Source organism: Lepidochelys kempii, chromosome 26 (assembly GCF_965140265.1).
Source record: "Lepidochelys kempii isolate rLepKem1 chromosome 26, rLepKem1.hap2, whole genome shotgun sequence".
In the NCBI taxonomy this organism is placed as follows: domain Eukaryota; kingdom Metazoa; phylum Chordata; order Testudines; family Cheloniidae; genus Lepidochelys; species Lepidochelys kempii.
The window spans coordinates 15240120-15301067 of NC_133281.1; the positions used below are offsets into that span (position 1 = coordinate 15240120).

The 60948-nt window shown below is 50.7% G+C and overlaps 1 protein-coding gene across 1 annotated transcript; it reads left to right on the top strand.

The window, feature by feature from the left end:
• The first annotated feature begins 42686 nt into the window (after positions 1-42686).
• LOC140903695 (uncharacterized) lies at positions 42687-60613 on the top strand. The gene is made up of 5 exons (XM_073325391.1): positions 42687-43124; positions 55413-55490; positions 56748-56861; positions 58399-58528; positions 60282-60613. Exons 1-5 carry the CDS (start codon positions 42702-42704, stop codon positions 60341-60343), a joined length of 807 nt encoding a protein of 268 aa, XP_073181492.1. The 5' UTR covers positions 42687-42701; the 3' UTR covers positions 60344-60613.
• Positions 60614-60948: the final 335 nt, after the last annotated feature.

Sequence of the window (60948 nt, forward strand, 5' to 3'; positions counted from 1 at the left end):
AACCATGGCAGAAAACACAGCTCAGCGCATGGAGGATGGACTGAGGCAAAGCAAGGGAGAGAAAGACCTAAAACCCGACTCATTAGCAACATCTCGTATGCAGACGCAGACTCTGCTACCTACAGGGAAAAAAGGAGGAAAAAGAAAACCTGGTCTGGGTTAACAAGCAACGCAGAGGGGACTGTCAGGCCCTGCCAGAGATGGCGGGCTGGAGGTGGGATCCAGGGACCTGGTTCGTTATATCCAAAGGGTCGTTTTTATGGAGGGCGTTATAGCGAGGGTGCGCTGTATTGATGTAAAAACAAAGCCTGAAGAGACTTGGCTAATAGAAAACCCAGACTATAACATCCCAGAATGTGGGGTGTGTAGGGACGTGATAGAGAAATACGAAAGGGTGGAGATGGCTGTGTACCTTATATGGGGGGGTCTTACACTGCCTTGAAATAGAGGTTAAAAAGCCAGATATGGAGTATAATGCTACGGAGAAATCGACGCAAAGCAACTCCGCGTCTCTCAGACGATATAATGTTCATAACTCACACAGGAAACTCGAGGCTCTACAACTGAAATAATTAACTGTGGCTGTTACCTGCCCATACGTTCTCTGCAGTGCTCTGACCAGTCACAACAGATTGTGGGCAAGAAGAACAAATGTTAAAAACGCTGTGACAGGATCCCCGGGGTGCAGCCTGGGACTGTGGAACCTCTGGGCCCCCTTAACTCTGCAGCCTGGGCTGTCTCTCACTATGCCTGGCTAGTGACCAGCAGCAAACCCCTCCAGGCGCTGTGATCACTCAGCATAACCGCATGTGGAGTCCCACACCCAGCTAAATTGCATGAATGCTCCCAGAGCCACTCACGAATCACACAGAGAAAGGCACCAGCCAAATCCCCCCAGCTCCCAGCACTGTACCCCAGGAATATACCATTGTGCACTACTCAAGACGGGCAGTGCAGATTTATTAATTGGTTCCCCACTTCATCAATGGAAAGTGACTATAGACCAGACTTTGTAAACCTGAGCAGATTTACCAAACACTTCACGCCAACTCACCGGTAAAGATAAACAGTTAAACAAATGTATTGACTATAACTGGTAGATATTAAGTGACAGGCAAAAAGTCAGAGTTAGTTACCAAAAGAAGTAAAATATCAGCACGCAGTCTGAACTCTCAACCCGATTAGACTGAGCACCATCTAGATGAAGCAGTTTTTCTCACCCCCCTGGATATTGCAGTCCTCAATATACAGGTTTGTTCCTTAAACCTGGGCCAATCTCCTGTGTTGGAGTCTTCAGTCGTTTCTGAGTGCCTTTGTTGCTTGCAGCGTAGGCGCGGGAAGGAGAAAGGCAAAGCCTGGGCCCTCTGTGTTCTGTTTTATATCCTCAGTCCAGGTGTTTGGAGAACACAAGTCCAGGTATCTCTGGGGGCATTGCTGAGTCCCCAGGCAAGGTTGAGCAGTTCCCCTGGTGGGGCCTCATGCAGGTGAGTCATTGCATTGTAGCTCCCTGGCTGGACAATGGCTGGTGATGTCTGTTCAGCACCCACCCGGATGTTGGTACCTCCCTTGTCATTGTCTCTGGAGAGCCAGTATCTGGGCACCTCCCAAACCCACAACCATACAACACAATCTCAAAACTTCATATGCACTAATGACATACATACTTAGATAGCAGATCATAACCTTTCCCCTGACACCTTACAAAGCATGCTTTATATGCCAGATCACGATTATATAAAAATGAGGACTATAGGGGTTCCAGGACGCTCCCCCAAGGTACAGAATGTCACAAACGGAAAATGTCTAGAGGAATTATTTGAGGATAAGAGTTGAGTAATATTCAATGGTGATGTGCCTACCAGGTTCAGTGCCGTGGATGGAAACAGCTATTACCTAGACATGGGAATAGCATCTGGTAACATAGCCAGCAAATGCAGCTGGGCAGTTTACCGAGCGGAGGGAATGGGTAGTGACCACTTCCTGTTAATTACAGAGCAAGGCAACGGAAGGACCAAAGACAAGGACAATGCCCCCACTTGGAAGCGAGAAAAAGCAAACTGGAAACTCTTTGGCTCCCAAAGTGAGCTGTGTGGGGGCGAACAGCATGTAAGTGCGGAGACTGAGGAATTCCGGAATAAGATAACAAAGGGAATTCGAAAGCCAGCCAGCCTTGCTATTCCTAGGATACCAGCCCGAATTAAAGCTAGGGAGAGTGTGCTGAGGTGGAACAAAGAATGTGCCACGGTAATGACAGAAAGGAACCAGGCCCATCAGAAAGCAAAAATGGTGAGGTCTTAAAAAGAGTAAAGCAGGTGCCCAGAGGCCTGTGAAAAGGGCAAAAGGAGAAAGCCAGAGGGAATCCTATGTGAACATGGATAACAACCCCGGCACCTCGGAGTCGTACCCCGCAGCTTTGGGCAATGCACGGGTTAAAGGGGACGAGCCCCCCAGCCCGGCCTTGCAGCGGGATGCCACGGTGTCAAACACTCCCACAAAGCGGCACTTCTGGCCGCTGTGTTTCAGAGCGTGCGTAAGGCCGAGGCTTCAGGGACAGAACCGAGGGAAGGGAAAGGACCGTTCCTGGTGACGGCGATGAGGTGGGAGGTGGACGTGGCTCTTCTTGTCAATGGAAACGTCAGCATGAGGGAACCCCAAAAAGGGATGATAAGGCGCAAAAGCACCGCCCCAGGCACGGAGGAAACCAGCCACTGGACAACCATCCCCCCAAGAGAGAGCTGGAATTATCCAATCCAATAAACCAACGGAGAGGGCTGATAAATACCCATGACGTAGCCCATCAGTGCTAAGTGGGAACACTATTGTCACGTGTATCCTGACGCCTCCCCTGAGTGGAGTGGGAGCAGCTTTCCAGGTGCCCCCTTCGGAGCCCAGAAAGCCGCAAGGTGAGCCACCTTTATCTCCATCTTTACGGCTGAGCTCCCGGGACACTGCTCGCCTGGGCCTTGGATGTGGGGCCTGATGCCGCGGCCGTCCTGTCTGGTTCCTTATTCGGGGTGCTCTGCGACGGCAGGTCTGACAGTGGAACAAGATACTGGCTGGAATAGCGCTCATCTGGTGCAAGCAGCTGTGGCCATGGTACCAGCATGGAGCCCGGCGGACAGAGCCATAACAATGCTCTTGAGCGCGGACACGTTGACCTGCAGATCCCCGTCAGCGAGCTGGAATTGCAGCCCTCGACCTGAGCTCAGGAAGGACTGGGAAGCATGTGGGTACATGGAAGGAAGGGGGAAGAAACGCCAGGAAGTTCGCCTAGCCCCCCCGTTGAACACGCGGAGATAATCCAGGGCCCGGAGAGGAAGCTGAAGTGGCTCTGTTCAGAATTTCAAGAGGCCACTGTGGGTCACCCAGTGAATCCATTTCTAACCAACGCAAGGCTGGGCGATGCGAAACGCGCCAGGTCCAGAAAGCAACGGCTCATCCCTGCTGGAAATGTAAAGACTCCCAGGGAAAGAGGGCAGGGAGATGGGAAACACAGAAGCCTGGGAGTGACACGCTTCTCTTTGCAAGGCCCAGCCAGAACACGAGGGACATGGAGCCTCTCTGCAGGTCGTTAAGAACACTGGGAAAGGTGACGGACTTTGTTGGAACCGACCCGGGAAAAGCAGCGACTGGCAGGCATGGACTCCGGACGGGAAGTCCAAGAGAAGAAGGGGACGCAGAAGGGCCTGGGATAACGAGGGGCTGTCTCTCCATGCTAGGCTGTCTCTAGGGCACTGGCAGGGAGGGGAAGGAAGACGGCAAGCCCTGGAGCTTGGGGGCGGCCTGGTTCATTTGGGTGAAGTGCCTGAACTGGGCTCACTGGAGCTGAGGAGAGGCGAGCTGGGTGGGAGATGGAGCCAGGGCAACCCTGGCGTAGGGGGCAGCAGGGGCGAAGGGGCAGAGGCTGGGCAGAGGAGGGGCCAGCGTCAGAGCGGCTGGCATGCGAAGGTCAGAGACAGGCCATCCTGGGGCTGCGAGAAGCAGGAGCGATGTGCCGGGACAGAGAGTGACTTGAGCAGCGGCATTTTGGATGCATGTGTGACGGGGCCAACGAGGCTGGGTGAGGAGGGCCCAGTGGTCAGGGCTGCAGCCTGGGACTTGAGGAATCCAGGTTCAATTCCCACCTCACCCACAGACTCCCTGCATGATCCTGGGCTTGTCACCCACGGCCTGTTCCCCTCTGTACCACAGGGATCCCTGCCCTGCCCTGCTGCCCCAGGCTGCGTGATGGTAAATCGGCCAAAGCTCCCAAGGCGCCAGATACCAGCGTGATGGGCCAGAGAAGTAGCTCGGGCCAGGAACAAGGACTCTGGCTGAGGAAGAGGCAGACTGGGTGAGGATGAAGAGAGAAGGCCAGGAGGTGAGACAGAGGCAGGAGTGGAAGATGCTGCTGCGGGTGATGTGGGAGGAGCAATGGATGGGTTGGTCCGGGGGGGGGGGGGTCAGAGCAAGCAGAGGTGGGGGCGTGGAGACCTCTCCTCTTCCTGCAGAACAGCTGGAACTTTTGGGGTGAAAAATGCGGCTTTGGCAAAACCGAACCGTCCGCGATCTCGGGCTCGTTTCGCTGAATTGTTTCAGGCAAAAACATCCAAAGCCTGGAAACATTTCGAGGTTTCTACTCAAAATGACGTCGTGTCGACATTTCCTTGGGAGAGAACATTTAAAATTGCCCCAAACTGAAGCAGCGAACTGAAAAATCCCTTGTTTACCCAGCTTTGCTCCTACCTGCCTCCTCCTGTACGGCAAAACTTTGATCCGCCCTGAACGTTCAGTTCATCGGAGGCTCATTAATTGGTATTTGCCTGGGATCACTTAAATTCCTAGGGTCTCTTTCAGCCCAAAGCAGTTTTCGCCATCTCTGCCTCCAACCCCGACCACTGAATTGCAGCCAGCTCTGGGCGGGGGCGTGGCAGCGATTCAGCAGCGCACAGTAACGCTGCTCAGCGGGTCCAGGCAGGGAGCAAGGAACAGCAGCTCCTCTTTAGGGAGGCAGAGCTAGAACTGAGCCAAAACACAACGTTTCACGCCCTGCCTCCTGTTAACGAAAATGTCATGGGACTTTTAATAAGCACAAGGGACCGGGACCCTCAGCTATCTCTTCTGAAAATGCCATCTCCACAGCACAGCGTTCCCTCAGGCATGGGGGTCAGCCCTGACTTCCAGGGGAGAGCCCCTGCCCTTCAGTACCGGGCCCCAGGCAAGCCCTGACTCCCAGGGGAGAGCCCCTGCCCTGCAGCACTGGGCCCCAGGCAAGCCCTGACTCCCAGGGGAGAGCCCCCGCCCTGCAGCACTGGGCCCCAGGCAAGCCCTGACTCCCAGGGGAGACCCCCTGCCCTGCAGCACTGGGCCCCAGCATTGGGGCAAGCCCTGACTTCCAGGGGAGACCCCCCGCCCTGCAGCACCGGGCCCCAGGCAAGCCCTGACTCCCAGGGGAGAGCCCCCTATTACTCACCCCACATCCTGCAGTGCCTAGGTAATCCATGGGGGTCCTCCATCCAAGGACTGACCCAACCTGACCCTGCTTACCTGCGAGCTGACTGGGCCCTAGCCCAAGCTGGTGTAACTGCACCCCAGGGCCTTTCCTAGCATGGCTAATGTCATCTCTTCCCTGTATGGTAGGGGCGCAAGACCTACCCAGCCCAGCCCCTTCTGAACTCAGAAGCCACCCCCGTGGGCCCAGAGATCACATTTCCGACTCCCTAGAAATGCTGCCTCTGTGAGCCACGCCTGGGGAAAGGGGGCCCCCTGGCGGTGAGTCCAAGAGGTTAATATCATGGTATGTGGAAGATATTTACATAATTAAAATAATACCATATTCTTCCCAAATGGGGGCATGTACTGTACTCCACCCTGCTCCCCATTAATCCAGTACAGTTCCCTGGAAGGGTAAAATCCGAACCAGGGTTTCACTGCATGTCCCATCGATTCCTTCCACTCTTTAGTCCTAATCCAGCCCATTTATTTTGATGCAGGACCCCTCTGTGTTGCTTTCACTATCCCAGTGCCACAGGCAGCCTTCCTCCCATCACACGGCAGATCCAGAGCAATCACCACCTCCTGCATGAAATCTCCAGCAGCCTTTTAGAAAGCAAAGACCTAAAACTGTCTGAAATAGGAACATTGAATATAGGACCTGCCCTCCTGGATCAAAACATCTAGCCCAGTGTCCCATCGCCACTAGGGCCAGACCCAGCAGCTTCAAAGGAAGATGTAGGAACCCACCAGTAAACAAATCTAGAATAACTTGCCCGCAAGGGATGTTCCTTCCTGACCCCTGACAGTCAGGGGTTGGCTCATGCCCTGGAGCATGAGGGTGTAAAAGAAACTGTTTCACTTTAATGTTTGAAAATCTCAGACATAATGTTGTCATGTCTGCAGTGGACTCGGCCACATGGGGGAGAAGGCATTTGCTTGGAGATGGGAGAATGGTGCTTACCGTCTTCGCAAAGCACCGTGAGATGAGAAGTGGTGAAGCATTAATCATTCCTCCTCATTATTACTTCACAGAAGGTTCTCCTCCAGACCCTCCTGTGGAGCACAATTAGCCCTGAAGCCAGATGAGACGTGGGTAGGGACTTGGTGACTCTCCTATCCAGCGGGACAGAACTCCTCCCGGGGAAGGTCGTAGGTGGAATGACGAGTCGCTCTGGAAACCATTCGGGAAGGCCTGGTCTACACACAGATTTGGTATCGGGGTGGCATGTTTAAGGCCCACACTGGCAGCCACAGAGCTAAGGGCAGCTGGAGAGACCAGTTAGCCCCTTCTGACGCTTGGAGGGCAGATGGGTAGTTAGCCCGGATTAGACCCAGCTGGGGGTGGCTCCTATAAAGGAGGTACCGCAGGCCCCTGGGGGAGCACTGGGAGAAGGGAGCGGGAGTTCGTACTGGGGACTGGCCCTGAAGGCAGCTTCCAGAAGGGCTGGGACCTGCCAAGCGGAGATGGGCTAGAAGGTGCCCAAGGAGTCAGGCTCCCTGGGATGAGCTGTCCTGGGACGGGGGCCTGGGGACAGCAAGTGAGGAGCAGGTCAGAGCTGGGCCCCTGGGCTGGAAGCCAGAGGAGAGGGCGGCCCTGGGCTCCCTACCAGCCCCAGAAAGCGGGGTAGGAAAGCGATCCTGAGGAAGAGGAGGGCAAGGATCAAAGAGCTGGGCTGACACCCTGCTACAGGGTCAGTGCCCTGGCAGGAGTGAGATTGTGAACGACTGGAGAAGAAACTGACTGTTCCAGCACCAAGCAGCTGACTGGTGGGGGAAACTGAGGCAGGGCCAGTGCAATGCCATGTGTCTGGCAACGGGGGGATGCTGGTGATTCTGGCGCAGCCCCTTCTGTGGACACAGACATGCTGGAAGAAAGGTGCTTTCTCAGTGTAGCTTATCCCCCTTCCCACCTGGGAACAGCTGGACTGGTCTGAGCACGCTGGACACCGACACCCACCCCAGCGGGGATCGTACCAGTACAATCCCTGCCTCTGCTAGCAGACTCTACGGCCGACTGGAGAACTAGTGCGATTGTGACATCCCAGATACCAAGGGAGGGACCCTGGATTCACTACAATGGACACGTGAAAGCTCTTGCGGGGGAGGGGTTGGAGGGGGAGGGGTGCGGGCAGCTGTTCATTGTTCTTAATCCCACCCTACTTAAATTCTGGTAGGAGGTTTCTCTTTGTGGGGGCTCAGCGCCCTGCTCCCCAAGTAAGGGCTGAGAAAGCTTCCAGTGCACCTTCTGGAGTGGGCCCCAGAGAGCTCCAGGAAAAGCCGGCAGACAAGATGGTTCTGTAACCCGCTCAGCACAGGGCTCTGGTCTCATCGAGTGGCCGCTGGGCCACGGTCACAGGCCGATGACTGCAGCATCTTGGGCCCCTCAGCTCAGGCCTTCAGCTCCAGCGCTCCCAAGCTCCATGCTGGTGGCAACCCAGCTCTAAGGGAAACGCAAAACCTTGAACGAAACCTCCCCCGCCTCTACCATCTGTCAGAATCATAGAATCATAGAATATCAGGGTTGGAAGGGACCCCTGAAGGTCATCTAGTCCAACCCCCTGCTCGAAGCAGGACCAATTCCCAGTTAAATCATCCCAGCCAGGGCTTTGTCAAGCCTGACCTTAAAAACCTCTAAGGAAGGAGATTCTACCACCTCCCTAGGTAACGCATTCCAGTGTTTCACCACCCTCTTAGTGAAAAAGTTTTTCTTAATATCCAATCTAAACCTCCCCCACTGCAACTTGAGACCATTACTCCTCGTTCTGTCATCTGCTACCATTGAGAACAGTCTAGATCCATCCTCTTTGGAATCCGCTTTCAGGTAGTTGAAAGCAGCTATCAAATCCCCCCTCATTCTTCTCTTCTGCAGGCTAAACAATCCCAGCTCCCTCAGCCTCTCCTCATAAGTCATGTGTTCTAGACCCCTAATCATTTTTGTTGCCCAGAAGGCAGCAAAGAAAGGGCACAGGTGCCAGGGCCTGGGCCTGGCAGGTCACCGTGGCAGGGGGCAGTTTCCTTCTGCAGCTTCATTTTACTGAGCCCCATTTCTTAAGCTAACGGCACCAATTTGTTTTCCAGGATGATGCTCCTTGTTCTGGAAAAACGGACACCGGGAGCCCCACTGAGTCAAGGGGAGTCTTGCCATTGACTTCGGTGGACCCAGGATTTCACCCAGTACCTGGGGCTGGCTCAGAGCCTGGGTGCATCCAGAGAGCAGCAGGTGCTGCAGAGAACCCACGACAGGGTCTGACCCCCACAGGGTAGAGCCTGAAGCAGGGACTCTGAACTTCCCAAGGGTCGGTAGCATTAACTGTGAGAATGCTGGCCTGGCTATTCCCACACCCCAGGTCAGGTGCGAACCTCTGGGGAGCTGGTGGGTGTGGGAGCTATTCCTCTCTCTAATCTCATCAGTCCCTTGCTCGCACCCCTGCCAGGGGGGCCCAGCCGCTTGTGGGCGGTGGAAGACAGCTCCTCTTCCTTCTTCCTATCAGTCACGGCAACGGAGGAAGGAAAAGCGAACCCCCTGCCCAGCCGCTGGTCACCGGTGCTGGGGAATTCCCCAGCACTGAGCCCCAGGAGCGTGCAGAGCGCCAGTGTGAGGGATTCTGACTTTTCGCCATCTCTTTCAAGCTGGGATTCAGGTAATGCAGAGCCTGGCTGCTGCCGCTGGGGACACAGAGGAAGCAAAGTCCGCCATCCAGACAGGAGCCTTCGCCAGTGAAGCAGCAGCCTGGGAGCTGGCCCTGCGGGCGTCTGTGCAAGGAGACAGCTGCGTGAGGATGGCAGAGCAATGACCTTAGGTTTGTGTGCTCCCCTGGCTGGGTTAGTCCTTCTCGCTGCCTTTCATCGGGACGGGACCCGTCCCCCTCCCTTAAATCCTCTGGCTTCCCTGAGCCAAGGTGAAGTTCACTCCTAAACTCCCCTGTCCGGACAAGGCCAGATCTGTCTGCTGGCCAGCCTGGCAGGACGTGGGCATGGTGCTAGGGTGAGGGGCATGGGATGGCGAGAGCGACGCGGTTCTGGACTGGTCATTGGGGTGGGATGCGAACCAATTAACCTCCCAGCCCTGGGCTCTCTGGGCTCAGTGGCTCCTGGTGAGTCTTCCCCCTCCAGGAGATCCATTGACACCACCCAGGGGCTCTGTAGAGGCCAGTGTGGGCTTGACGGGCCCCAGTCCAGCCACCAGTGGGCCTGTGCCCAAGTCCCAGGGAGCTGCCAACTGGAGTGGCCTTGCTCCAGGAGAGGAGACGGCAGACGGGGTGCATGAGGCTTGTGCATGGCTGTCTGTGCCGTATGACAGTGACATCCGGCTCCCGGGCTGTTCCCCCAGCACCTGGCCTCACCCTCGGCCTCCCTGGTAGGTTCTGCCGGGAAGAGCTCCGACACGTGGGGAGCAGCGATGTGCAGAGAGAGGGGGCAGAGCGGAATGGATGGCGATAGGCCTGGGGAGGGATACGTGTGGGGCTGGGTGCCCCATGGACAGGTGGGTTGAGAGGTGGTGGGGTCTGTAGGCACGGAGGGCAGGGTTGATAGATGGTGGAGGGAGAGAGGCTCTCTGCAGAGAAGAAAACACAAAGTGAAGGTTTGCCGTTTAACCCATTGGTGCCTGGTGGATCATGGGAGCCTGCCAGAAAGGGGTGGGGGCAGGGCCACCGGGAGACAGCTCCAGGCTGGGACCCATGCCTAGGGTGAGTCTTGATTCCCGCGATGTCCTGCTGCCGAGAAGGGGAGAGGGGCCTGGGCCGAGCCCAGGGGAGCCGCACACACACGGGCAGGGAGCATGGGCTGGGGGCTGGCAGGTGCAATGGCTCTATCGGGTGAACGAGACGAGAGAGGCCAGAGCAACGGAGGGACGCGGGGCGGGGAGGGATCAGTCTGTAGCTCACTGACGAGGGCCTCGGGTCACTGAGACGTTCTCTGAGTTCACGTCCCAGGTGCTGCCGTGCAAAGCAGCAGTGTTCTGTGCCAGGGCTGGTGAACTGGGTCACCTCGGCCAGGCACCCAGCTGGTTTCAAAGTGCCAGGAGAGATGTAAAACCCTGTAATAATGCGTGCTGAGTGCTGCCCTCTACTGGACGGAGTCAGAATGCACAGATGGGTGGCATAGGCCATATACCGCTCACAGTGCGGCTGGAGATTCTCCTTTAGCCCGGGGGCAGGGCCGATCTGCTTTCTGACCTTGCTGTGGTGAGCCAGCTGGGTGCAGAGTGCATCAGGGAGACAACCGTGATGCGGCCATTCGTTACATTGTTCTTCAGCATTCTCCCAGGAAGCCTGGTCCGTTTCCTCGCTTATTCCGATCCCTCTTGCTGTTGTCCAGGCCTGGGTGCTGCTTTGCTATTGCTGATGTGCACTGGCGTGCCACTTTACCTGGCAGCTAGGCCCCTGGGCTGGCACGCTGGAGCCTGGGGTCTGCTCCTGACACAAAATGCTTGGAGATCCATGGCTGAGGAGAGCTAGGCATGACTATTATGGGGCTCACCCACTGGGACGGCTGAATGGAGTGATATTTCAGACACTCCTGAATGAGACTTTTAAATGTCTCATTGAGACACACACAGGGAGCAAAATTCTTCCTCCAAATAGTGAAATGCTTTAAAACCTGCCTGAAAAAAACAGTGGAAAATACAAGTCTCGCTCCAGGAGCGTCAGGCTTAGCAGGGCGGTTTGGTTGGTTGGGTTTATGTCAGGTTGCGTTGGCTCATTGTACGCAAACATCCAGGTGTGTTAGATCCATAGATCCCAAGGCCAGAAGAGGCGACTAGCTCATCCCATCTGACCGCCAGAGGGTTACAGCCCCAGAGCTCGTTTGGCTAAAGCCCCCTTCATCAAGAGACAGAGAATTCACCGCTTGTCTTGGTGGTGTGTCCCACTGGTTAATCATCCTCAGGCTTGGCTATTTGTGGCTTATTTCTGGCTTGAGCTTGTCTGGCTTTAGCTTCCAGACACTGGTGTTTGCTCTGCCTTGCCCGGCTAGTTTGAAGACCCCGTTCGTACCCGGTGAGGGTGCTGACCCACTCGAATCAAAGCACCCTCCGATTTCTTTCCACTGAGCTCGACAGCTTGCTCCTTAAGTCTCTTCCTTAGTGGCTGGCACCAGTTTGTGCAGGCTGCTCTGGCTTGGTCTTAGAGGGTCAGTTCTCGTTGCACTGCAGCAGTTTGTTACTGGAGGGGTGTTCCTTAGCGCCAGGCCGCTGGCAGAAGAAACCCCTTGGGGGCACTTGTTTTGAGATGGCACCGGAAGACTCTGCCTGTGGCTATAAGGCAGACGCGGCCGGCTGAATGCTGAGCCCGGCACTCTTCCAGCACCGCGTCAGCAAGCTGCGAAATGGCATTTGCTCCTGGCAGCTGTACTGCCCAGGCCCTTTTCTCCCGTGCTGGGACGCCAGTCGAGAGGCCCCAGCGACTCCCAAGGACGAGGTGTCGCCCCAGCTCACTCCCGCAGCGTGCACGGCTGAGCCCCAGGGCTCGCGCCGTCCCATCTCAGCGGACGGGGAGCCTTTCCAGCATGTCTGTGGCTGCAGCTGTCCCGAAGACGGCCGTGGCGTCCCCGCAGCGGACGCTGGGGATGAACTGTTCTGCCTGTTGTGTATTTCAGAGACACGGGGGGCGGGGGAGGTAATTTACATGACCCCCGCCCAGTCACTGAGCACCCAGGTATTTAAACACATTCCATTAGCTCACTGGGGTTCTCGCGGGCAGAGCTCAGGGCTGCCCAGAAAAGGAGGGAAGGGGGCACAAAAAGGACAGTTTGCCCCAGGCTCCCCGTTTGAGAAGGCCCCAAACTGGGGGGAAGGGCCCTGGCACGGCGGGTCGCAGCATTGCTCGGCTGCAGCCCTGCTGCCCCGCTGCCGTGGGAGCGCTGAGCGGCGCTGCGACCCCAAGCACCAGGTGGCCATGCCGGAGCATGGAGCTGGGCCCAGTCCCACAGGACAGGAGCCACCGCTGTGGGGGGGGGGCCACAGGCCCACTCTGGAGCCCTCCCCACCCCCGCAGGCCTCTCTCGGTGATCACTTGTCGGAAGGGGGAAGCTCAGTTTCAGATTCTGCCCCAGGGCCCAAACCTTCGGTGCACACTGGTGCGCTGGCCTGTTAATGGAAGCTGGGGGCTCAGGCTGGCCGGGGCCAGAAGGCACGGACACCGGGGGTCGTGTGATGGGAGCATTCGTCTGGAACCCAGGCCGGCCGGGGCACCGAACGGCAGCCTGAGGGCGCTCCAGGAAGGGGGGAGCAGTGCTGTGAAGTCCCCAGATGCAGTGGGTGAAATGGAAGGTAAACCGAGGCAGCCCCTGGGCCTGAAGCAGCTGGGCGAGTCCCTGCTGCTTGTTTGGGGTGGGGAGGCTGTTCAGTGGGCAGGTGAAGTATTCCTGGAGGGAAAAGCACATTTTGCACCGAAACTAGTTTGGTGTGGAGAACTCCCCTCTCCTGTGGCAGTGAGTCCCACAGTCTAGGCCCTGCTCCTGGGGAAGGTCTGTCTCCCACTTGCGTGGGGTCCTCCTGCTGGCTGAGTTGTGGCTCTGGTGGCAGGTGGGGGGGGATCCCCTGTGTGGAGAGAGGAGGGCTCTGAGTGGCAGCACCAAGATTTTGAGCTGGGCCTGTCCACGGGGGAGCAGCGCAGAGCGGGACATGGGCGATGCGGCCGGTGTGCTGAGCAGAGGGGATGCTGCGTTCTGTGCCCCCTGGACCCCTCTCAGGCCAGGAGCCTCCATTCCCCACGGACTGCTGCAGAAATGGTGCCTGCAGGCCACAGAACAGGGCCCGTGTTCGGGGCAGCCTGGATGCAAACGAGTGTTCGCTGGCAGCGGGGAGCTCTGCTGAGACTGACAGGACCCCGGTGGGGTGGGCTGACTTGCCCGCCTCCGTAGGGGTGCACTGGGAGTGGGGGATGTTGGAGGCAAGGTCTTACCGGCCTGGCCTCGGTCCTGCCTGGTTCGGCCCCCGCAGCTGCTCTCCAACCAGGTGCTGACCACAGCCCGGTGGGCCGGCCACGTTCAGTGCGAGCCAGCCCTCTGGCCTGCATCTCGGCAGCTCCGCTAGTACCGGGGGCCCCAGCTGCGTGGGGCTCTGCGGGTGGAGGGACAGTTGCCCACACTGAGCCCTGGTTCTCAGCTGGTGCCAGGAGTAGGCTCCTGGTGATTCAAACTAACATGAGAAACCCCCTCCCCATTCTGTGAAAGAGCGGGGTGAATGGAGCAGGCAGCTTGGTTCCAAGCTCTCACTTGGACTTCAACAGCCCCTTTCTTCCCCAACTCTGTGCTACTGACATGCAGCCACCTCTGGGATGGAGCGTGACCATCAGCACATTGCACACTGGTGCTGGAAATTTGGACAAGGTCCCAAGGGCAGATTCGGGGCTGGTTATGGTCCCTGTAGACCAAATGGGACCTCTGCAGTTAAGGTGGTCAGCTGAAAGACCCACACACGGTGATCTGGGAAACTCGGCTTATCTGTGGGGACAAGCTGAATCAGCCTTGCTGGGGTTAGGAATGCAGGCTCCAGGGAAGGTGGTTTTGAGGTTGAAGTGATCACACTAGGATGCAGGATGGTCTGAACTCTTGGCAATCCACATGGATTCTCATTCTCACAGCTACAGGGGGGCCAGGTTGCCTTCCAGGCCTAACGTGCCCATCACTCTGGCATCGGGGTGGGAGAGAATAATGGGAGACACATTTCATCTACAAACGACCCCGTCCTCCCACTGCCGTGCTGCCCATTCTCCTGCCTTCAGGTCCCTCCGACGTGCCTCACACTCGCCTCCAGACTCGACTAACCGCGATAACGACCCTCTGCAGACCATGCCACCTCCCCAAAGCAGGTCACACAACCCGGGTGAGCGTCCGGGCGTGGAGCTGTGCTGGAAAACGGACCTGACCTGCTTCCTCCAGGCCCTGGGACACGGGTGTTGCTGCTGGGGCTCCCAGCAGCTCGCCGGCGCCTCTTGACGCCCCGCATAGCCCTTGCCTGGATGGTGATCAGAAGGCAGGATCGAGCCTTGAGTGGGGGCAGTGGCATCTGCCTGGAAACAGCTGCTTTCTCCTTCCAAAGGCCTCACTCCAACCCCACAGTCGGGCTCTTGTACTTGTTTTTCCTTCACGGCTCAAACAATTTTACACCCTTCAGAAACCAGAGGAGAAAATAGCCCCAAAGCTGAGCCGTTCTGACAGGTGCTGGAGACACCCCCGGGGCATGTGGTCTCCCCTCTCCTACACGGTACGGGGCTGGCACTCCACTCTGGGGGGGCCCTAGCAGCTGCCAGATCACCAGATGCTGCCCTGCAGCTGCTGGCCACTCCCCCGAAGGGGCAGGTGCGGCCCCAGCTCATGAATGCAGCCTATTGTCCACACACTGGCATGCAAGGCAGCCCGGGGAGCACGCACAGATGGAAAGAGCCAAGAGTTATGCAGACAGGCCCGGTGCCAGCTGCAGGAGAATCCAAGAGCAAGAGGGAGGGGAAGGGGGAATGTGGCTGTTATCTCCCAGCTTGCAGGCTTCCCCGGCATTGCTCCTCCTGCTCACCGGGCTGCAGGGATCCTGCCTCCCCGACCAGCACGGGTTGAACTGTGCGCAGTGCTGACCGCCAAGCTCAGCTTGTCTGGGGCACCTAAACCCAGCCTGCCTGAGCTGCTGCATGGGCACCATGCAAGGAGCTTCAGCAGGGTTTCAGCCATGTCTGTGAATGGAGCAGGATACAGCCCTTCCGTAAGGTGACCTCTACTCCCTGAATGCGACAGGACCCATCCACCGCCCTCGTGGGTGCAAGCACAGCTCCCTCTAGTGGCTAGTCCTCATGCAGCCACCTAATTTCTCATTGCTTGATCCCTAGCTCTTATTACTCCTGGGGGAATTCTGCGCCAAAAAATTAAAAATTCTGCACACAATATTTTACAATTCTGCAAATTTTACTTGTCAAATAAATGTGGAGGCTCGAGCACAGCACTAGGGAGCACAGGCCACTGGCTGTACAGAGGTGGGAGATCACTGTGCAACCCCCAGCCCCTGGGACACAGCCTGAGCGGTGAGGCTGCATCCAACCCTGCCCCAGAAACACCCCAGGGCCCTTCCCCTCTGCGTGGGCAGGCAGGCTCAGCAAGGCAGGATCCAAGTGTGGAGGGGATTAAGGTGGGGGGGATCCAGGTGAGAGGGTTCTGTATGGGGCAATCTAGGTGCGGGTGGCTCAGTGTGGGATCCGGGTGCGGCGGGGGGATCTGGATGCATGGGGACGGGGGAGGGTTCTGGGTGCAACAGTAATGGGACTCTGCAGAGGGGTCCATATGAAGGTGGTTGGGGCTCAGCGGGGTGGGGGGGTCAGGGTGTGGGAGGTGTAGAGCTTGGCAGAGGGGTCTGGGTGTGGGGCTCAGTGGGGGGTCCAGATGCTGGGGGAGTGGGGCTCAGTGGAGTGGGGAATCCAGGTACAGCTGGTTTGAGCTTGGTGGGGTGGAGATCCAAGTGCGGGTGGCTCGTCAGGGTGGTCCAGGTGCAGGGAGATTGTGGCTCATCATGGGGGGGGTTCTGAGTGCGGGGGGGCGGGTGAGGCTCGGTGGGAGGGTCTGGGTATGAGGGGGTCTGGATGCACGGGTTTGGGTAGATGGGGCAGCAGCTCCCTGTACAGGAATCCCTCCCCCTGCAGCTGAGGAGTGATGGGTGCAGGAAGTGTGTGGGAGTCTGCAGAGATTCCTGCAGCTGGGGGAGAAATCTAGGGGTGGGTCTGACCCAGCCCCGGATGCCATGCAGGGGAAGAGGAAGTCCCCTCCTTGCCAGTGCAGCTGAGCCCAGTGCAGGGTAGGAGCCACCAGCCAGGTCTTCCCCAGTCCTGCCTCCTGCCACAAAGTGATGTATCTCTCTGCTGGCTTCTCTGGGCACCCAAAACATACTGCTGGGGAGGGTTGCATGACCACTCTTGTGGCTTCCCTTTGCTTCCCCATCAGAAAGTCATTTTTCTGGGGGGAAGCAAAGAAATTTGCGGGGGACATAAATTCTGTGCATGAGCAGAATTCCCCCAGGAGTATCTTATGTAGCATATTTCATCCATCCATCTCAAAGGGCTTTGCAAAGGAGGTCAGTATCATTATTCCCACTATGCAGATGGTGAAACTGAGGCACAGAGTGGGGAATTGACTTGCCCAAGGTCGCCCAGCAGAGGGAGTTGAAGCCAGAGTCTCCTGAGTCCTAGTCCTGTGCCCTAGCTGCTCAGCCACAAGGGGTCTTCCTTCCCTTTGGTGGGGAGGGACTAGTCCTTCCACCCCCGCCGGTGGCTGTGGGGTCCGTACACAGCCAGGGTTTGTTCCACGCTGGCTGCCCTGCTCAGCATGGAGCACTGCACGCACTGAGGTCCCCAGGGCTCAGCGAAAGGAGACAGCAGGCTCAGCTGACTTGCTTGAAAGGCTGAACTGCCTGGGGATGGTCAGCCCACAGCCTCACTCGGAGGGTCAAAGTCGGGCTTGTTGCCTAGGACCAGCAGCTGCTGGACTGGCGTTCGTGATGGTTCCTTCCACCCCTTTGTGAGAACAAGGGCTCCTCCCTTCCTGCCAATCCACAGAGCACGAGAGCTCCCTGCATCGGATCCAGGGTCTAACTCCTATCGCGTGTACATTTACATCCCTCGCGGGGTTCAGGGCAAACCCCTGGTCTGCAGCCTCACAACGGGGAACCGTGCAGACGTGCTAAGCTCTGGGAAGCCGCTTCCATGACATCCCGCTGTGAGAGGCAAGGGAAGAGCTGGCTCCCCCCTGAATGGCACAGAAGAGGCGTCACTGCCCCCCGCCCCGATGGCAGAGGAGGGTGACTCTCTGGAGATGGTTCTACCTCCACCCTCCCAGCCAAGAGGCTGGTGTATGTGCATCCAGCTGGAAGGGCAGTGGGGAGGCTCCCTTTCTGTTCTGTTCTTACTCTGCCCTCACTATGGTCTCTGGTGTCATTAAGCAGAGACTCCCCTTCCGAGGGGCGGGACAAAAGGAAAGGCAACCTTTGAGCGTGCGAAGTCCTCACTCACAGCCCCACTGATGGGACACTCCACACGGGGGAGAGGGGCAAGCACCTCCCAGGTGAGTCAGTGGGACGCGGCTGGGTGTTAGGAGGCCATCAAAGCAGACAGAATAGCAGCCACCACCGCCCCACGGTATCCTACCATGTGGCCCATGCACACCCTTATCTTTATATGGAAGTGGGGGGGTGGCAGGTGGAGACAAGTCCCAGGATGCCGTGCTGCAGGTTGATCTGAGTAGCTTCCACTTTAGCTAAAAGTGGAGTGTTGTATCCGGGGACACAGGCTTGCAGTGTGTTAAGGATGTGGGCAGCTGCCATCAGGGCCAGTGAGATGCAGCCCTTAAGCTCCTGGCATGTTGATAAAATCTGGGCATCCTAACTTAACTGTTGCATTGTAAAGGTTGGTACAAGGAGGGAGGAGAATAATTATTCTCTTTAACCTCTGAGGATCGGACAAGAAGCAATGGGATTAAATTGCAGCAAGGGCGGTTTAGGCCTTTAGGCCTCCAGACATTAGGAAAAACATCCTTTCTGGGTGGTGAAGCCCTGGAATAAATTGCCCAGGGAGGTTGTGGAATCTCCATCACTGGGGACTTTTAGAGCAGGACAAACACCCATCAGGGATGGTCTAGATAATACTTAGTCCTGGCACGAGTGCAGGGGACTGGACTAGATGACCTCAAGGTCCCTTCCAGTCCTAGGTTTCTATGATTGCTGCCTAATGTACTGGGGATATGGAGCAACAGGTGTCCATGGGAGGCACGTCCTGCCCCATGGGCACTGCAGCAGTGACGGGGTTAAGAGTGGCTGTTCTCCACTGCAGTCTGGTTTCTGTCATGCAGGCTCTGTCAGTCTGAGATACGTGAGGATTCCCAGAGCTGCTCTAAAGAGACGACTATCAGTCATCGCTGTGATTTCAGCACTAATGACTGGGGAAGCAGCAGTTTCTGGTCCATTAACGATTCTCCATGAGCCCCGAGCGCAGCCGGCCTTGGCTCTTCTGGACATGCCATTGCCCGGATAGAGTGATGGATGGGCACTGCTGTCGCCAGAGAACTTATCTCCCAGCACCCTCTGCCAGCCTGATTAGCACTAATAATAGCACAGCCGTGTGCATCAGGGCATCTCACAGAGTTTTACAAGGCAGGTGGGGAAAGTGAGGCAGAGGGTCAGTGACTTGCTCAAGGTCACTCGTGAGTCAGTGGCAGAGTCAGACCCCAGAAATCCTGTCTGCCATATTGTGGCTCTAATCACCAGGCTGGAGGCCGTCTGGGTCAAAACTCCATTTTCAGTGTAATCATCCCAGGATATCTTGGAGCTCAGAGCTGTCACTTTCAGACGTGTGGGATACAAAACAGCTAGACATGTAGGGGCAGAATCCTCTCCCAGCTGCAGAGTAATACGTCAGAGGTGTCAAGTTGACAGCCCACAGTCTGGATCTGGCCCACAGGCCATCGACAGAATCTCAGCTTCCCTTAAATAGACGACATACATTGCTAGCCCTGGCTGCGGCAGAGAGAACTTGCCAAACCTGAACCACGCGTAAGCAAATGCAGCGATTGCGTCTGAGTCTGCAGCCAGCCTGAAACAATGGCCACAGGGATGAACCCCCTGTCCCCTGTGAATCTGTTTGTAGCACATCAGTGTCACCTTAACGAGCCCGTGGCTGATTGTTCTTAGCAGACAGGATGGGAAAAGGAGATGGAAACTCTGGGCTGCTGCAAGGCAGAAAATACAGAAGGAAGAACAGAGGAGAGTCATGGAGAAAGGTGCTTTCAAGGGGAAGGAAGAGGAACAAAGGGCAAGAGATTTTCCCACTGAATGATGTGACAACCTGGTACTGAACAAAGAGTTTCGTTACTGACTAACACGGCCATATCCTTCCTTTGATCTCTCCTACGGAGCCTCCCCTGTCTACTGAAGGCAGCATGAAGATCTCAATTTACAGCCCAGCCCATGGGCCTGGGGTGCTGTAATCTTTGGGGGTTTCTGCACCATGTTGTCAAGACAGGCTCTTAGCTTACAGCTGTGGGTCCTATGTAGGGAGACAGGTGAGATGCAAGCGCTCCAGCAGCCAGTATCTACCCCTCAATAACTCTCCAGGTGCCGTTCATCCCTTAGGTGCCAAGATCCAACTGAAATGAAGAAACTAAAGAGTCCAGCACCCCAGATTTCCTCCCTCTCCCCAGATCCCTGGGGCTGTGTGCATGCAACCCAGCAAGTGTTAGGCCAGGCGCTGGTGAGACTCGCCCTCTAGCGTCCAGACCCAATATTCCTGCCAGGTCAGCTGCATCCAGTGAAGTGGAGAAAACTGCAGTAATTTCCTAACACCTTTCATCAAGGATCTCCAAGCGTCTTGCCAAACGTCATCCTGGTTCTGTGGAGGAGGTATCATTCGCCCCCATTTTACAGAGGGACCTCAGGGATGTTAGAGGTGACGCTGCAAAGTGACAGGGTTCAGAGGAGCAGCCGTGTTCGTCTGTATCCGCAAAAAGAACAGGAGGACTCGTGGCACCTTAGAGACTAACACATTTATTAGAGCATAAGTTTTCGTGGGCTACAGCTCACTTCATCGGACGCATTAGTGGAAAGTGGGAAGTCATTATCATTTCTATTGCTGTGGTGTCTAGGAATATCAATCAAGAATCTGGCACAGAGATAAGACAGCCCCTGCTCAGTGAGCTCACGGTTCAGACTATGAGAGAGTCCACAGGTGGAGGAGAGAGAATAGTAAAGCAAGCAGGTTATACACACAGCAGATTGCGACCTGCCTAGCCCAGCAACTTTGTGCCCTTTCTGATGGTTAAAAGGCAGAGTGTGTCTATGTTTTTACCATAGGGATATCAAGTCTTGTCTTCTGTTTTTTGATGGAGATCTCCTTGGAGGACCCAGAGATGTGGCTTGGGAGCTTTCTTAACCTTTCATTGAAGGGGTTCACATGTTGACACTTTACCAGAGAGAGCTCTTCTGCCAACTTTATCTTAGGTTTTACAGTAACAAGAGTTTTAAATGGTGAGAATAAAATTTCTTCCCCTCTCAGTTAATCAGGTTTTACCTCCTTGGTCCTCATGATGCCAGTGTCTCACCGGTTCTCTAGTTCTCCATAGAATCTTCCAGGAGAAATGGGATAGACAAGACCTGAAACTGTGGTTGCTCCAAGTCACACAGTGACCCAGAGGCAGAGCCAGAAAGAGAACTCCTGACTTCCAGACTTTTCGAGAGAGAAAGTGGGTGATGCAATATTTTTTACTGGATCAGCCTCCCAGACTTTTGTCTTGTCCCCTCGATGGCACGGCCTCCCAGCAGGGGTAAAAGGCACTGTAGAGGTGCAAAGAAATATTGCCAGATCAGAAGGAACCAGAGAAGGGAACAAAGGTAAGCAGCAGGATACGGACCCTGGACTTCAGGAAAGCAGACTTCGACTCCCTCAGGGAACGGATGGCCAGGATCCCCTGGGGGACTAACTTGAAGGGGAAAGGAGTCCAGGAGAGCTGGCTGTATTTCAAGGAATCCCTGTTGAGGTTACAGGGACAAACCATCCCGATGAGTCGAAAGAATAGTAAATATGGCAGGCGACCAACTTGGCTTAATGGTGAAATCCTAGCGGATCTTAAACATAAAAAAGAAGCTTACAAGAAGTGGAAGGTTGGACATATGACCAGGGAAGAGTATAAAAATATTGCTCGGGCATGTAGGAATGTTATCAGGAGGGCCAAATCGCACCTGGAGCTGCAGCTAGCCAGAGATGTCAAGAGTAACAAGAAGGGTTTCTTCAGTTATGTTGGCAACAAGAAGAAAGCCAAGGAATGTGTGGGCCCCTTACTGAATGAGGGAGGCAACCTAGTGACAGAGGATGTGGAAAAAGCTAATGTACTCAATGCTTTTTTTGCCTCTGTTTTCACTAACAAGGTCAGCTCCCAGACTGCTGCGCTGGGCATCACAAAATGCGGAAGAGATGGCCAGCCCTCTGTGGAGATAGAGGCGGTTAGGGACTATTTAGAAAAGCTGGACGTGCACAAGTCCATGGGGCCGGACGAGTTGCATCCGAGAGTGCTGAAGGAATTGGCGGCTGTGATTGCAGAGCCACTGGCCATTATCTTTGAAAACTCGTGGCGAACCGGGGAAGTCCCGGATGACTGGAAAAAGGCTAATGTAGTGCCAATCTTTAAAAAAGGGAAGAAGGAAGATCCTGGGAACTACAGGCCAGTCAGCCTCACCTCAGTCCCTGGAAAAATCATGGAGCAGGTCCTCAAAGAATCAATCCTGAAGCACTTGCATGAGAGGAAAGTGATCAGGAAGAGCCAGCATGGATTCACCAAGGGAAGGTCATGCCTGACTAATCTAATCGCCTTTTATGATGAGATTACTGGTTCTGTGGATGAAGGGAAAGCAGTGGATGTATTGTTTCTTGACTTTAGCAAAGCTTTTGACACGGTCTCCCATAGTATTCTTGTCAGCAAGTTAAGGAAGTATGGGCTGGATGAATGCACCATAAGGTGGGTAGAAAGCTGGCTAAATTGTCGGGCTCAACGGGTAGTGATCAATGGCTCCATGTCTAGTTGGCAGCCGGTATCAAGTGGAGTGCCCCAGGGGTCGGTCCTGGGGCCGGTTTTATTCAATATCTTCATAAATGATCTGGAGGATGGTGTGGATTGCACTCTCAGCAAATTTGCGGATGATACTAAACTGGGAGGAGTGGTAGATACGCTGGAGGGCAGGGATAGGATACAGAAGGACCTAGACCAATTGGAAGATTGGGCCAAAAGGAATCTGATGAGGTTCAATAAGGATAAGTGCAGGGTCCTGCACTTAGGACGGAAGAACCCAATGCACAGCTACAGACTAGGGACCGAATGGCTAGGCAGCAGTTCTGCGGAAAAGGACCTAGGGGTCACAGTGGACGAGAAGCTGGATATGAGTCAGCAGTGTGCCCTTGTTGCCAAGAAGGCCAATGGCATTTTGGGATGTATAAGTAGGGGCATAGCGAGCAGATCGAGGGACGTGATCGTTCCCCTCTATTCGACATTGGTGAGGCCTCATCTGGAGTACTGTGTCCAGTTTTGGGCCCCACACTTCAAGAAGGATGTGGATAAATTGGAGAGAGTCCAGCGAAGGGCAACAAAAATGATTAGGGGACTGGAACACATGAGTTATGAGGAGAGGCTGAGGGAGCTGGGATTGTTTAGCCTGCAGAAGAGAAGAATGAGGGGGGATTTGATAGCTGCTTTCAACTACCTGAAAGGGGGTTCCAAAGAGGATGGCTCTAGACTGTTCTCAATGGTAGCAGATGACAGAACGAGGAGTAATGGTCTCAAGTTGCAGTGGGGGAGGTTTAGATTGGATATTAGGAAAAACTTTTTCACTAAGAGGGTGGTGAAACACTGGAATGCGTTACCTAGGGAGGTGGTAGAATCTCCTTCCTTAGAGGTTTTTAAGGTCAGGCTTGACAAAGCCCTGGCTGGGATGATTTAACTGGGAATTGGTCCTGCTTTGAGCAGGGGGTTGGACTAGATGACCTTCTGGGGTCCCTTCCAACCCTGATATTCTATGATTCTATGATTCTAAGGGAAACTGAACAGGAAGGACAGAGCTAATGAGCCACTTTGATTGTTGAAATATAGACTAGATCCTTAGGCAAGCAAACCTCCCAAACTTCGCCCACACCAGATAAAGGTAGCATGTCTGTGAATATGTATAGAAAGGAAAGAGCTATTAATAAAGGAATATTAGACACAGCTGCAGGGGGCTGAGACATATAACACATGATCCACTCTGCTCTGTGTGGTCTAACAATCCCGTGGAACAATCCTTAAATGTCAGGATTTGGCAGAAAATCTGCTTCCATCTGCTAGTGTGCAGCATGCCGCGTGCTGGCTGCTGCTGTCCTCCCCAGAAGTGGCTGCATTTCAGGGGGGCTGGATGTATGTAGCACGTCATGTCTTTGGGAGCCAATATGCTAACAAAATGTCAAATATTTTATTCTGAGTCATTGCCCAGGAAACAACGGCTGTCAGACATTCAGCCTGGGGACAGCCAGGTAGGGAGAAGGGGAGAGCCGGTAGAATCATAGAATCATAGAATATCAGGGTTGGAAGGGACCCCAGAAGGTCATCTAGTCCAACCCCCTGCTCAAAGCAGGACCAATTCCCAGTTAAATAATCCCAGCCAGGGCTTTGTCAAGCCTGACCTTAAAAACCTCTAAGGAAGGAGATTCTACCACCTCCCTAGGTAACGCATTCCAGTGTTTCACCACCCTCTTAGTGAAAAAGTTTTTCCTAATATCCAATCTAAACCTCCCCCACTGCAACTTGGTAACACAGGCGCCTTTTCGGAACACAAAGGGCTTTGCTAACCAGCGAAAATGGAAAGAACCATCATGACAAATGAGACAAAGTGTAAGTAGATTTAGGGAAGGTTTCATTCAAACACAATGTCCTTGATTGGGATTAAGCCAATCTAAACTGTACAAGAGGAGTCAAAACCAGTGTAACCGGACAGTCACCAGACCCAAGAGCACACCCAGGACTAGGGGTCAAATTCATCTAGTCAGTGCCTGTCCTTCTCCTGTATGCTTCTGTGCTGGGGCAGATGACTATCCACCATGCCTTGTGCCCCAGGGGCTTCAACCCCACAGTCAGGCAGCCACGCAAGCCCCGGATGCCTGTTCTCTGGCTGCCAGCCTGCCTGGCTTGCAGGAGTTCCTTGAGGGGAATGGGAAGGAGCCTAGCTGTCACCGTACATCTGATTCCCACAGGGAGGTGTGAACCGGCAGTCACACAGACCCCAGAAGAAAGGGATGTGAAGGCTTGAGGCTCACTAGCTGCCAGAGAGGGCATCACTTTTGCTTCTGTCACGGAGTCCCCGGGCGATGCTCTGGAACTGCTCCCTACGAAGCCAGGCAGGACTCTGGGGGAGCCTCCTCTCTGGGAGCAGGCTGTCTCCAGGGCAAGAAGCTCACACAGCTTCCATCTTCCTGGGTCTGACCTCGGAGCATTCAGCATCCCCTTCCACACCCGACACTTCCCGCAGCGAGTCTGCCCCCACGGGCTCCTGGGGAAGCCAGAGGGTCCTGCCCCCCAGCTCCGCAGTCAGATGTGACTCTCAGCCAGCCAGTAAAACAGAAGGTTTATTAGCCAACAGGAACACGGTCTAAAACAGAGCTTGTAGGTACAGAGAACAGTAACCCTCAGTCAGGTCCGTTTTGGGGGGCAGGGAGGCCAGAGCCCCATCTGGACCTCCCTCAGTTTCCCCAGCCAGCTCCAAACTGAAATTCTCCAGCCCCTCCTCTGGCCTTTCTCCCTTTTATGGGCCAGGAGGCCACCTGGTCTCTTTGTTCTCCAACGCCTTCAGTTGGCACCTTTCGAGGGGAGGGGCCCAGGCCATCAGTGGCCAGGAGACAGGGTGTCGGCCATTCTCTGTGCAGACAGCATCACACCTGCCCTCTAGGGCTCTGCAACAATCACACACCTTTATCCCACCACCTAGAGACTTAAGAAATACCTAGGGGAAACTGAGGCACCCACATAGTATTCAAAGAAAACATTAAGAATGTTCCCATTTTGTCACATCTCTCCCCCCTTTGAGACCGAACTGAGCGGGGTCACTTTAGCCGGTGACCTGGGGAAGTTCAAAGCCACCAGCGTTCCCATGGATGCCCCAGCATCTCTCCCATTCCTTGGTGGGAGTTGCACCAGAGCCTTCCAGTTTCACACCCTCCCTTAGGTCGGGTGTGCTTGATGGCACTCGCAGGCCACATGTGGGAAGGTTTATGTGGCCACAAGAGGGAAGGTTTTTGCCACCCCAAAACTCCTGGGGTTCAAACTGGGATCAGGACTTCTCTCAGCGCGCCAGTCTGGAGGGCTGTGATTCGGGCTCTCTTGGTTAAGAGCCCCCATCTTGACCTTGGCCACTGTCACGGTGCGAGACTCACCCAGCGACGCCTCCTGCTTGTCTCTCGGGGAATTAGCTCTTCCAGCCTCCGGAGCGCCCTCTGCAGGCCGGTGTCCCGCTTGCCGCTGGCCCCTGTGTCCCTCCCAGACCCCAGTGCCCCTTTTACCCAGGGTGCTGCCCCCTGGCAGTACCCCCACAGTCTCTGAGTCTCCCCTCCCCAGGGAACCCCACCCACTATTCCCACCTCGCCTTTGGCTACCGCCAGTCCCCCGCACACTGGGGTGGACTGCAGTGTATAAGCCAATCATCACAGGCAACGTGGGGCTGGACCTACCCGTGGGCTGCCCCCTGCAACCCCAGTACCCTTTTTGGCCTTCCACTAGGCCTGCAGCCTGGGGGGTTTCCCGTCTGGAGCTCCCCAGCTCCCTTGGCCTTCCCCAGCCCTGCTCCACTCCAGGTACCTTCTCAAGCTCCCCAGCAGCCAGGCCCGTCTTCCTCCATAGCTAGAGGAGACTCTGTCTGCTCCTGGCCCGCTGCCCTCTGTGACGGGCCAGCTGAGCCCTGATTGGGGTGGCCCCAGCTGAGCCTGCTCCCCCCAGTCAGCCTGGGAACTGCTGGCTCCCAGCCACAGCCCTCTGCTGGGCTAATTTAAGCCCTTTAAGGCCGGAGTGGGTGACCCCCCTGCTACAGCCACCCTCTGACCAGGCGTCTCTGTCCCCCACCGCTCGGCATCAGCCCCTTTCATTGGATGCAGCCGCGTCGGGGAAGAGGGGTCCGTGTACACAGCAAAGCGCAGCCCAACAGATCCGGCTGCAGCTTTTCAAGGGCCTGCCCTCGGCCGGGCATTTCTTCTCAATGGCCGCATAGTTCTGCTCCCAGGGCAGCAGCTTCTTGCTCCGGTACCCGATGGGGTGTCTCTCCCCCCCGTAGCATCGGCCTGCATCAGCACCACGCCCAGCCCTGTGTCTGAGGCGTCGGTGATCACTGTAAAGGCCTTGGCAAAGTCTGGGTTTACCAGATCTACCGGGCCCTGGATTAGAGCCTCCTTCAGCGCACAGAGAGCCCTCTGGCACTGCTCGGTCCCGACCACCTCGTCTGGCTTCTCCCTCTTACACAGCTCAGTGATGGGGCAGCTGGGGAGCTCAAGTGGGGTACAAACCTCCAGTAGTATCCCACCATCCCGATAATGGCCTGGACCTGTTTCTTGGTCTGGGGAACAGGCCACTCTCTGATTGTCTCCCACCTTGACCGGCTCTGGGCTTGGGCATCCACTCTCCACCTTTTGGCCCAGGTGCGACACCTCTGACATCCCCACCTTACACTTTTCAGCTTTTACCATCAGTCCTGCCTCCTTGGGGCAGCCCAGCACCCTCTTCACCTGGGACATGTGTTCCTCCCAGGTCTGGCTAGAGACACCGATATTGTCAATGGACGCCAGGGCCAAGTTCTCCATCCCCCTCAGTAACCGATCCATCCGGCAGTGGGAGGTGGCCGACCCACCTTGAGGTCGAAAGGCAGGACCAGGAACTCAAAGAATCATAGAATCATAGAATATCAGGGTTGGAAGGGACCCCAGAAGGTCATCTAGTCCAACCCCCTGCTCGAAGCAGGACCAATTCCCAGTTAAATCATCCCAGCCAGGGCTTTGTCAAGCCTGACCTTAAAAACCTCTAAGGAAGGAGATTCTACCACCTCCCTAGGTAACGCATTCCAGTGTTTCACCACCCTCATAGTGAAAAAGTTTTTTCTAATATCCAACCTAAACCTCCCCCACTGCAACTTGAGACCATTACTCCTTGTCCTGTCCTCTTCCACCACTGAGAATAGTCTAGAACCATCCTCTCTGGAACAACCTCTCAGGTAGTTGAAAGCAGCTATCAAATGCCCCCTCATTCTTCTCTTCCGCAGACTAAACAATCCCAGTTCCCTCAGCCTCTCCTCATAAGTCATGTGTTCCAGACCCCTAATCATTTTTGTTGCCCTTCGCTGGACTCTTTCCAATTTATCCACATCCTTCTTGTCGTGTGGGGCCCAAAACTGGACACAGTACTCCAGATGAGGCCTTACCAATGTCGAATAGAGGGGAACGATCACGTCCCTCGATCTGCTCGCTATGCCCCTACTTACACATCCCAAAATGCCATTGGCCTTCTTGGCAACAAGGGCACACTGCTGACTCATATATCCAGCTTCTCGTCCACTGTGACCCCTAGGTCCTTTTCCGCAGAACTGCTGCCAAGCCATTCGGTCCCTAGTCTGTAGCTGTGCATTGGATTCTTCCGTCCTAAGTGCAGGACCCTGCACTTATCCTTATTGAACCTCATCAGATTTCTTTTGGCCCAATCCTCCAATTTGTCTAGGTCCTTCTGTATCCTATCCCTGCCCTCCAGCGTATCTACCTCTCCTCCCAGTTTAGTATCATCCGCAAATTTGCTGAGAGTGCAATCCACACCATCCTCCAGATCATTTATGAAGATATTGAACAAAACCGGCCCCAGGACCGACCCCTGGGGCACTCCACTTGATACCGGCTGCCAACTAGACATGGAGCCATTGATCACTACCTGTTGAGCCCGACAATCTAGCCAGCTTTCCACCCACCTTATAGTGCATTCATCCAGCCCATACTTCCTTAACTTGCTGACAAGAATACTGTGGGAGACCGTGTCAAAAGCTTTGCTAAAGTCAAGAAACAATACATCCACTGCTTTCCCTTCATCCACAGAACCAGTAATCTCATCATAAAAGGCGATTAGATTAGTCAGGCATGACCTTCCCTTGGTGAATCCATGCTGGCTCTTCCTGATCACTTTCCTCTCATGCAAGTGCTTCAGGATTGATTCTTTGAGGACCTGCTCCATGATTTTTCCAGGGACTGAGGTGAGGCTGACTGGCCTGTAGTTCCCAGGATCTTCCTTCTTCCCTTTTTTAAAGATGGGCACTACATTAGCCTTTTTCCAGTCATCCGGGACTTCCCCCATTCGCCACGAGTTTTCAAAGATAATGGCCAATGGCTCTGCAATCACAGCCGCCAATTCCTTCAGCACTCTCGGATGCAACTCGTCCGGCCCCATGGACTTGTGCACGTCCAGCTTTTCTAAATAGTCCCTAACCACCTCTATCTCCACAGAGGGCTGGCCATCTCTTCCCCATTTTGTGATGCCCAGCGCAGCAGTCTGGGAGCTGACCTTGTTAGTGAAGACAGAGGCAAAAAAAGCATTGAGTACATTAGCTTTTTCCACATCCTCTGTCACTAGGTTGCCTCCCTCATTCAGTAAGGGGCCCACACTTTCCTTGGCTTTCTTCTTGTTGCCAACATACCTGAAGAAATCCTTCTTGTTACTCTTGACATCTCTTGCTAGCTGCAGCTCCAGGTGCGATTTGACCCTCCTAATTTCATTCCTACATGCCCGAGCAATATTTTTATGCTCTTCCCTGGTCATATGTCCAACCTTCCACTTCTTGTAAGCTTCTTTTTTATGTTTAAGATCCGCTAGGATTTCACCATTAAGCCAAGCTGGTCGCCTGCCATATTTACTATTCTTTCGACTCATCGGGATGGTTTGTCCCTGTAACCTCAACAGGGATTCCTTGAAATACAGCCAGCTCTCCTGGACTCCTTTCCCCTTCATGTTAGTCCCCCAGGGGATCCTGGCCATCCGTTCCCTGAGGGAGTCGAAGTCTGCTTTCCTGAAGTCCAGGGTCCGTATCCTGCTGCTTACCTTTCTCCCCTGCGTCAGGATCCTGAATTCAACCAACTCATGGTCACTGCCTCCCAGATTCCCATCCACTTTTGCTTCCCCCACTAATTCTACCCGGTTTGTGAGCAGCAGGTCAAGAAAAGCGCCCCCCCTAGTTGGCTCCTCTAGCACTTGCGCCAGGAAATTGTCCCCTACGCTTTCCAAAAACTTCCTGGATTGTCTATGCACCGCTGTATTGCTCTCCCAGCAGATATCAGGAAAATTAAAGTCACCCATGAGAATCAGGGCATGCGATCTAGTAGCTTCCGTGAGATGCCGGAAGAAAGCCTCATCTACCTCATCCCCCTGGTCCGGTGGTCTATAGCAGACTCCCACCACTGCATCACTCTTGTTGCACATACTTCTAGACTTAATCCAGAGACACTCAGGTTTTTCTGCAGTTTCGTACCGGAGCTCTGAGCAGTCATACTGCTCCCTTACATACAGTGCTACTCCCCCACCTTTTCTGCCCTGCCTGTCCTTCCTGAACAGTTTATAACCATCCATGACAGTACTCCAGTCATGTGAGTTATCCCACCAAGTCTCTGTTATTCCAATCACGTCATAGTTCCTTGACATCACCAGGACCTCCAGTTCTCCCTGCTTGTTTCCAAGGCTTTGTGCATTTGTATATAAGCACTTGAGATAACCTGTTGATCGCCCCTCATTCCCAGTATGAGGCAGGAGCCCTCCCCTCACAGACATTCCTGCCTGTGCTTCCTCCTGGTATCCCGCTTTCCCACTTACCTCAGGGCTTTGGTCTCCTTCCCCCGGTGAACCTAGTTTAAAGCCCTCCTCACTAGGTTAGCCAGCCTGCTGGCAAAGATGCTCTTCCCTCTCTTCGTAAGATGGAGCCCGTCTCTGCCCAGCACTCCTCCTTCATGGAACACCATCCCATGGTCAAAGAATCCAAAGCCTTCTCTCCGACACCACCTGCGTAGCCATTCGTTGACTTTGACAGTTCGATGGTCCCTACCCAGGCCTTTTCCTTCCACGGTAAGGATGGACGAGAACACCACTTGCGCCTCCATCTCCTTTATTCTTCTTCCCAGAGCCACGTAGTCCGCAGTGATCCGCTCAAGGTCATTCTTGGCAGTATCATTGGTGCCCACGTGGAGAAGCAGGAAGGGGTAGCGATCCGAGGGCTTGATGAGTCTCGGCAGTCTCTCTGTCACATCGCGAATCCTAGCCCCTGGCAAGCAGCAGACTTCTTGGTTTTCCCGGTCAGGGCGGCAGATAGATGACTCAGTCCCCCGGAGGAGAGAGTCCCCGACCACCACCACCACCCGCCTTCTCCTCTTGGGAGTGGTGGTCGTGGAACCCCCAACCTCAGGACAGCGCATCTCATGCCTTCCAACCAGCGGAGTCTCCTTCTGCTTTCTCGCCCCAGACATATCATCTGGTCCACTCTCCGCAACGATACCTGTGGAGAGAACATGGAAGCGGTTAGTTACCTGTGTCTGTGTTACTGGAACCCGGACATTCCGCTTACCTCTTCTGGAGGTCACATGTTGCCAAGCTTCTTCACTGGCCTCTTGGCTCCTCTGTGCAACCTGCTCTATATCTGTAGAGCTTTGTGCCCCTAGAAGCCTATCCTGAGTTTCGTCCAGAAAATCCTCAGTTTCCCGTATGCAACGCAGGGTCGTTATCTGTTGCTCCAGACCTTCAATCTTCTCTTCCAATATGGAGACCAGCTTGCACTTTGTACAGACAAAGTCGCTTCTGTCCTGTGGAAGAAAGACAAACATGGCACATCCAGTGCAGGTCACAACAGCTGAACCCCCCCTTCCATATCACCTTCCTACTACGAGCTTCCTCAGAGCAGTTTGCAAGACGTAAGCCTCACTGGGCTCACTCCAGGCGAACTCCCAGGCAAACTCCCGCTGTGAGCTGCTCTGCTGTCCCCCGCCGCTCAGCTGGTTGGAGAAGCTCTGGCTATTTTTAAACAGTCAGGCTTCCCTGACACAAACAAACGGACACCCTAATGCCACCCCCTGCAGGCTAGCAGCCAATCAGACACTCACTCAGGCTCTCACACTGCCCCCCCAGCAAACACACGCTCGGATACTTCCTCAGCAAGCAAACACACACACACTCGGATACTTACCAGTCCCAGGCAAACTCCTGCTGTGAGCTGCTCTGCTGTCCCCCGCTGCTCAGCTGGTTCGCGAAGCTCTGGCTATTTTTAAACAGCCAGGCTTCCCTGACACAAACAAACGGACCCAAAAGAGCCCCAAAGGGATGGTCAAGGCAGATTTCAACCTGGCATCTGGGTTCAAAGGCATCTGCCAGTCGCTTTTGGGGCGATCCGTAGTAGAGAGGTAATGAGCCCCCCCCCACAGCCTGTCTAGAATCTCACCAGGCCTAGGCATGGGGTAGGCCTCGGACACGGTGATGGCATTAAGCTTCCGATAGTCCACACAGAATCGGATCGACCCGTCTTTCTTGGGGACCAGCCCCACGGGTGAGGCCCATGAGCTATTGAACGGCTGGATCACCTGTAAAGCCAGCATGTCCTTGACCTCTCTCTCCAGGTTCTGGGCTGTTTTCCCAGTGACTCTGAACGGGGGACACCTTATGGGAGGATTGGCCCCCACCTCAAGGAAGAGATCCATCAGGGGGTCTTCCCCGTTCTCCTCCCGACTGTCCCTTACCAAGTCCAGGGTCCCCTCACTCTCCTCCCATACAGCAGCTCGAAAGGGAAGAACCCTGTAGATTCCTGGGGCACTTCCCCGTACCGCAGGTGGGGCAGGTCCTTGTCCCCGTCCTGAGGATGCTGATTCATAAAAGTTCTCAGCATCATCCTCAGGTCCCCATAAACTCTCTCCACCAGCCCTTTGGAATGAGGGTGACCTGCAGAGGCCCAGGTGGGCCAGACCCTATATTTCTCCCACCAGATCCTCTTGTCGCCCCATCTGGGTCAGGAATCTGCTCCTTAGAGTGGTCATCCTCCTCCAGCTGCACGATGAACTGTGCTTTGGTGACCTTTCCAATGCTCAACCCTCTCTTTTTGCACAGGGTTACAATGTCCTTCTTCCGGGGACGGTGACAGGCCATCACTCCGCTCTTCCCAAGTTGTTGTGGACTCACAGGCCTGTGTGCTCTCAGCTCCCCACGGTTTCCAGGAAGAACCCCTAGTGTGCCAGCCCTTCTCCAGGTCACCACCTCTCTCCCAGGGTCGAACCGCAGACTCCTCCACCCCTGAGACTGCTCGCCGCATTACTCAGGGGGACCCCATTACTGCAGCAGTCCTTCTCGCTGGTCACACACACCCAGGGGTTAAGCATAGCTCCTTCGCCCCCCAGAAACCGCCCCTCTCTGAGCCTTCAGCATGCCTGGTCCTCGTTAATCCCCCTTTGTTTTACTGCTCCCCAGTTGCTTACTGCCGGGTGCTCAGTCCACGGGGTGCAGTAGATCCCACCACTGCCACCAGTTGTCATGTAGTCACTGGGCCATGCTCTGGAACTAATCCATACGAAGCCAGTCGGGACTCTGGGGGAGCCTCCTCTCTATGAGCAGACCGTCTCCAGGGCAAGAAGCTTACACAGTTTTGACCTTCCTGAGTCTGACCTCGCAGCATTCAGCATCCTCTGCCCCACCGTGCACTTCCCACAGCGAGTCCACACAGGCGAGGCTCCTGGGGAAGCCAGTGGGTCCTGCCCCCAATTCCTCAGTCAGACGTGACTCTCAGCCAGCCAGTAAAGCAAAAGGCTTATTAGACGACAGGAACACAGTCTAAAACAGAGCTTGTAGGTATAGGAAACAGGAACCCTCAGTCAGGTCCGTTTTGGGGGGCAGGGAGGCCAGAGCCCCATCTGGACCTCCCTCAATTTCCCCAGCCAGCTCCAAACTGAAACTCTCCAGCCCCTCCTCTGGCCTTTCGCCCTTTCCCGGGCCAGGAGGCCACCTGATCTCTTTGTTCTCCAACCCCTTCAGTTGGCACCTTTGCAGGGGAGGGGCCCAGGCCATCAGTTGCCAGAAGACAGGGTGTCGGCCGTTCTCTGTGCAGACACGCTGGCCTTCTAGGGCTCTGTAACAATCACATACCCTTATCCCACCACCTAGATACTTAAGAAATGCCTAGGGGAAACTGAGGCACCCACACAGTAATCAGAGAAAACATTAAGAACATTCCCACTTCATCACAGCTTCTGAGACCCATTGTCTGAGAGACCCCTTACTTTTAAGCTGATGGAAGCCTGGACATTACCGAATTGGACAGACGACACTCCATGCTGCTTCAGCATTTGACCTAAACTAGGTAGCCCCAGTTCCCTTCCTGCTGTGAACAGCCACCAGCTCATCACAGTGCACCAACTTCTTGAATCTTCTGTGAAGCATCCGGTGCTGGCCATTGTCGGAGACAGGATCCTGGACTAGCTGGACCACAGGTCTGATCCAGTCTGGCAGTGCCTACAGGGGAATACAGGCTATGCCACGGGGAAAAGGCCAGAGGGACACTAGGCTGCATAAGAAGAGGCATCACATTGGAAAGCAAGGCAGCACCAGGTGAGACTGCAGCTGAAAGAGAGCGTCCTGTTCTGGGTAACTCGTTACCAGGATGACACTGACAACTGGAGAAGGCTCAGAGAAGAGCAAAAGGAAAAAAAAAAGATCATGGGAATGAGTTATAAGGAAATTCTTAAGCACTGAATGTGTCCAGTGTGGCGAAGTGATGAGTTGGATGGGGGTTCACTACAGCTACCCATATAGGCAGAGCTCTGCTTATAAACTTTGGAACCCCCCTTCAGGTAGTGGAAGGCTGCTATCAAATCCCCCCTCACTCTTCTCTTCCGCAGACTAAATAACCCCAGTTCCCTCAGCCTCTCCTCCTAAGTCATCTGTCCCAGCCCCCTAATCATTTTCATTGCCCTCTGCTGGACTCTCTCCAATTCGTCCACATCCTTTCTGTAGTGGGGGGCCCAAAACTAGACACAGTACTCCAGGTGTGGCCTCGCCAGTGCCGAATAGAGGGGAACAATCACGTCCCTCGATCTGCTGGCAATGCTCCTACTAATGCAGCCCAATGTGCCATTGGCCTTCTTGGCAACAAGGGCACACTGTTGACTCATATCCAGCTTCTCATCCACTGTAATCTCCAGGTCCTTTTCTGCAGAACTGCTGCCTAGCCATTCGGTCTCCAGCCTGTAGCGGTGCATGGGATTCTTCCATCCTAAGTGCAGGACTCTGCACTTGTCCTTGTTGAACCTCATCGGATTTCTTTTGGCCCAACCCTCTAATTTGTCTAGGTCCCTCTGTATCCCATCTCTACCCTCCAGCGTATCTACCACTCCTCCCAGTTTAGTGTCATCTGCAAACTTGCTGAGGGTGCAGTCTACACCATCCTCCAGATCATTAATGAAGATATTGAACAAAACCAGCCCCAGGACCAACCCTTGGGGCACTCCGCTTGATACCGACTGCCGACTAGACATAGAGCCATTGATCACTACCCAGGCACCCAGGAGAAAGAGCAGCAGCCTCAGGTGAATGCAGAGGGGACAAGAACAAACTGGGAGGGGGCAAGAGAGGGAACAGATTGGGACAATAAGCCTTGTGGGGGTGGGAAAAGACTGGTGCTGGGGGGAAGCAGGGACTGAGACTGGCTGGGCATGGAAACTAGGACTGGGAGCCAGGAATGGGTGAAGACTGAGATTGGAGGGACTGGGTGAGCAAGGGGTCTGGGATGAGAAAGCAGGAACCAAGTACAAGGTGTGGAAACAGGCCCAGGAACCAGGCCAGGAGGCAGGAACTTGCTCTCCGGGGTCTGGTCAGCACAGCAGGCCCAGCAACTAGGTGCTCAGACAAAGGGTGCGGTAGGAAAGGGAAACTTTATGCTGAGCTGGCCAATCAAGAGTCTGTTGCTAGTCCAATGATCCCACTTCAGTGTCCTGGTCTGGCCTTGCTGTATGGTGGCATAGAGGTTAAGGCTCTTACACGCAGCAACCTCCTGGCCTGGGTTTGAGACTTGCCGTAACTGACACAGGGCAGGTGCAAAAGGGGTCATGGAAGGGAGGCAGGGACAGAAAGGGCTGTGCCCCCTGGAGAAACTCCCTTGCAGAACCTGGTGTAGAACCCATGAGTCTGAACGTTCCTCTGCTGTTAGCAAATCCCTGGGAAATCCCTGGGCAAGGTGTGTGCCTCGCTCCCTCGAGTCAGTGGCTCCTCCACAGAGAGGATGACACCTCACACTACAGCTGTCAGTTACTCCCTTGCTTCAAATGGCAGAGGTCTGTGCTGTGGATCTAAAGGCTCCAACCCTGCTGATGATCCGTGGGGGTCTCCGTTTGGTTTTTGTACTGGTATTTGCAGCAACATAGGGACTTAGCCACTAAAAACTGGGTTAAAAGACCATAAAGGTTACAAACTCAAGCATTCAAAAACTAGGAGATGCCAGAATTAAGGTTGCCAGTGCACTGTTATTCAGCACTCTCGTGTCCATGCATTAGGGCTGTCTTTAATCACCTGACCAGCCATTACTTTTTCCAGAGGACCCCTGCCTCGTACTCTGCACAGGACGGATTGTGTTCCAGCAAGGAATCAAGGCTGTGTAGTGAAGAGGCTGTTATCTCTAGGGCCCCTGGCTCGATTGTTGGAGGAGATGGAAAGTGTGTACCTATATGTGAGCCTGGAAGATGGTGGGAACTAAGCTCACTGAGGGGTGGAGCCAAAGGACCCAGGACAAGTAATTGCAGGGGACAACAAATGAAAACGCAGGGATGGCAGTGAGGGTCATAGGGTAAAAATCAGGCAACCGGAAGGGGACACTGAGGTGGGAAGTGTGTAGTAAATGAGGCAGGGGATTGCAAGAAGAGAAAGGTTTCAGAGTAACAGCCATGTTAGTCTGTATTCGCAAAAAGAAAAGGAGTACTTGTGGCACCTTGGAGACTAACCAATTTATTTGAGCATAAGCTTTGGTGAGCTACAGCTCACTTCATCGGATGCATACTGTGGAAACTGCAGAAGACATTATATACACAGAGACCATGAAACAATACCTCCTCCCACCCCACTCTCCTGCTGGTAATAGCTTATCTAAAGTGATCACTCTCCTTACAATGTGTACAGAGAGTGATCACTTTAGATAAGCTATTACCAGCAGGAAAGTGGGGTGGGGGGAGGTATTTTTTCATGCTTTGTGTGTATAAAAAGATCTTCTGTACTTCCCACAGTATGCATCCGATGAAGTGAGCTGTAGCTCACGAAAGCTTATGCTCAAATAAATTGGTTAGTCTCTAAGGTGCCACAAGTACTCCTTTTCTTTTTAAGAAGAGAAAGGATGGTCTCACGGTAAAAGGATGGTCTCATGCCACCCTAGAGAACAGGCTTCTATCCCTGCCTCTGCCACAGCATTCCTACATGATGCTGGGCAAGTCGTATAAACCAGACTTTTCACATATGGTCCCTAATTGTATACCTAATTTCTAGGCACCTAACTTGAGACCCTGGGGTCTGATTAGCAGAAGTGCTGAGCATTCACACTGCAACTGGAGTCTCCGGGAGCTGTGCTCTGAGCATATAAAGTGTTATAAAAAGCTAAATATTCTGAAAACTCAGGCATCTAAGATTGGGCACCCTAAATCAGTGGATACTTGTGACCTCTATCACTCTCTGCCTCAATTCTCTCCGTGTAAAATGGGGATAATATCACCCGTCACCTCATGGGGCATTGTAAAAACGAATTAATTAATGTTTGTGAAGCCCTCAGATACTATAGTGACAAGCGCCATTGAAATGCCTAGGAGGAAACTAATAATTCTGCATTCAGAGTAGGGTGTGAATTGACTGCAGTAAATAAGGCCAATGCAAACATATTGAACAAAACAAAATATGATCTAGCTGCTCATTCAGTGAGCACCGTCTGTCCTGTGCACTAAATAAAGCAAGGGTCTGTGAAAGAACAAGTATTTGATCACATAATTAAAGATGATCAGAATGCATATGCAGGGGGAGGAGAGAAATTAAGGTTGCATGGGCAACCTTAGCTCTGGCACTTCCTAATTTTTGAATGTTTGACTTCACACACAGGAACTAAGCACAGGTTATAATTAGACAGCACATTATTGGGGATGGGACTTCACAAACAGCAGAATGGGGAAGACATAACTTAATGAGCAATGATAACAGAGAGTGAGGGAGGCATTCATAAATTTATCAAGCTCCATCTTAAAATTAGTTAGGTTGCTGGCCCCCACTGCTTTTATTGGGCGGCTGTATCTGAACTTCCCTCCTCTGCTGGTTAGAAACCTTCTCATTTCCAACCTGAATGTATTCTTGGGCACATGAGGGGGCTCGAATTTGCCAGGTGTAAATATCATGGAAGGAGTAGAGTTCTTTAGTGTGATGCAGTCAAGAAACATAAAACTTAGGCCAAACTATCAGGAAACTTTCCTGTCATTGGCTGTGGAATAATTGCTCCGTAGGGATGTGGTGGAAATCCAATTGCCTGCCAGTTCTCAAACAAAAGTGGATAAAACAGTAAAAGTATTGGGACCGATGCTGCATTTGCAGGGTGACGGACTAGATCAGGGGTGGGCAAACTTTTTTCCTGAGGGCCACATCAGGGTTCCAAAACCGTATGGAGGGCTGGGTAGGGAAGGCTGTGCCTCCCCAAACAGCCTGGCTCCTGCCCCCTATCTGCCGCCTCCCACTTCCCATCCCCTGACTGCCCCCCCCTCAGAATCCCCCACCCATCCAACCCCACCCGCTCCTTGTCCCCTGACCACCCCCACCCGGACCCCCTACCCCTAACCACCACCCCAGGACCCCACCTCCTATCGAACCACCCCTGCTCCCTGCCCCTGACTGCCCTGACCCCTATCCGCACCACCGCCCCCTGACAGGCCCCCTGGGACTCCCACGCCTATCCAATCCCTCCGTTCCCCATCCCCTGACCACCCCCACCAGAACCTTTGCCCCATCCAACTACCCCCTGCTCCCTGTCCCCTGACTGCCACCCAGGACCCCTGCCCCTTATCCAACCCCCCCGCTTCCTGCCCCCTTACCATGGTGCTTAGAGCAGCATGTCTGGCAGCCACGCCGCCGCGCTGCCTGGCAGGAGCTCGCAGTCCCGCGCCCAGAGTGCTCATGGCACAGTGAGCTGAGGCTGCAGAGGAGGGGGGACAGCAGGGGAGGGGCCGGGGTCGAGCCTCCCAGCCCAGGAGCTCAAAGGCCGGGCAGGACGGTCCCGTGAACCGGATGTGGCCCGCAGGCCGTAGTTTGCCCACCTCTGGACTAGATGATTTAACAGACCTTTCCCAGTCCTAACTTCCGTGATTATTTGCGATTTGTCTGGATCGGATCTACCTCTCCATTCCTGACCCAGTTTATCTGTCACTTTGAAGAGTGCAGTGATGCCAAAAATACGGACACTTTTGTGACAGGCCTGAGAGCCTGAAAATGCCACTCTCCCACACAAAAAGGTCCTGTAAGAGAGGCAAAATGTCTGACTCTGGGAAGTTAGGGCATGGGGTCAGTCGTGTGGGGTTTTTGTTTGCAACTGACTAGAGCTTTTTTTTTTAAATACTATCTTTAGATACATTCTAGTGCATTTCAGGGGCTGGACTGATCTGGTACCACGTGGGAATCCTGGACAACATCCACAAGCGTGGGAAAAGTACACACTTTAACCCTTACTTACTGAGGTGCCAGCTGGAAAGGTGTTCTCATATAAAAGGTTCTCATCAACAGAAGTTAAAAACAAATTCTTCCCTCCTCCAAGCCCGAGTTAAAAAGGGGGATGGCTGTAATTCGCTCCATTCGATAGAAGTTAGGTGTGGCCTATGTGCAATTCTAAACTTTGCCCAGCCAAGGTGCTGTGTTGGCAGCTTTCCTGGCGCCTGCGGGACAGAGGTGAGGGAACCGGAACCATACCTACATGGCGTCAGCTGGAGTACACTGCAGCCAGCCACCCCCATCGTTAGTACCGAAGGCGTGGCCCACCTCGTGCTACAAGCCCCAGCATGCAGCAGTCCTTTTTGAGCAGTGTGATCTATCTCATGGAGTTTTAGCATTTACCATATACCATGTCCACCTCCATGACACCTGAGAGAATTACACGCAGTTTATCATCTTAACACTAATAATAGGTAATGCCGAAAGACCCAAGTCAGTGACCAATGGTGCATTGAGCTAGTCACTGTACAGATACTAATCCCTTGCCCCAAAGAGCTTACAAGCTAGGTTGCAATAGAAATAGCAGGTGGACAAAGAAAACAAAGCGGTGGGGAGAGCTTGATGGGCAAAGAAATGGTACCACAGCCTTACCTCAGCCCAGCGAAACAGTCTGGGTGGCTCAACACCTCTAGCTGTTGTCAGCTGGGCACATTGTGGGCATCATGGCAGAAGTGAATTTACTATATGGTCTTTGGTTCTCTCTTCCCCAGACAGAAGGAGAGGGTGCACAGCGCAGACAGGAATTTATTATTGTGGGGAAAGCCCTGCCTTACATTTTGTTCTGAAGGGCGTGAGATTTCGTGCTGATTTCTTGTAATAGAGAAGTTGGGCCATTTGCTGAGACAGTCCCATCACCTGTTCTCACAAGGGTCACCCTTGGCATTAACAGCTCTTGGTGTTACACACCACTCAGACAAGCTTGCCAAGGCCCAGACAGTGCAGACTACGTGTTCCAGGGCAGATCACTTTGCAGTAGGACTTTAGCCTTTGTGGGTTGTGTATCTGAGTTAGGTGGGACTTCGTAACAGACCCCTATAAGTCAGGCAAATTGGAATATTGCACACTCAGACCTAAAGTCTCTTTGCAGAGAGCTTTGTCTACACTAGCACTTTTGTTGTAAAACTTTTGTTGGTCAGGGGTGTGAAAAAACACTGCATGAGGCTGAAGCCTCTTTATTGGTGGTTCATGAGTGGCTGGGAGACCATTCATGTAACTCAGTTGGGTGTGGCCCTGCCTGTGGGTGGTAAGTGCAGTGCCTGTCAGAGGTTGTAGCTTGACATCAGCATCACACTGTGAGGGACAGCCCAGGCTGGTGTGTTTGGAGGGCACAGCAGTCCCACAGTCCAGGTTGCATCCCAGGAACCCCCGTCACAGTGGGGTTCGGGGAAGAGGCACATAGTAGAAAGCCTTCCATTTTAAGGTGACCAGGTGTCTGGTTTTCAACTGGAACACCCGGTCGAAAAGGAACCCGGGCAGTTCCGGTCAGCACTGCCACCCAGGCCATTAAACGACCGGTTGGCGGTGTTGCGGAGCTAAGGCAGGCTAGTCCCTGCCTGTCCTGGCTCCACACTGTGCCCCGGAAGCAGCCACCAAGTCCAGCTCCTAGGCTGGGGGGGCACGGGGCCCCACGTGCTGCCCCCACCCCAAACACCTGCTACATACTCCCGTTGGCCGGGAACCGTGGCCAATGGGAGCGGTGCCTGCAAGCGAGAGCAGTGTGCGAAGCCCCATGGCCCCCCCCCGCCTAGGAGCTGGACCTGCTGGCCGCTTCCGGGGTGCAGCGTGGAGCCAGGCCAGGCAGGGAGCCTGCCTTAGCCCTGCTGTTCCGCTGATTGGGAGCTGCCGGAGGTAAACCTGTGCCCCAACCCGAGCCCCAACCCCCTGCTCCAGCCCTGAGCCCCCCCAAACCCAGAGCCCCCTCGTAAACCCCAAACCCCTCATCCCCAGCCACACCCCAGAGCCTGCATCCCCAGATGAACCCCTTCCCCCCCGCACCCCAGCCCAGAGCCCCCTCCCACACCCTGAATCCACCCCTCTGCCCCACCCCCTAGCCTGAAGCTCCCTCGTGCACCCCAAACCCCTCATCATCAGCCTCACCCCAGAGCCCGCACCCCCAGCCAGAGCCCTCACCCCCTCCCGCACCCCAACCCCGTGCCCCAGCCCAGTGAAAGTGAGTGAGGGTGGGGGTGAGCCACTGAGGGAGGGGGAATGTAGTGAGCGGAGGACAGGGCCTCGGGGAAGGGGCGGGGAAGGGGCTAAAGTGTTCAGTATTGTGCAATTAGAAAGTTGGCAACCCTATTCTATTTATGTGTGATGGAGGGATACATATTGGGCAGACCCACCTGCGTGTGAGTTTGGACACCCTCTATCAAGAGTGGGACATATTAGGGGAGAGGGTACATACTAGAAGATGCGCGCCCCCTTCTGGGTGAGGGTGGCACAGCTAATGAAAAGAAACTTGGTGACAGTGTGATCCAGTGAGTAGAGCAACAAACTAGGCACTAGGAGATTTGTGTTCTACTCCTGACTGGGCCATTGACCTTGGACAAGTCCTGTCTCCTGCCACCCAGTCTTATTTATTTATTGTCAGCTCCCTGGGTCAGAAACTGTCTCTTACCATGTTTGTACAGCACCTGGCACAGTGGGAGCCTGATTCCAGCTGCGGCCTCTAGATGGTGCTACCATGATGTATATAATAATAGTAAACAGAAATGTGCAGATGTCATTGTATTGCTCTGCCCCCACCCTTCCTATGGCACTTGTCTGTCCCAAGGAGAAGCGCAGTGAGGGCACGGACCAGGTGTGTATTCTTCAGACATGTACAGAGCCCAGCACTGTGAGCCCAGAGCCTGAGAGAGGCCTGAGTGCGCAGGTAATGCAAATATGTAATAATTGTGCTGGGGTGGGGAACCTACCTGTGTAGATGGAAAGGCATCTTGGGGGCTGCTACACATATGAGGTGATAGGGGCGGGGCCTCTGCCTGGGGGTGGGGCGGGCACCTCTTAGGGGGCGGGGCCTCTGCCTGGGGGTGGGGCGGGCACCTCTTGGGGGCGGAGCCTCTGCCTGGGGATGGGGCGGGCACCCCTTAGGGGGCGGGGCCTCTGCCTGCGGGTGGGGCGGGCACCTCTTGGGGGCGGGGCCTCTGCCTGGGGGTGGGGCCGGCACCCCTTAGGGGGCGGGGCCCCTGACTGGGGGTGGGGCGGGCACCTCTTGGGGGCGGGGCCTCTGCCTGGGGGTGGGGCCGGCACCTCTTAGGGGGCGGGGCCTCTGCCTGGGGGTGGGGCGGGCACCTCTTGGGGGCGGAGCCTCTGCCTGGGGATGGGGCGGGCACCCCTTAGGGGGCGGGGCCTCTGCCTGCGGGTGGGGCGGGCACCTCTTGGGGGCGGGGCCTCTGCCTGGGGGTGGGGCCGGCACCTCTTGGGGGCGGGGCCTCTGCCTGGGGGTGGGGCCGGCACCTCTTAGGGGGCGGGGCCTCTGCCTGGGGGTGGGGCCGGCACCTCTTAGGGGGCGGGGCCTCTGCCTGGGGGTGGGGCCGGCACCCCTTAGGGGCGGAAGGTCACATCCGTTGAGGCTGCAGGTTCCCCACCCTGTAGACGGTGCGGGAGAGTATTGGAGCTGCGGGTGTATGGGGGGCTGGGTGGATGCCCCACTGAAGGGGGGGTGGAGGGGGGGTTCGGGGCTGCCCCCCAGGTGGCAGTGGAGGGGATGGGAGGGGGGAGGTGGGAGGGGGTGGCCCAGCCCGTGGCGGGGAGTTGGGGGGTGCCCCATCCCGCGCAGCGGAGGGCGGAGATTGGGGTCGGTCCCCGCTGTGGGGAGGAGGGGTGTATGCGGAGGGTAAGTAGTGCTCTTCTACGTGGGCGGCCGGGGAGGAGTCTCTGCCCGGAACTTCAGCCTCCATTTTTTCCGAGCGCAAACAAACAAGTTGGGGGAAGGGGAGAGAATGGGCGGGAAACTTTCTGTTCTTTCCATTGGCTGCGAGAGCAGTCATTCGTGTAACCCCGCCTTCCGTCGACTGTTTTGCTGCTATTATTGGCCACTGGTCACGTCACTCTCCCATTCCTCCCTCCCACGCCGAGCCCCCTCGGCCTCACTTCCCTCGCCCCTGCGTGCCGTGTGCAAAGGAAAAACAGCCGTTAAACGGGCCGCGGGGCGGGGCCAGCTAGCCGAGGAGGCAAGAAGCGATGGCGGGATTGGTCGGAGCGGGAGGTTCAAACTAGCATGGGGCGGCCTGATTGGCTTGGAGCGGCCGCGGCAGGCCAGGCTCCCTCCTCGCGCTCAGGCGGTTTATTGTCTCGCGGCTCCTGAGGCGGCTCCAGCGCGGCGGAATCGGGACCGGACCTCACACGGCAGCGGCGAAACCATGGTGAGGGATGGGGCCGGCGGCCGACCCGGACGGGCTCCTGTTGGCGGGAAGTGCCGGGTGCCTGCGCCCGGTTCCAAAGCAGCAGCGCTGAGAGAGGGCACCTGGCTCCGCGGGGTCCCTTAGGCGGGGAGCGCCCCTGCCCTCGCTCCCGTGGCGGGGTCGCGCGGGGCGGCCGAGCCGCTCGCGCCCGGCGCCTCGGGACTCCTAGGCAGGCGAGTGGGGCCCGCGGAAGCGTCGCCAAAGCAGCCGGGCCGCCCGCGGGGAGCGGGTGCAAGTCCAGCCGGCGGGGGCGAGCGCGCACCTGGCGCTGGGGAGCCGGCCCGGGGCGGCGGGCTGGTGACCCCCCCCGGGCAGCGGCCCTGCCCTCGGCTGTCAGACCGCGCGGCCGGGCTGCGGTGCCCCCCGTCGAGCCCTGCGACCGTCACCTCGTGTTTCAGCGGCTCCCGGCCGTGCAGCCCCAGCGGGCAGGGGGCTGTGACCGCTCTGTCCCCGCTGCGGAAGCGGTAGCTGCCCCAAGGACTCCAGGCTCGAAGGAGGTTGTAGGAAGTAATCTGAAGATTTTCAAAACTGCACGTGATACACAGGGAACTTAAGGTAGAAAAGAACCTTCGGACGAGCTTAGTTTTGTATCCTCTCCCTTGAGATCGTAGCGATGCCTGCTCTCTTTGCAAATCTCTGGCTGCAGAGCTGTATGTGATCGCTAATTAATAACTGCACGGCCCTCTCTGATCAGGCTTCCAGGAGCCAACTCAAGAGGGAGATTGCGTAAATAAAGTTTATTTGATTCTCATATACATGAATTATGCTTTTTCAAAAAGTTTGCTTTCTACCACATCTGGCTTTGAAATTGCGTTGGTTGTAAATAGTCTTAAGGTAACTTCCTTGAAACTTTTTGTGGATTGAGGGTCTTGGAAGAAACTAACCATTTTTAACTGTCTTCTGCAGTTAAACATTGTCTTCCTTTAATGGAGTAGGTAATGCTAGAAAAGTCTGAGTTATATTTTTGCCTAAGGTAGTGAAACCCATGGGTCCGGGACCATGATAGCACGAGCAGGATGTCATTGCTCAAAGTTATTAGACCACAGTATTCAAGTTTAATTTCTAGACATGAGTTAATATCTATTCTGTACTCCACTGATGATCTTCTCACTGTCAAATTACAGTTCAGTCATGGTTCTTAAAGAAAGCTGTAACCCCATTAAGTCGTACAGAATCTGGACAAATGAGCACAGGATGATGAGGGAAGACTGTTCTGTTGCGAACTTGTGACCTTGAATTTCAAACTCATGGAAACTACAACCATTTTCACATCCGTAAAATGGGGACAGTACTTACCAGCCTCATGGGAGTGTTGACATTAATGTTTATACGGGGTTGTGCACACTTATGGCAGGAATAACTTTGAACAAGATCACATTGGGAACTTGCAGAAGCTTGAGAACTGCACCTAGATTGTATAGACTTATTTAAATAAAAATGCACATCGCCATATTTGCTTCTGTCTTAAGAACTGAAAATTCATTTTTTAATTGCAGATGGGCATTTTCCCTTTTGTGCGTATGGCCTTTCCTGACCCAAAGCAAAGGGATGTAATAGTAAGGGTTAAAGTAGGAGTGCTTTGCAAGGTTTAAGAAATTGTCCTTGCGTTTAATTTTGTATGATGATCTCATCTCCTAGCTTTTGGCAAATGATTAACAAATTGTATTATTAAATGCAGTGTCAAATTAAGTGAGGCACTGTTGCTATGTTGTAAACAAGCAATATTATAAACACAACATCAGGTTAAATGTAGTAGCATATTCTAGGAATATCTTCTAGTAGCATAATCATGATGGTTAGTAGAATACAGGGATTTACCAGATTTTAAATGCTGTTTTCCTTGGGGTGGCCATTGATCTGCAAAGATTCACCGGTTCCCAGAGAAGTGCTGATATTTATTTGCCTAGTCCTTATCTTGGACTTAATACATAATATCAATAGGGTAAGAGAGCCCCATAGTGTCACAAGACACTAAAATATTTATTGCACATCAAACTTCACCCATGGCAGTGCCTAAATAACCCGAGGAAGTTTAGAATGGTGGTTAGAAAAGACTGAATATCTAGATTTATTGCTTAAGAAAATAACACTTAGTACTGAGACTCTTCCTCTTTCTTCAAAATGTATAAAAGCAGAAATAAAACACGCTCAAATGACTCACTCTGAGACTTAAAGTAATTGTCACATAAGATTAGGGCTAAAGTTTGATCGTTTTGCAGGGGGGTTTTTTTTCCCTCTTTAAATGCTAGAATGTGGCTGTGCAGGTAAGGAGTTATGTGGAATCTACTAAGGCAACACATAATAGTTGAAAATTCTTTTAAACCAAACAACTTTCTTGAACTGAAAGGGGGGGGGGGAACCACTGTGTTCTGTCTCTGCTGGAACATCAGCTTCACTCAGCAAACATTGTTTCCAGAGTTGTGCTGAACAGTGATCCTGCACAGGAGATGTTTAAATTAAACAATAAAACATGTTAATTACAACTCCATTAAGATTGCAAGAAAAATGTAAATTTCTAAATCCAAAAGCGAAAGTCTTTTTTTGCTCTCCTGAATAGGAAAATATCATTAGTCCTCTTTAATTCCACCATCTAAGTACTTTAAATTAGCCTAATGATAGGAATTGTCACTTATGCTTAGTACTGAGGTTACTTTCCAAGTCATTGCTCCTGGGCTGTGGGTATGGTAACGGCAAGCTTGGCTTGCAACCTGTACTAAAGGAAAACGCCAGTACAAAGAACTATTGTAATTACAAAGTGTAAATTACTAAGGTAGGCAAATCCTGCTCAAGCATTTGTTTACCTGTGGCTTATAGTGAGATTCCCTTGAGAGGTATTTTGTTGTTTCTGTAGAAATTAGATTTCAAAAAAGTAAATGATAGTGAAGAAAACTTGGTCCAATGTTATAGTCATCTTGATTCTGCAGACAACCTTAAGTGATGGAGGTGTGATGGAGGTGTGATGGAGGTGATGGAGGTGATGGACCTTAAGTGATGGAGGTGATGGAGGTGTGACTTAACTGCCTAAGATTCAAATCCTGGTGAACAACCTCAGCAACCCGGGGTGTACTCATTCTGATAGAACAGCTCTATGGCTATTACGTGTTCTCTGCACACTTAAATAGAGGTGGAACTATCAGCTATGCTCCTGAATCTTTGCTGTGGATTGGCACTCAGAAACCAAGCAGAGCAAAGACAGTTTGCTTGCTCATTGGTTGGGCTCCTTAAATGCAGCTTCACTGATGAAAACAAGAGACTTTTTAGACAAATCATTGCTCTTCTGCTCAGAAACTGCAAGACCCAAGTGGAAGTATTATATCTGAAACCTTGCTGTATTCTATTTTCGTCTTATTCCTCAAAGCTATTGTATCTCTTGAACTTCTGCAAAGTTTCAACCCTCTCTGGCCAACCCATGTCCGTTCCAAATCACGTGTGCCGTTTGAGCACCTATGGTGAGTAGGATAAATCTTGTAGGTAAAGGAGCCAACTGAAAGACTCCCTCTGGATGCTACTTAGAGAGAGAACTTATGGAACTTAGCATAGCAGTCATGCAAAGTGTAGCCAAGATAGATGGGTGGTGGAGTCTTATTTGTGCCCTAAAAAATGTCAGATGTCAGGGGATGTATTCAGAATGACCTAGTGGATTTTTTTTGACGAGTTGATTTCACATGCCAAATATAGTACACACTAATGAGCAGACAAGAACCTGCCATTTTGACAATTTTATGAAAACTAGAATAGAGGTTGAGCTTCTCTGCTAGAAAGCAACAGAAATTGGTTTCAAAGGATTAACTAAAAAGTCTTACAACAAACTTTGAAATTTTGATTTCTGGTCCTTTCTAATGGTAAAGCTGACTCAGTGCTATTTGATATTAAACCGAAAACAGCCACCTTCACAGGCATGTAAATGGCAAATCTATGACAGGTAAACTGTTTTGAAAATGTTATAGTTTGGATAGCTAATTTAGACAATTTATAATCAGTGGCCTTTTTCTTTAAGGGATAGAACTGACTGTTTTGGAACAAAGTCTCATTTAGTCATTCTTTGCCAGAAGAATGATTAGTGGTCAGGATTAGAGAGCACTGACGCTCTGAAAACTTTACTGATTTTTATATACATTTGTCCTCTTCTGCAGTAAAATAGGTCAGGACTATACTACGCTCTTGCTGGCACAGCTAAATTGGTCAGGGGTATGAAGAGTTGTGATCTCTCACTGACACAGATGTCCTGGCAGAATTGCACCTTTGTTGGTATAACTTATTTTGCTCTTGTGTGGAGTCTGGAATAAGTTGTACAGGCAAAAGCAGCCTTTCCACTATAAGCTGAAGGAGCACTCAAGGAAGACAAGGCTGTTGCGGAGAAGCTAAATAAATTCTTTGCACCAGTCTTCATAGCAGAGGATGTCTGGGAGATTCCCACATCTGAGCCATTCTTTTTAGGTGACAGTTCTGAGGAAATGTCACAGACTGAGCTGTCAGTAGAAGAGGTTTAGGAATAAATTGATAAATTAAACAATAAGAAGTCACCAGTATTGGATGGTATTCACCCTAAGAGTTCTGAAAGACCTCAATGTGAAATTGCAGGACTACTACTTGCATTGTGTAAGCTATCACTTAAATCAGCCTCTGTACCAGGAGACTGGAGGATAGCTACTGTAATACTGATTTTTCTTTTTTAAAGAGGCTCCAAAGACGATCCTGACAATTACAGGTTGGTAAGCCTAACTTCAATACCAAGCTAATCGATTGAAACTATAGTAAAGAACAGAATGATCAGACACATAGATGAACATGGTATGTTGGAAGAGTCAATGTGGTATTTGTCAAGGGAAATCATATCTCCCCAATCTATTGGAATGGTTTGAGAGTGTCAGCAAGTATATGGACATGAGAGATCCAGCAGATATAGTGTACTTGGACTTTCAGAAAGCCTTTGACAAGGTCCCTCACCAAAGGCTCTTAAACAAAGTAAGCAGTCATGGGCTAAGAGGGAAGGTCCTCTCATGGATCTGGTTACAACAAAGGATAGGAATAAATGGTCTGTTTTCACAGTGGAGAGGTAAATAGCAGGGTCCCTCCAAGATCTCTACTGGGACAAGTGCTGTTCAGCTTATTCATAAATTATCTGAAATAAGGGGTTGGCAAAGCTTGCAGAGGATACAAAATTACTCAAGGTAGTAAAGTCCAAAGCTGACTATAAAGACTTACAAAGGGATCTCACAAAACTGGGTGACTAGGAAACAAACTGGCAATGAATTTTTTATGTTGATAAATGCAAAATGATGTACATTGGAAAACATCCAGACTGTACATACAAAGTGATGGGGTCTAAATGAGCTGTTAGCATTCAAGAAAGAGATATTGGAGTCATCGTGAATAGTTCTCTGAAAACACCTGCTCAGTGTGCAGCAGTCAAAAAAGCTAACAATATTAGCAACCATTAGGAAAGGGATAGAAAAATACCATGCCACCATATGAATCCATGGTCCATTCATACCTTGAATACTGTGTGCATATCTGGGCCCCCATCTCAAAAAAAGATCCATTAGAATTCAAAAAGGTACAGAGAGGTCAACAAAAATGACTAGGGGTATGGAATAGCATACATATGAGGAGAGTTCAGCTTAGAAAAGAGATGACTAAGGAGGGGAGGGGATACAATAGAGGTCTATGAGTAACAGCCGTGTTAGTCTGTATTTGCAAAAAGAAAGGGAGTACTTGTAGCACCTTAGAGACTAACCAATTTATTTGAGCATAAGCTTTCGTGAGCTACAGCTCACTTCATCGGATGCATACTGTGGAAAGTGTAGAAGATCTTTTTATACACACAAATCATGAAAAAATGGGTGTTTATCACTACAAAAGGTTTTCTCTCCCCCCACCCCTCTCTCCTGCTGGCAACAGCTTAACTAAAGTGACCACTCTCCTTACAATGTGTATGATGATCAAGGTGGGCCATTTCCAGCACAAATTCAGGGTTTAACAAGAACAGCGGGGGGGGGGGGTAGGAAAAAACAAGGGGAAATAGGGTACCTTGCATAATGACTTAGCCACTCCCAGTCTCTATTCAAGCCTAAGTTAATTGTATCCAATTTGCAAATGAATTCCAATTCAACAGTTTCTCGCTGGAGTCTGGATTTGAAGTTTTTTTTGGTTGTAATATCACAACTTTCATGTCTGTAATCACGTGACCAGAGAGATTGAAGTATTCTCTGACTGGTTTATGAATATGTTAGTTCTTGACATCTGATTTGTGTCCATTTTATTCTTTTACGTAAACCAGTGATGGCCAGAAGCTGGGAGTGGATGACAGGATGGATTGCTCAATAGTGCCAGTGCTTCAGAGAGCAATTGACCACTGTCGGAAGACAGGATACCAGGCTTGATGGGCCACTGGTCTGACCCATTATGGCCATTCTTATGTTCTTAAGCAGCATAAACACTAGGAGTGCTTTGGTGTTATGGGTATGTTGCCAAAGTGCTGGTAGCATAGCTCTGGCCTAACATACAATGTATGTGTGTGGCAACAGTTGCTCAAATGAGTTTCCAAACACAGCTTCTCTTCTTAACCTTTTCAGTCTTTAAACTAGCTTAACTTGCCTAACACTGTAACATCTGGAGCAGGTACAGTATTTGTTAAACTACCAAATTACTATACACAGGTGTGAAGACTTTGCACTTGCTTAAACAGTGGTGTTCTCACATGTTAATCACCAAAATACTATGCATGTTTAATGTAAGCCATTGTTGTGTTGATCGTGTTTTGTCTCCAAGAGATCTCTGCTTGAGCAGGATACATTTTTTTTTAAGGGGTAGAGAAAGACTGGCCCACTAGTTAGGACACTAGCTTAGGTCTCTGGAGACCATGGTTCAATTCCCAGCTCTACCAGAGGCTTCCTGTGTGACCTCTGACAGTCATTTAGTCTCTGTGCCATCATTCCCAATCTGTGAAATGGAGAGACTAGTACTTTGCTACCTCATAAATACATTAAAGATTGTTTCAGAGTAACAGCCGTGTTAGTCTGTATTCGCAAAAAGAAAAGGAGTACTTGTGGCACCTTAGAGACTAACCAATTTATTAGAGCATAAGCTTTCGTGAGCTACAGCTCACTTCATCAGATGCATATGCATCTGATGAAGTGAGCTGTAGCTCACGAAAGCTTATGCTCTAATAAATTGGTTAGTCTCTAAGGTGCCACAAGTACTCCTTTTCTTTCATTAAAGATTGTGAAGCTCACAGATATGATAGAGTGGGCCATATAAGTACCCAAGATATCTAGATAATGTCAGTTTAAAAAACAAAACAAAACAAACCTCAGATTTTGTCTGAGTTTTGTGCTCTGATCACTTTTTACCGTTTTCTTTGTATAGTCCTTTTCCCTTGTTTATGCAGGTTTTGTTTTTTGTCTTTCCTGATCCTTTGTGTGTGTAAAAATATTTAAGTATCAAAAATTAGTGGGGGGACTTCTAATAATTTCTTAAATAGGCTAGATTTCAAGCTGGTAATGACCCTTTAATGTAGTCTGCATAGACATTAGCTATATAAACTTTAAGCTCTATCTTGGTCAGGGAGTTCTCTTTCCCTCTGTGGATGTGGAATGGAAAATGTCGCCATCCAGTTTTTTAACTCCATCTGTATTCCTTAGTCCTCTTTGACAAGTAGTCTAACCAGAACCTTCAAGGCATACGGTGAAGTGGAGGGTGCTCTGACCTGAGTGCCACTTTCAGATAGCTACTATTACACCCTACTTGTAATAGTAGCTGTCTGAAAGTGGCACTCAGGTCAGAGCACCATCCACGTCACAGTATGGCTTGAAGGTTCTGGTTAGACTACTATAATATGTTTCATAATGTCCCTGTTCTCTTTACTTCATTGTGAAGCTGTTTCCCCACTGTAGTAATATGGTACAATGCCAGTGGAAATTCTGGGCCAGCTGCAATCTTCCCAATTTTAGCAGAACTTAATATTTCTGAATGTTTTAGTTTTTGGCCAGTTAGTCCTTAGCAATTCCTAGTCAAGAAACATTCTATCCAGTCCTATCTACAGTTATTAACTGACTCCACAATTACTTCCATTGTCACTTGAGTCCATGTGTGTGGAAGACTTGACTTAGTTTTCTTTAGGAGTTTGTGGGGAAACTTGTAAATCCCCTCTTTGTTGTGCAGCTCACAGAAAAGTGGAGTTCAGATTTTTTTTTATATGTAATGAAATGTAATGTGTACATATATGAAGAGATGAGATCAAAGGGAAATTACGCCAATTATGGGGCAGTGGCAGTCATTGCATGGTAAGTTTCAGGGATGTTTCTATTAAAAGCCTGGTTTAGGGGGATTCCCCAGTTTCCCTAACCCTAACTTTACTACATTAGGGTGAGGAGAGGGTAATCCTTGAAATCAGTAGTCCCAAATAGCAAATTTACTCGTACCTTTCCTATAAATCTCTCTGAAAGAACTTTCTGTTCTGTTTTTACTCATTTTTCTGACCGTAGCAATTGGGACTCAAAGATTAATAAATCAATATACAAAGTCATCTGTGATTTTTTTTTCTCTCCCCCCCCCACCTTGAGTAGATAAAACTGATCTAGTCTAAACTGTAGCTGTGCAAGTAGTTTATTATATACAAACCCTGCCCTGCATTTTTTAAATGTTTCCACCTCCTGAAAAATAATGGAACTGTTGGGTGGCAACAGGAAATAAAAATTTATCATGCCTTTTATAAGGAAATAAAAGTAGGAGGACTAGTCTTAAAGGGACACAACTTAAAAATCATACTTCTGTTAGAAAACTTTTTACCTACGAATGTTACAAGTAGTAGTGGAAGAAAAATAGGGGGACAGGGACATGCAAGGGGAAGAGACCCTTTTTCAATCCATTTACCTGTATGGATTTGACAACACTTTGTGAAGACTGTGATGCAATGATTTTTTTAATGTAAATTGGCAAGGATAGTTGGGGTAGATATAGGGTTCAGATATTTACAGCTTGCTTAGATTTCTGGTTGGTGATGTCTCATTTAAATAAATTGATAAACTGCCCAAATATATTAAAGGGTAGTGGGAAAGAAATGTTGCACCCCGTACATCATAACTGGGTCTGGGAGAGGTGGGACTATGTCAAGACAGTAGTTTTCCCTGGCAGGTAATAAGTACTATTGTATTTTGTAATTCAGTGTTGGGAGTGAAAGAAGTGGTTGAGATTTTACAGTTATTAGGCAGTCTGCCAGGCATGCGCAAGTTGATGAGATGACACTTTACACTTTAGAGACTAACCAATTTATTAGAGCATAAGCTTTTGTGAGCTACAGCTCACTTCATCAGATGCATCTGATGAAGTGAGCTGTAGCTCACGAAAGCTTATGCTCTAATAAATTGGTTAGTCTCTAAGGTGCCACAAGTACTCCTTTTCTTTTTGCGAATACAGACTAACACGGCTGTTACTCTGAAACTTTACACTTATAGACCTGTCTAGTTTTGGGAGTATTACACTAAATTTAAGGATATATGTTGTTCAACACTTTCGTTTATCTTAGCTGCTGTTGAAAGCTAAAGATGGTTAGGTAGTGGGTTTCCTTAGTGTGGAGGTAGATATTTTTCTTTAAGCGGGAACAATGTTCCTGTTTTGAAAAGTGGCTTAATGGAGGAGGAGGGAAATCATAGGTGAATCAAAAGTTGCATGTTCATTGCTTTCCAAAAGAGCCAGGAATATCAAAACTACTCTTTCAACCCAATAATGCATATCTTCATCGGTCGATCTCAGTGCACTCTATAAAGGAGGTAAACATCATTATCTCCATTTTGAAGATGGTGAAACTCAGGCATAGAGGTGAAGTGACTTGCCCATAGTCACCCACTAGGCCAGTGGCAGAGCAGAAATAGAACCTTGTCTCCTGTCTGGAGTCCCAGTTCAGTTCTCTATCCAGTAGGCCACACTGCAGCCACACTACAAGTGAATCTAGTTCGCAACATTGGCAGAAGAAAGCATTATTTTAGTAGGGTTGGATGACTTTGCTAAAAAGGTTAACATCTGGCTACATCAGGGTGGGAGATGCACCTTCTCTCAAATGGGTATTCATCACTGAACCTGGTGTGTTTCTAGTGGGATCCTGCAGGTATCGGTTCTTGGCCCTATGCTATTAACATTTTTTATTAATGGCATGGAAGAAAACATAAAATCATCCCTGATAAAGCTTGCAGATGACACAGTTTGGGAGAGTGGTAAACAATGAAGATACCAAGCAATCCAGACAGTTCTATGAGATGGGCACAAGCAAACAGTGGGTGTTTTAATGTCTAAATGTAAATGTATACATCTAGGAACAAAGATGTAGGCTATACTTATAAGTGGGGGGACTCTACCACAGGAAGCAGTATCTGTGAAAAAGATGTAGGGCTTGTGGTGGATAATCTGCTTCCAGTCCAGTGCTGTGACCAGAAGGACTAATCGGGAATCTCAAGTAGGAGTAGAGAGGTCATTTCACCTCTGTATTTGGCACTAATGTGACCGATGCTGGTATACTTTATTCAGCTTTGATGTGCACAATTCAATGAGATAAATTGGAGAGCGATCAGAGAAGAGCCAGCAGAATGATTAAAGGATTAGAAAACATGCTTCATAGTGATAGACTCGAGGATCTCAATCTATTTAGTTTAACAAAGAGAAGGTTAAGGGGTGACTTGATTAGTCTGTTAAGTACCTACATGGGGAACACATACTTGATAACAGGCTCATCAGTGTAGCAGAGAAAGGTCTAACACAATCCAATGGCTGGAAGTTGAAGCTAGACAAATACAGATTGAAAATAAGGTGTAAATGTTCAACTGAGAGCAATTAATCATTGGAATAACTTATCAAGAGTTGTGATGGATTGTCCATCACAGACTATTTTTAAATCAAGATATGCTCTAGAAATTTTGAGGAAGTTCTATGGCCTGTTAATAGGAGCTCAGACTAGATGATCCTTGGAATCAACTTGGAATCTGAATTTTCACCACCACCACCCCAGTTCTACACCTCTGGTAATTTATCAACATAATTGCATGGTGAGCAGTTTGGTATAACAAAAACTGGAGGGGGTTGGGTTAGTCTCTAGATTTCTTGGGATTGTCAGATAAAATCACCTATTCAGCCAAATAAAATAGTTCAGGTAAGAATATCCATTAGGTGATCAGCTAATTCATGAAAATTCGTTGTGAAAAATTACAGCTGAAATAGAAAAGGAGTACTAGTGGCACCTTAGAGACTAACCAATTTATGAGAGCTACAGCTATTATACAGCTGTATATGATACATATTATACAACTATTATGTGCAGATTTTTGAAATATGAGCTATTATACTTCATCGGATGCATTCAGTGGAAAATACAGTGAGGAGATTTATATACACACAGAACATGAAAAAATGGGTATATAAATCTCCTCACTGTATTTTCCACTGAATGCATCCGATGAAGTATAATAGCTCATATTTCAAAAATCTGCACATAATAGTTGTATAATATGTATCATATACAGCTGTATAATAGCTGTAGCTCATGAAAGCTTATGCTCATAAACACCCATTTTTTCATGTTCTGTGTGTATATAAATCTCCTCACTGTATTTTCCATGAAAGGCATCGGATGAAGTGAGCTGTAGCTCAAGAAAGCTTATGCTCAAATAAATTGGTTAGTCTCTAAGGTGCCACGAGTACTCCTTTTCTTTTTGCGAATACAGACTAACACAGCTGCTACTCTGAAAGCTGAAATAGAATAGAATTGAAATAGAATTGCTTAAGATTCTTGTCTGCTAACAAGCTGTTATATCAGAATAAGTACTTACTTTTGAAATAGCATGTCTGTGTTCTCAAATTTTTCTGGCTCTAGGAATAAATGTATTGAGTGGGTTTGGTTACAGCTTCTTATGTAAATATTTTTAAGCAGCAGCAGACCTGGAAAGTTAGGTGCAACTAAATAGTCACGCCTTCATGCTCATGTATTTTAATATAGAGAACTCTTGATGCTTGAGGAAAGTTTGCAGTGAAGCATATTTGGGAGTTTTTCTCTCAAGACATTGCATATCCAACTGTTGTATACAAAAGTGACTTCTTTTAAAGGGATGTTCCTCAATCTTTTTTGGGATAAATTTTCCAAGTTTGAGCAGAAGAGGTAAGACTTTTGGATTCTCAAGTGCGATGGTGAGGTGAAGCAGTGCAGATTTTTGTCCTCTGTGCACGCACTTGCTTTCTTAATTCTAATATTGCTCTTTTATTCAGGCTGGTGGCAAGGCTGGAAAGGACAGTGGAAAGGCCAAGGCAAAGGCAGTTTCTCGCTCACAAAGAGCAGGACTGCAGGTAAAGTGGTGCTAAATCATGTATTACTTTAGTGTTTACAATTTGAATACAATATTTAATCTTGTTAAGTAAAATTTTCATTTTTGTGGAGCAGGTTTGGGGGAGGGGAGGTGGAAGGAAAATGGAAATGCACTTCTAGCTTTATTGTGAAATTTTGCATGAATACTTATAACTACAAAATCAAATGCTAAGGTTTCAGTCATGCTTTTTCCTGCTACTCTGACCCTCTAACATGAGTTAAATTTTACAATTCCCAATACTCTGAATTTTTTGGTCTTTATCACACGTTTGTAACTAAATATAATGATTGATCAGACTTCTTTAAAAGCCTTGAATGTATTATTTGCCCCCAAGTAGTACTTGTGTCAATTTTTGTCTGTCCTATTAATATTTGTTGTTACTTACCAGCCTTCTAGGGTTGTTGTTGGGATTAACTTGGATACTTCCAGAGTACTTTGGAAACACAGCGCTATATATTGGGGGAGGGATAGCTCTGTGGTTTGAGCATTGGCCTGCTAAACCCAGGGTTGTGAGCTCAATCCTTGAGGGGGCCATTTAGGGATTTGGGGCAAAAATTGGGGATTGGCCCTGCTTTGAGCAGGGGGTTGGACTAGATGACCTCCTGAGGTCCCTTCCAACCCTGATATTCTATGATAAGTACAAACAGTCTGCTGTGCCTAGTCAATAAGTTCCTATGCCTGCTTAGTACCGTTTAAAGTTCACTCCCACCCATGTGACCAAAAACTTAATTGTAAAATGTAACGTTCTGTATTGGAACTTCCTTGGTTGTAGAGTGAATTCAGACAGTTCTGGCAGTAGTCAGTAAAAACTCTTCTGTTGCATGGTTTATGTAAATTATTCTGCTGATTTGACAGTGTAATCTCTTCAGTGCTACAGATCTGCTTCTTAAAAAGTTTTGGCTTCTTACAACACAAACCCTGTATGTGATTTGACACTTGACTGACTAGTATGTAAAGGCCGTGTAACTTAATCCTGACTTTAAACTAACATACTTTTCAGAGGTGTCCCTCTTGAGGAAAATTTAGAGATGTAAAACTCGCCAGTCCCATTGAAAATAAGCTCGCCATTTATTTGTATTCACTGTGGGGGTTAATCCAGTATTCTACTTCAGTAAGTTTTTACTCCATTTACATTTCTTACACCAGATTATTATAGACCTTAATCAACATTAGGCAAGAATTTAGTGCTTCAGCGTAGACTTTGATCTCAAGTGCCTAACAAATGTTTCTACTTCAGTTCCCGGTGGGTCGTATCCACAGACACTTGAAGACTCGCACTACGAGTCATGGGCGAGTTGGTGCTACTGCTGCAGTGTACAGTGCTGCAATTCTTGAGTATCTCACTGCTGAGGTAGGTTTTGAAGTAACCACTGTCAAAACTACGTTGCACGTGACAGAATAGAGGGATAGGTAGGTGGATATAATTCTGTTGATGTAATTTGTTAGGATAAATCAAGTTAAACAAATAGCAACAAACAGTTTCTCTCTCAAATTTTCTTCCAAATGTATGTGGTAGAAACTAAGCAGCATGTCATTTAGATTTTAATATTGCCAATAGTTGGGGTTTTTTTCCTCCCGTTGGTTAAGCTGGGTGATATCTAATGCATTACTCTGTAAATGCAAAGAGTTGATTAAACTATTGGAAAATCTGTTTAGGCCCATGAAATTTGGCTTCTTATTTTGTAAAAACCTAATAAACTTCATTTTAACACAAAGGATTTTTTTAACTTGATTGTGACCTGTTTGTGCAGATTTGTGATGTTGCATAGGAGCTTAAAAGTGAAACTGACTAAGTAGATCAGTCTAGTTCTCCATAAGCTATGTCAACTGCAAAAAATACACTGGATAATTGGTTAAAAGACAATTGGACCTTTAAATCTATAACTAATGGATGAAGGCCACTTATATTAAAGGCAAGCCATCCTAGGTATATCTTGTTTGTCCAGAACAGGTTTTTTTTATTGTAACTAAACAGTGAGTGGGGGCCATGAACAAAGCATGTGTAGGCTATATTTGCAAGATGGGGGGCTGTATCCTGGGAAGTAATGACGCTGGAAGAAAATTGGAGGTCATGCTGGATAATCACTTGAACATGAGCTCCCAGTGTAACACTGGCCAAAAGGGCTAAAGCAGTTCAGAGACCAGGGACTCTCAAGGAGGGGTAGAGGTGGTTTTACCTCCGTACTTGGCACTGTGCTACTGCTGCTGGAATACTGTGTCCAGATCTGGCGTCCACAATTCAAGGAGTATGTTGATAAATGAGAGAGTTCCGATAAGACCTATGAGAATGATTAAAGGATTAGAAAACATGCTTTATAGTGACACACTTAAGGAGCTCAAACTATTTTAGTTTAACAAAGACGGTGAAGGGTTGAATTGATTACAGCCTGTAAGTACCTACGTGGGGAACAGATTTCATAATGGGCTCCTCCGTCTAGCAGACAACACAATCCAATGGCCGGAAGTTGAAGCTAGACAAATTCAGACTGGCAATAAGGCGTAAAATTTTAAGTAATCACATTGGTCCCTTTTGGCCTTGGAATCAATGAATGGTTAGAGGAAGGAAGGTCCAGTGGCTACGGTGCTAGCTTAGGACTTGGGAGACCCGGATTCGATTCCCTGCGGTGCCACAAACTCCCTTTGTGACGTTGGTCAAATTGGTTAGTGTCTCTGTGCCTCAATTTCCCATCTGTAAAATGGGGATAGTAGCACTGCCCTACTGCACAGGGGTGTTGTAAGCATAATGAGGTGGTACTCATACTGCAGTAATGGGCGTCATGTAAGTACCTAAGAGATTCATGATTTCATGTTCCAGCTGACCCCACATTTTGCTTTCTGTAAACTTTAACAGGTCTAACTCTTACTAAAATAGCCTCCTAATTTGTCAGGTGCTGGAGCTGGCAGGTAATGCCTCCAAGGATCTCAAAGTAAAGCGTATCACTCCTCGTCACTTGCAGCTTGCTATTCGTGGGGATGAAGAGTTGGATTCCCTTATTAAAGCTACCATTGCTGGTGGAGGTATGTATAGTTGGGCTTTGTAACTGATTGGGTTGATACAAAAGTGGACAGCCAACTGCAAGGAAGGTAACAGACAATAAGTTAAAGTCACTTTAATTTCTTCTGTCACACTACTTCACATAGATCAATAATGGCAGACATTCCGGCCAGATTTGTATCTGTTTCCATTTAAACATCATAGCAACTGAAATTTGGCAGTTTCCGAGAGAGAGGACTGGATGGGTCACTGAATTACTCTCTCCTTGTAGTGCATATTCTGAGGATAATCCACTCAGTACCTTCCATGAGCATTAAACTTAAAGTAGCTATAAATTGAGGGAAATCTGGGTGTTTCACTTTTATTAAAGATCCTGGGATTGCACCTTCTCTCTCCACCCTCCCTCTTTATAACCCTGACTACTGGAACTTTCCTTACAGATAGAACTGGGCTCTATGAGGTAGGTAGGAAGAGGACTAAGCTTCACAGAAGTGCTCTTCATATATTGTGTAATAACGATATTGAGTTCATTGTAATTCTATACTGGACAAAATAGCCTGCAGTAATTTGTGAGACTTAAATGAATGGTCTTACTTAACTCTTCTGTTGCTGCATCCATGCCTTTGTGTTTTCCTTATGTGGATGTTCTGCTGAGATAAGTGGAATATTGGGATATACCTGGTGGCGTGCAGGGTACACGTAGCTACGTGCTGCAGTGAAAAACAGGCTGCATCCACACTATACTGTGTAGCTACACACAGCCGTAAAAGGCTCTGCTTGGGAGAGGCAGTGAGGAGAGGCTTTGGCAGTGCAGAGCTTGCCAGAGCCTTTCGCTGCAGCAAGTAAAGGCAGTGGGGAGATGCCAGAGTCTTTCCTTGCTGCCTGAACTTTTCACTGCGATGGGGAAAGGCTCTGGTGGCAGGACAGTATGCTGCAGGAAAATAGTGCAGATGTGGGAGGTACCACTTACGCACGTAGAGAGCCGTGTTGGATACGTCCTCTAGGGTTCTGGCTTACCTGTTCTCCCCGTCTGCACTGCTGTTCTGCCTGTGCTAGCTGGGCGTGCAGTGTCTGCACTGCTCAAGCTGCAGACCTAGCCATAGTCAGCCTTAGCAGTAAGAAGAGGGCTACTTAATTATGTCTGTTTTATGTACCCTTACAACTTCCATTTTAGCTTTTACAGCTTAGAAATGGGCTGTTGGATCAACAAACCTACAATTGAAATGATAAGGTGGGATCCATTGGGGTGGGATGAAATTACAACTGGAGAATGTGCATTATTACCGGTTTCAGAGTAACAGCCCTGTTAGTCTGTATTCGCAAAAAGAAGAGGAGGACTTGTGGCACCTTGGAGACTAACCAATTTATTTGAGCATAAGCTTTCGTGAGCTACGGCTCACTTCATCGGATGCATACCGTGGAAACTGCAGAAGACATTATATACACACAGAGACCATGAAACAATACCTCCTCCCAACCCACTCTCCTGCTGGTAATAGCTTATCTAAAGTGATCACTCTCCTTACAATATGTATGATAATCAAGTTGGGCCATTTCCAGCACAAATCCAGGTTTTCTCACCCTCTGCCCCCGGAGGGTATTCTAGTATAGGGGAATTCTAGTATAGTCAAAGAACAAGAAAATGTGGAAAACTTAGAGAACAGAACATTGAAAGCTTTCTAGCTATTCAGATAATGAACAAATCTTTGAACTAACAGAACTTACTCTGAAAAATGTCCTGTGCACCACTATTCTAATCCATTGTTCTCTTTGCAGGTGTAATCCCTCACATCCATAAGTCTCTGATTGGAAAGAAGGGACAGCAGAAAACTGCATAGAGAGGAGTTTTAACCAACCCTCTTCCTCCCTGTCATTGTACTGTAACTGGGACAGAAGAAATATGGGGATATGTGGAATTTTTTAAGAAATAGTTAAATGGAAGAGCATAGACAATTGACTGTAGACATGAGAAAACATTTGTATGTTCTTTAGATTCAAAGTTTGACAAAAAGTATCTTGTCATGTGGCAGCAATTCGTGTGTTGATTGGCTAGGTTTCTCCCGTGTGTTTTATACAAAAATGGAACTGATAAACCATTTTTTACAAAATTTGCTCTCATGTGGTGTTCAGGTGCAAAAATCATGTAGTAGAGACTTCACAACTTCTCTGAAGCTGGTTCCCTCAGACTCTACTGGACTAGGTGTACAGGCAGAAGTTCTTTCCCTCTTTCGATCAGCCACGTCCGTGACTCCTTCACTTGGATGGTTTGTAATATAATTGGTTGATTGGCATGGGCAATTTTGGTAGCAAATGGGTAAACTTTTAATGGTGCAAAAAAAACAGAATTGGCCTATAGTGTAGGAATCTATTTAATGGGAAATGCTATCGCTGTTAAAGTAGTGACAAAATAGATTTGCTACTTTAAATTTTAATTTACTTAATG

What these genes read in the sequence shown, in the direction of transcription:
- LOC140903695 (XM_073325391.1), top strand. Translation starts at nt 42,702, where the DNA reads ATGGGCGGGAAACTTTCTGTTCTTTCCATTGGCTGCGAGAGCAGTCAT. An exon ending in ACGGCAGCGGCGAAACCATG is followed by an intron (nt 43,125 to 55,412) that starts GTGAGGGATGGG and finishes TCTTTTATTCAG; the next exon opens with GCTGGTGGCAAGGCTGGAAA. An exon ending in TTGAGTATCTCACTGCTGAG is followed by an intron (nt 56,862 to 58,398) that starts GTAGGTTTTGAA and finishes CTAATTTGTCAG; the next exon opens with GTGCTGGAGCTGGCAGGTAA.